The 57,609-nt window shown below is 29.4% G+C and overlaps 7 protein-coding genes, 2 non-coding genes and 1 pseudogene across 10 annotated transcripts; 3 read left to right on the top strand and 7 right to left on the bottom strand.

Moving 5' to 3' along the window:
- Positions 1-4,058: 4,058 nt before the first annotated feature.
- Positions 4,059-7,454, bottom strand: LOC115701287 (uncharacterized). The gene has a single exon (XM_061102025.1). It carries the CDS (start codon positions 7,009-7,011, stop codon positions 6,385-6,387), a length of 627 nt encoding a protein of 208 aa, XP_060958008.1. The 5' UTR covers positions 7,012-7,454; the 3' UTR covers positions 4,059-6,384.
- LOC115700302 (uncharacterized) lies at positions 4,156-4,476 on the top strand. The gene has a single exon (XM_030627870.2). It carries the CDS (start codon positions 4,156-4,158, stop codon positions 4,474-4,476), a length of 321 nt encoding a protein of 106 aa, XP_030483730.1.
- Positions 7,455-10,227: 2,773 nt separating the features above from the next.
- LOC115701286 (UDP-glycosyltransferase 83A1) lies at positions 10,228-11,885 on the bottom strand. The gene is made up of 2 exons (XM_030629036.2): positions 11,316-11,885; positions 10,228-11,213 (listed from the first exon to the last, which is right to left on the bottom strand). The coding sequence occupies exons 1-2, from the start codon at positions 11,800-11,802 to the stop codon at positions 10,327-10,329; spliced, it is 1,374 nt and encodes a 457-aa protein (XP_030484896.2). The 5' UTR covers positions 11,803-11,885; the 3' UTR covers positions 10,228-10,326.
- A 709-nt stretch (positions 11,886-12,594) lies between these two features.
- Positions 12,595-15,012, bottom strand: LOC115700301 (UDP-glycosyltransferase 83A1-like; annotated as a pseudogene).
- TRNAI-AAU (transfer RNA isoleucine (anticodon AAU)) lies at positions 14,250-14,323 on the top strand. Its single transcript has one exon. It is a non-coding gene; the product is annotated as a tRNA-Ile (tRNA).
- TRNAI-AAU (transfer RNA isoleucine (anticodon AAU)) lies at positions 14,387-14,460 on the top strand. The gene has a single exon. It is a non-coding gene; the product is annotated as a tRNA-Ile (tRNA).
- Positions 15,013-18,705: 3,693 nt separating the features above from the next.
- Positions 18,706-21,088, bottom strand: LOC115701285 (UDP-glycosyltransferase 83A1). Its single transcript, XM_030629035.2, has 2 exons — positions 20,462-21,088; positions 18,706-19,831 (listed from the first exon to the last, which is right to left on the bottom strand). The coding sequence occupies exons 1-2, from the start codon at positions 20,988-20,990 to the stop codon at positions 18,933-18,935; spliced, it is 1,428 nt and encodes a 475-aa protein (XP_030484895.2). The 5' UTR covers positions 20,991-21,088; the 3' UTR covers positions 18,706-18,932.
- A 5,179-nt stretch (positions 21,089-26,267) lies between these two features.
- Positions 26,268-30,395, bottom strand: LOC133028942 (UDP-glycosyltransferase 83A1-like). Of its 2 annotated transcripts, XM_061102024.1 has the most exons (3): positions 29,842-30,321; positions 29,575-29,706; positions 26,268-27,622 (listed from the first exon to the last, which is right to left on the bottom strand). In XM_061102024.1, the coding sequence occupies exons 1-3, from the start codon at positions 30,113-30,115 to the stop codon at positions 26,727-26,729; spliced, it is 1,302 nt and encodes a 433-aa protein (XP_060958007.1). In that variant the 5' UTR covers positions 30,116-30,321; the 3' UTR covers positions 26,268-26,726. The 2 variants fall into 2 exon arrangements, with proteins under 2 accessions (XP_060958007.1, XP_030482342.2); XM_030626482.2 differs by having other exon boundaries at positions 29,575-30,395.
- Positions 30,396-32,510: 2,115 nt separating this feature from the next.
- Positions 32,511-34,625, bottom strand: LOC115699195 (UDP-glycosyltransferase 83A1). Its single transcript, XM_030626483.2, has 2 exons — positions 34,045-34,625; positions 32,511-33,562 (listed from the first exon to the last, which is right to left on the bottom strand). Exons 1-2 carry the CDS (start codon positions 34,535-34,537, stop codon positions 32,667-32,669), a joined length of 1,389 nt encoding a protein of 462 aa, XP_030482343.2. The 5' UTR covers positions 34,538-34,625; the 3' UTR covers positions 32,511-32,666.
- A 3,615-nt stretch (positions 34,626-38,240) lies between these two features.
- Positions 38,241-47,266, bottom strand: LOC115699550 (UDP-glycosyltransferase 83A1). Its single transcript, XM_030627022.2, has 4 exons — positions 46,597-47,266; positions 40,943-41,380; positions 40,168-40,236; positions 38,241-39,187 (listed from the first exon to the last, which is right to left on the bottom strand). Exons 1-4 carry the CDS (start codon positions 47,144-47,146, stop codon positions 38,352-38,354), a joined length of 1,893 nt encoding a protein of 630 aa, XP_030482882.2. The 5' UTR covers positions 47,147-47,266; the 3' UTR covers positions 38,241-38,351.
- Between the last annotated feature and the right edge of the window lie 10,343 nt (positions 47,267-57,609).

Raw genomic sequence — 57,609 nt, 5'->3', positions numbered from 1 at the left:
AATAAAGCGAAAACATTCACATGACTATGGAGAGAAAGAAAGAAAGAGAGAGAGAAATAACTAAATAGATAAATAAAAAGATGTTACATCACATCTATGTGAGTTTGTAAGAACGGCTATCATCATCTTGTCGATCACAACACTCTATTTTGTTTGACTATGATTGAGATAGAATATGAGCTTATATATTTACATATAATAATAAGTAGTAGTTGTATTGTATATAATATATATATATATGTTGTTCTTGTTGGTAAAATGAAGTAAAGGTAAAAATGAGCAATGTCTTCAAGGCCATAGGGAAATGTTATTAGATAGGATTAAACAAGCATTGATTTTATTAGTACACAATATTTAATGGTGTTTTTAATAACTTCAAATCAAACAAGGAAGTACTTTGAGTAACTTTTACCAAATGTCACTAACTCATCAAAATATTTATGAGGGTACTCATGCATTTTCAACCCAAATCTTTCACTCTTTACATAATTATAAGACTATTATGGTCTTCACTACATTCGAGATAAAACTTATAAAACAATATATAACACCAAAAGTAAAAAAAAAATGGACCACTTTTCTACAAAACACTGAATCTATTAAACAATTTTCAATACAAAAATGAAAAATAAAATAAGGTCCTCAAAACAATTATAAAAGAAAGTAATGTGGACTTTGTTACACATGTCACACATGCCAGATTGAAAATTAGCTTCACAAACAAGCCACACACACATGTGTATAAAATCAACTAAAGTCCAATTAATCTAATAATAACTAAACAAAATCCCAAATCATGTGTATTTATTTTTAATTAATTATGTTTTATTTTTTTGAAAATTATAATAAAAAAGTGTGTAGTGTAGGCGAATGATCAGTTTGCATGCAGGGAATGTGCAGAACATGCTGTACATTTCATGCTGCCTCACTGTCCCTCAATTGTCACATGCCTTCTTTTCTTCTCTCGAAATCACTACACTCCAAAACCCTTTCATTTCCATGTGCTTCCCATGTGCTTCTCTCTCTCTCTCTCTCTCTCTCTCTCTCTCTCTCTCTCTCTCTCTCTCTCTCTCTCTCTCTCTCTCTCTCTCTCTCTCTCTCTCTCTCTCTCTCTCTCTCTCTCTCTCCTACTAAATGGGGCTTTGCTGGCCCATATCACCTTCACATGGGCCCCTTCTTAGGCAACCCAATCCCACCTATGTATACACTTGCACAATTCACAAGGACCAAATTACCCCTCTCAAATTCACTTATTAACCCTCTTAAACCAAACATTTGTTTGCATTAAAAATTAAGCTTTGTCTTCCTATATATGGAGATCATGTCATGATCCTTAAAAACATTAGTTTAATTTTGTTGTACTGCACTTTTTTTTATTTTATTTTGTTTTTGTTTTTTGTCTTGGATTATATGCTTCTTTATTAATTTAGTTTTATTTATTTATACCCACGTTGTCCTTGTAGGATTACATGCTTGTGTTCTGGATAAAGATTTATGTACATGATACTAAATTATCGTTTTAGTTTAGCTTTAAATAAAGAAGTTGGTTGTGACGATAATTAATAAATTGTCAACAGAACGGAGGGTATTATCGGAATTTAGAATTTAAAGGTCCTGGAAATACATGTGCGGCTCCAGATTGGCAGGCTTTGGGTTGAGCAAGTTGATTGAGCTCTCTTCCCGCTTTCTTATTTTCAAGATAGAGAACGAATTGATATGTGAAATTACATTAATAGCCTCCGTTCTCTAGTATTGTGTAATAAATGTTTTTTTTGGTCGTAGTATCAATTGAGTATGTATATTTTTTCACGAAAGGAAAAGAACTCAATTAACATTTTCTTTTTCTAAATTAAAATTGAATTCATATATTAGCCCAGTGCTATAAATTTGTGTGTGTTGCTAACTAAGTTTATATTTTTTCATGTTTTTCAAAATATAAGTTGTACACAGTGTTAATTTTTTGTGTTGTACTCGGATTTATGCCGTAACTTACTCGTGCCGATATATTTTTCTAAAATAGGCCAATTTATTTTTGTATTCGGACTTGAGTTCGTATTTACTTTTCTATATATAATATTAATATATTTTTTAATAAATTAATTACTAAATTAAATGTATATTTTATAGTTTCAATTATATTTTGATAGTTTTTTAATAATATTTTACAAAAATCATATAAAAAAATAATTAAAATTATTTGAATTAAAATATTTACTTACAAAACTTAAATTATAATATATAGTTTTATTTTTTTTTTACATATTTTAATATTTAATTATAAAATTATAATGTTCAGTGTTATATTTAATTTTTTTTATTATTTTAATTAATTTATAATTGACAAATACTTTGTTATTATTATTATTATTATTATTATTATTATTATTAAATTATATAGTTTTTAATATTTCGTGTCGTACTTTTTGGGTTTGTCATGTGCCGTGCTTTCGAACTTAAGACTTACATGTCGTGCCTTTCGTCCTTCTCGTACTGTGTCGTGCTTAATTAATCACATATTTTTCGTACAATGTCTTACCAATTTTTAGCATTATATCGTATCGTTGCTAAACTCATATTTTTTCGTGTCTGATCGTGCTTGTGCTTGTTGCGTGTCATGTTAAAAAACCCAACCCATATTTACAACACAATTTAAGCCGTTGAATTCATATCTAAGCCATTCCCCTTCCACACCTTCTATGCATGTTTGATTTGCATTACATTTTGTACCATAATATATGTGTAGTGCATATGGAACATGATAACCCTAGGACATTACTTTAATTAATCAAGCTTTCCCTAAAAAACAAGATTTGAGTATATGCTCATTTCATGTTTCTTACCATCTCTATTACCATCTCTAGTACATGGGGTAAAAATTATATTAAATTTGGCACAAAAAATTAATAAATGCTATATTTTAGTATATATTTTTTTTATAATTATACTCTAATACATAATAACAAATTAAGATACAAATTGACTTAAGAAGTAATTATTATTAATTATTGATAATCTATAAATTAAATATATATTTTAAAAAATAATGACAATTTTACAATTAAAAAATATATTAAATTAAATCATTAATGCTAAATGATAATGTAAATAAAAAAAATACATTAATTGTTTTCTAAATTTTGCACAATATTATATTTTGTCTCAAATTTGGTCTAAATTTTAGTATTTATTAAATTTAACACAAATTTTAACATATAATTGTAGAATTTTTTTTTTTTTTTTTGTTTAATAAAAATATCAAAGTATAGCATTGGACCACTTATTTAACATTCTATTAAAGATTCTCTCTTACATGTATATACATTATTATGTAATAAATAAATGTGAACAATTATAAATTCACCATTTCTTTTTCTCATTAAGAGGGCGTGAATAAAAAGTGAAACAACCTAAATAAAATAGAAGAGCAAGTGTTAAAAAAAACCTAGTCTTTATACAATGGCATAAATAATTCATGGGAAAAAATAAGCAATAGAAGTGGTAGTGGAATAGAGACACAATAACTTGAAGAAAAAAAAGTAATAATTAGACTATAAATGGATGAGTTGGATCTTTGAATTGTTATTTTCATCAATTGCTTTTACAACATGTGAGATGTATTTATCCATGTTATTAAAGAATATGATTAGTACAAGTCTCTTTTAATCACTTATTTTTATAGAGATTATTTTTTTTGAGAGAGAAAAATAAAATTTCGAATTATGTCCTTTTTTAATTACTCATTTTTTGTAATAATCAGTAATTCTTCGTAGCAGCATCATTTTACGTTGTCAATATCTCATAAATGGCATACTACAAAGATTATGACACACACAAAAAAAATATATATATATTTGAAAAATATCATTAGTTGTTTTTCTATACTAAAATAAAAAATCATTAGTTATAACAAAAAAGTAAGAGAGAGAAAGAAAAAGAACACGGTGGACAAAACGACAAAAGAAAAGATACAAATGGCATTTTCGTAATAATTTCTAATATCAATGGCAAATGTCATAATCCGCCGTTACTTATACCCCGAATCGTCTTCTTCCTCTCTTATAACAGTCTCAAACAGAGTTTTTCCTTCTTCTTCCATTTCTGTTTTCTCTTCAAAAAAATAAAAATAAAAATAATTGTTAAAAAAATATAAGAGCAATGTGCTCGACGACAAAGGATCAGAAAATGAGTGTGATGAGAAGAACGAGAAGAAGAGGAGGAAGAAGGATAAAGCCTCGGTCACGTGGGTGTGTTGCTCGAAGAAGCTGTAACAATGGCGGAGGCACGTGTTCGAAGGTCGCGGACAAGTTGGAAGCGTTGAAGAATCTCATTCCTACCCACGAAGAGGAGACAGTTAAACCCGAACAATTGTTCCAGCAAACGGCTGATTACATCGTCCTTTTGAGGACCCAGGTCGTGATTTTGCAGAAACTGGTCGATTTTTATGGATCCGGCGAAGCAGAAAACACTGTATCATAGTTTTAATCATTAGTTTTGTTAATGAGGAAAAAAAATAGAAAAAAAAAAGCGAGGGAGAGAGAGGGGTCTATTGCTATTATTTTTTTTTAACATTTTGCATGGTATGTTTGGTTTATATGAAAATGGAGGAAAAAGGAAAGTTTGGAGCTTTTACCACCATTTGAGATTATTTTTTAATTCTTTTTTTTTTTTTTCTAATTCTTTTTTTTTTTTGGATCTGAATTTGTCTTTGCTCTTTAGTCCTGACCTGTTTTCTTCGGTATTTTTTTTTTCTTTCTTTGTTTTAATTTTGAGCTCGGTTGAGTAGTAAAACTGATGAGTAAGCATACGATTCATACAGAAAAAATTGGATTTCATTTTTGAGTTGATTTATATTCTGTAGAAAAAAGTAAGTGTTTATTAATTTATCTTCTGTTTTATTGAATGAAAGAAAGAAAGAGTGACAATGCAAAAGGCCATAAAGTAATTTTGTTTTGTTCTTTTGTATACATCTAATATATGACAATGAACAATGTTGAAACTTTCTTGGTAGCTCTGATAGGTATAGCTCATGAAATTATACAGAAATAATTTTGGAGAATAAATGGCAAGAATTTCAGGAGTATTGTCTTCCTCTTCTCTCTCTGTCTTGTTTTTATTTAGGCATAGACAAGGACACAAAATGCACAGACATTGTTTGTAAATGGTACTCAAAGTCAGGTCATACCCACAGCAGAGTCATATATATTATATATTATATATATAATCTCACTGTTAAAGCTCAGAGAGATAGAGTGAGCATGTGATGTGGGCAGTGGGCGGTGGTGAGTGTGGTGACAGACAAGACACACTACAATTCTCTTTTCTACTGTGATTAAGAGCAAAACCCCAGCTCAATTTGAGTTAATTTTTTTTTTTATGTTTGAATTTATAAAAGTAAAGAAAAAGGATGTAACAGTGAAATTGACAGGAGTAAGTGGCTCCTTGGCTATTACTTTACTACTGTCCTTTGGCTCTCTCTGGCTCTTGTTGTAGAGGTGTTGGTGGTCTGGTTGTGGCACAGTGTTTTTCTTAATGACAGTGACAAGTTTACTGGGCAGTCAAGAAATCCCATGTGCAAAAGCCAATATTTATGGGTCATTTTGGATTTCTGTTATTTTCTTTCAACATATCCTTAATGCTGTATTTATTTAAAGTCTTTATTTACTCATTTGCTTACATAAACAAGTTATTTTGTGGTACAAGTACTCACCCTTTTTTCTTCAATAAATTTTGTTCCCAAAGCTATAAGATATTTAAAAGATTTCTTCTTGTGCAGGAAGAGCTATTTACTATTTAAAGTACCACTTCATCAATGGCTTTTTCTCTTTCTTTTACTTTTTGGTATTGATTGTTGCATAGCAAATAATGTTTAATGATCTCAGCTCTTTATTATACCTATATATTTTATTTTCATATGCCAACTGACATGGTAAGAGATATAACTACACCAGTTTATAACATCTTTTCTTTTATAACTAAATTCATTCATTCTTAGCACAGTAAAAACAGAAAGATAAGAGAACTATTTTACTGATATTAGTAGGGTTATTAGTGAGGCTTAGACTAAAAAAGAAAAGAAAAGAAAATATTGTACCTGTAAGGGAAACTTTTCTAAGTGAAAGACAGGTAGACAAGCCTAATTAAGAAAAAAACATTATCATTATTATATGGAATTTTTCATTTTTGTCATAATCAGTACTTTGGTTTGGTAATTAACCAACAATACAGGCAGTAGTAATTAGAGAGTTAAAACAACATTATTAAAAAAAACAAAACAAAAATTCAAGTAGGTGACAAGCAACATGGAACCAAAAACAAGCCACAATTACATGTCTAAAATTATAAATAATAATAATTAAGTTGGATTTGATATCTCTCTCTGTGTGTTTAAAGGCCTCTCTGAAGCATTTCTTGGTACCTTTTGAAAGAGTGAAGCTTTTGCATACGTATTTGCTTATGAAACCTTGTGATGAACAAGTCTGCAACATGGTCAATCTCATCTTCCAACTTGAAAGACTCACCTCCTTCTTCCTCTTTTGCATTCCTTACCATATCAATCACAGACCCTCCTTGTAGATCTTGATCATCTTCCTCTAGCTCATCAAAAAGAGAATGCCTTAAATCAGGGTACTTATCATCATCATCATCATTATTATTACTACTATAGTTGTAGTAGTATTGTACAAGTTGGCCTGAACCAGCACCAGTTGATGATGCATATCGAAACTCGTCTTGACCATTGGCTTTGGCATTAGCATTGTATAGAACTATGGCTTTGTTTAAATCCTCCTCCATTACATCATCATCATCATCTCCTTCCTTGTTGTGATTATTGTTCCCAAGTAGATTGTGAATTTTGTGAGAGAGTGACTCCATTAGTACTTTCTTGTTCTTCATTAGTGAAAACATTATGAGCCGAGCTTTGGCTGCATTTGTTCTGCTCTTTGCTTTGCTACCTAATGAACTCAACAAAGATATTATCTGTTTCAAAACAATTGAAGCCTTGTTCTTCATCTTTTTCAATAACTTGATATGATGATATAAACAAAGAAAATATATAAGATGTAATATAGAACAGAGAGAGTAGTATATAGAACAGAGTTTTTTTTTTTGAAAAAAAGTTTACTTGGCATGAAGGAAAATCAATGCCCTTATGGTTTTCTTATATAGAAGAACAAAAGTTGTTTGCTTTAACAAAAGTGAATACTATATATGAATTAAAGAAATAAAAAAACATGTGTCACAATAAAAACAAGAGTATTCTAAGTTGATGAAGTAGCTTCTCAACGCAGTAATCCAATATTACAGATTTGACCACATACAAAATAAGCTTGATGGGATTGGAATGAGGGGTAAGATTGTCTTTGATGAGTTTGGACCACAGAAAAGAAAAGAAGGGCTTATAATATTAGATATATATGTTGGTATGAGTTGAAACTCTATATTCTATTTGAAGAAAAAAACTATATATATATAGCTATAATGTAATATAATATTAGTGTTATATTGATATATACGTAGTAATGTAATGGCATGCAGGTGGAAAACAACATAAAGAGAGAGATTCTTGGCTTGGGAAGTTGCATGGGAAGGAAAGGAAAGCATTTTATTAAACTAGGAAAGAAAAGGAGGTTTGGACGGTGAAAGGGAATGTTAAAGTTAAAGTAGGCCAAGTTTAATATATATATACAAATTGTGTAAAAAGTTAAGTGACCCCCTTCAACTAGCATTGTAGTGCGCACTAGTTCATCATCATATTATTTTGTGCAAAATTATATTTTGTAATGAATAAAGCGATCACTAATTAATTTCGTTCAATGAAGCAAGACTATCACATTACATATATATCGTTTCAAAGATACTTAATTTGCTTTAAAATTTTAAAATCAACCTCTTGTTTCTTATAGGCCACTTTTGTTAGGTTTATGTCTATATATAGGTAATAGCTAATCTGAGTTATGTATTATTTATGAAAAATATCATTAGCTATAGTTGATTGAATATGTTTCAATTAGTTTTAGAGGCACACTCCTACCAAACAAACCTTTAGATGTAATTTTTTCAGCAAATTAATAAAAAGAGAAGTTAAAACATCTAAATATTTTCGTTTATTGAAAATTGATATTTAGAAGCGGTTATGTTATAAAAGTCGTAGTTATAGAATACATCTAATTGCTATAGCTATGTTTTTTTTTTTTGTTTTAGTTGTGGAGGGAAATGAAAGCCCCTATACCATCAGTTATTAGAAAATAACCGATACCATAAGTGACACACGTCAAGTGTGGCGGCTGCTGATAACTTCTTGTTGGCCACAAATATTGCATCTATGGTGGCTCGAAAAGAGTTTGTAGGGTTGGAGGGAGTGATTCGTGGCCATGATGGTGTTGTGTGGATGGAGTGGGCTTTTAGTGTTCATGTGGTGAAACTCCTTGCTCTCACAACGGGGTTACTGTTTGCACACCGATTTGAGTTTACTTTAGCCAGTAATAATTTTAATTCAATTGTGGTTGTTGGCTGGGTGAATAATCCTCATTTAAATATTATTTTTAATTCTATTATCTTGAATGTTAATTCTTTAATAGTTGCTGTCATTGGTGGTTCTTTTAATCCTCTCTCTCTATCTCTATATATATATATATATCTTATTTTTTTCTTTTTCTTCTCGCTCATATTGTCTCACCATCTTATCTTCTTCTTACAGGTCGTTGTTGATTCTCGAAGAAGCGGTCAGATCTGGCTTGAGTCCGGTCAGATCTGGACTGGGACAAGTCGAATTTGGGCTGAGTTCCCTTGCCCTTCTTCTCGGCTCCAATGGCAAACTAACCCACAAAATCGAGATCTCAGTCATTCTCCATAGAGATCTCAATCGTCCTCCCTCGATTTATTTTTTAGATCACAACTTGGTGGATGAATTTTCTAAATTTGTTTTTGATTTTTTTTATACTTTTAAATTTTAATCTGAGAAATATAATGGTGTTGGTGGTGATGGTTGCATTGCAGTTTCAGTAAGATGGTGTAATGGTGGTGGTTTCGATATGCTGTAATAGTGATGGTGGTTGTGGAAGAGAGGAGTTGGGTGTGGTGGTGGTTACTGTATGGTGTATTTATGGTGGTGGTTATGGGAGAGAGGAGTTAGGATTGAGTTTTGTGTGGTGGTGGTGGTGGGCTTGGGGAGAGTGGGAGTTACAGTTAGGGTGAGCATAAAATTCAAAAAACTGAAAAAACCATTCAAACTGACCTACCGAACATTGTTGGAACCGAAATCGAAAACTGAAAAAACTGCTAACGGTTAAAATCGCCATTGAACGGTCATTTTTTTGGTAATAAACCGACTGAAAATACTGAAACCAACCGTTATACATATATATATTATTATTAAGTTTTTTTTTGCATGTATTATAGTTACTTATAATATATAAAAATAATATATTTTTTTTTATTAATATTAAAGTTAAAAGAATAAGATAATTAGTTTTTGAACAATTAATTTGTATGTTTATAGTTGTAAAATGTAAAATAATGTATTTATAGAATAAATTGGATCATTTTTTTTTTTAAAAAAAGTTCGGTTTGGGCGGTTTAAACCGACCAAATCGAGGTTCAAAACGGTCAGTTTTAAGATAGGTTCTAGATTGGTCGGTCTGTTTTCGAATTGCACCAATCCATACCGAAAACCAAATTTTGGATTTTTATATAGAAAAAACCGACCAAACCGACTGGTGCTCAGCCCTAGTTACAGTGGTTTTTGGGGAGAAGAGAAATGGTTATGGTGGGACTGAGAGTTAGGAAGAGAGACCAGAAAAAAAATGTAATTGTTTTAATTTTTTATTTTAATATTTATTTTTATTTTTCATTTAAAATTTATAATTTTTTTAAATAAATTTTATAATATTTAAATAATTAAATTGTAAATTTTATGTGGACCAATAAAATTGTGGCACATGTACATTATGTACACGTGGATAATCCAATATGACATTTAACAGATAAAATTAGATGGAAGTGCTAACCGTTAATGAGTAGGTGTTATGCAGCCAAAATTTAAGTTTTGGAGATTAAATGAAAGTATTAAACCACAATTAACCCAAAAGAATCACAATTCTTCATTCACAAACCAATCAACCTAATGGTACTTTCCTCTAAAAAAAAAATATAAGTGCTATAAAATTATAAATGCAATAACTTGTGTACTTTGCATCAAATATTACATGTAAATGGAAACTTTTTTTTTTTTAAGAGATGAAGAGGAAGAAAAAGAAAAAGAAAAACAATTAAATTAGATATCAATACACTTTATTATAGGATGATCATTATCATCTATGTATGACCTTATGCCTTAAGCCAATCGATAAAGTTGTTAAAGACAATATGAGATTGGCCACCTTGCATGGCATTGTTCATGGCCAACTCTTTGAGACTCAAAGCATTGTTCTTCAACTTATCATCTCCCAAAACTTGCTCCACCTTCTTCTTTATCTCTCCTTGTTTGATAATCCCACTTTCCTCGTCTCTCTCAAATCTCTCTCCTACGTTCCAAACATCACATATATAGCTTTCGTTTACGAACTGGTCTGCGAAGTACGGCCAACACAGGAAAGGTACGCCATTGCTGACACCTTCCAATGTGGAGTTCCAACCACAGTGGCTTAAGAAGCAGGCAATGGAAGGGTGACCCAGAACCTTTTGCTGAGGTGCCCAGTTCACTACTTTTCCACGGGACTCTGTTCTGTCCAGAAAACCATCTGGGTAAGCGTGGTTCAACCCGTTTCCTATGTCTTCTCTCACGACCCAGAGGAATGGTTTGTTGGAGATTTCAAGCCCAAGGGCCAATTCATGGAACTGGGTCTTGTCAAAAACTGTGAAGCTTCCAAATGCAATGTAGATTACTGAACTCTTTGGTTGTTGATCTAGCCATTCTAAACAAGTGAGGTCTTCTGCCCAGAAACTGCCTGATGAAATGCCTAGCCGAGTGGTCGCTAACATTGGGCCAATTGGTTGAATCTCTGGAGCCAAGGCGAATGCTGCTGGCTCAAGGTCTATTGCCGAGTTGCAAAGAATCCAGTCTGCTAGTTTCACAGTCTGGTTGTTTCGAGACATGGTTTCGAATACGATTCTCTGTGTGGTTGCATCACCAATGGATGCCCAAACCAAGTTCTCTGGCTTTGTAAAGGGCATCATTGGTGCCTGCTGAATCATTTGGTTTTTTAGTAGAACTCCTGCAAAAAGATTAAACGTAGTTGAATTGCTTGTTAGGTAATAATGTCCTTTTGTATTTAAAAATCATGTATGAGTGGTTTTTGTAGTGTTGCAAACCTCACCTTTGGTGTTAATAATTCCATCATCAATCAGCTTTGGAATACTAAACGATAGGGTCAATACAGCCGCCGCAGAAGTCCATAAAACAGCTCGCTTGATATTCATTTTCTCGGCCACTTCAAGAGCCCATCCGAGTGTCTCATCTGCGAGGACACAAGTGATATTGTCATCTTCTGAATCATTGATGTTTTTTATGAGCTCTTCAAGCTCTGCCCGCATGACTCTTTTAATTGTTTCCAACAGTTTCCCAATATCATTCCTGTCTTCCCAGGGATCCATTCCATCTGGAATGGAAACCATATGAATTTGATCTTCAATATGAGCTGGGCTTGACATTGCATTGATGATCCTCTTGTGATTATAGTCTGTGTTGACGAATGTGACTTTGCAGCCCTGGCTGACTAAGCATTGGCACAATTCCATCATGGGAATCACATGGCCTTGTGCTGGAAAAGGTATGGCTAAGATATGTGGGAGTGGGATCACCATTCTCTGTTCTTACTTATATGTATAGTTATAAGCTTTTGCATATGAATTCTGAGCATATATTTGAGATGTTTATATAGGGGGAGCTGGGCCTGCGCTCTGGGGTTAAGGTGCCATTGCTAGAGATTTCACTTGAATATAAAGTGTGGGGGAATCGCTCATTTTGTCTCTTCTTTTTTCCTATTTTGGTTAAATCTGTCTTTTCTCTGTTGTCTTACCTGCATTTTTCTTGTTTGATATTTTCTTCTTTGCATTTGTATAGTTTCTCACGTCCTTTTTCAATTTTTTTTTTGCTTACCCTCAGTGGCTCCATTCTTTGCTCCTGTGTTTGTATTGTAAACCACATATATAAGGTTTAGCATTTTCTTGGTGCTTATGAAGAAAGACGAAAATAAAAGGAGAAGAAAATGACTTCCATATAATAAATCATAACGCCTACTCGTTGAGATCAAGTGCCCCTCTGTGCTGTCTAGATCATGAAATGAATTCAAGCTGATAATAAAGTACTTGGTTTATATATATGACAGGAATGAAAAGAACACCAATGAAGAGTCATTGGTATACGTTGTTTGCACTTGTTTTACAAGGTTCAAAGGTAAATGTCTCCTTACCTTTATTCAGCTATATTATGACCATCTTAATAATATTGCAGAGTAAAGAGTAACTAAATATTTTGGGAATCTTTTTCAAAGAAAATCCACCTAGTTATTATCATCATAAGATGCTTGGTTTGTTAGTTTAGGAATTTGCAGTTTTTTGACATCATCATTATCTAACTTTATTCATTTATTTATTTTATGATTTCACCCATTCAAAAAAATCCCTGAAATTCTTGTTAGAGCTTCGACCTTCTTCAACAATATTAGCAGACATTTTCTTGAAACACAAGGCTATTTCTTTCATTTCTTCATCATTTATCACTCTCTTGACCTTAATTCTTATCTCATCTCGGGTGATGACCCCACTGTTATTATTCATGATCTATCTTATTGGAGAATATTGTCCCACATGAATTAATGTGAAAGTATTAAGCCATATATAAGAACATAGGCTACTCCACTCATTGCCAATTAGTTTTGAGATGGAACCCCAAGATTCTCAACATGGTAGTTAGCCAGCCGCAAGCGAGCAAAATGGAACTCCCAGCCACAAAATAAAAAAATAAGCGAGCAAATGACACTTGAGCCATATATAAGAACATGGGCTACTCCACTCATTGCCAATCGGTTTTGAGATGGAACCCCATGATTCTCAACATATCTCATGACAACTCATTTACACATGTGCAATTTGGAGTTAGTTGGTCGGTTATGACAGTTAATTCTGTTAACTGTTTTTAGTTACAATTTTGTATTTTTGCCTCTTAGTTCGAATTGTATAAATAGCTAGAATTCTAAATTCTTTGAGATATAGCCTTGTATAGTTTTCTCTCATTACTGTAATTCTCTCCAAGATTAATAAAATAACTCAGATTATTCCAATTCATTCTTACTGTTTTGTTCATTAGTTCATAACTGGTTTTATCATTTTGCTGAAACATTGCTGCAGCATTTCATGCTGTTACTACTGTTTCTTTGTATTCATTTCATAGTGCTTAATCTTGATTGTAAAGGGTGATCATCGATCACAACACCCACTTTTATGTCGATCAAACCCCAACCCAGTTTTCCAAACATCACAAATATAACTCTGATTAATGAACTGGTCAGCAAAGTAAGGCCCCAGCATAGAAAAGGGACACCATATCTAATACATTCAACAGTTGAGTTCCACCCACAATGGCTTACAAAATAAGCAACAGAACTATGATTAAGGACCTTCTGTTAAGGTGCCCAGTCAACTATCAGCCCATGACTGGCTACTCCCTCAAGAAAGCCTTCTGGGAACAAGTCACCCTTATTAACTTCCTTTGTGTTATTGTCCCTTACAACCCAGAGAAAAGGTCTGTTAGAGAGTTCTAGCCCGGTAGCCCCAAGCCAGTTCTCAAAGCTGTATTGGGTTGAAAATGGTGAAGCTTCCATTGTGGTCTCTGTTTGTAGAGCCATTTGAGGCACTTGAGCCATGTGGGTCTGAGCTGAGTAAGACTATTGTTACTTGACAGAAGTGGACCAATGAGTCGGATTTGTGGAGTCATATTGAACGCAGCAGGCTGAAGGTCGTAGGTGGAGTTGCAGAGTAACCAGTCAGTATTGTTGACTGAGTTGTTTTTAAGCATGAGCTCAAACACGTTCTTTTGCATATCCTTGTTACCGAGACAGGTCCACGCGAAGTGTGCCGAGTTCATGGCAGGCATTTCTGTTGATAACTTAATAAGTATTTGCTTCTTCACCAGAGTTCCTGCAATTTCCATATCAACATTCACTCGAACATAGTAAAAATTTTCTTAATTTATAGAACAACAAAAATTTATATTAGTAGATTAAAACAAAAAGATAGTTACTACAGCATCTGGCCTATTAGCTCAGCTGGTTAGAGCGTCGTGCTAATAACGCGAAGGTCGCAGGTTCGAGACCTGCATGGGCCACTTTTAATGCAATTTTTTAAAAATTCACTATATAAATAAAATATGATCAAGACTAAACAAATTGGCCTATTAGCTCAGCTGGTTAGAGCGTCGTGCTAATAACGCGAAGGTCGCAGGTTCGAGACCTGCATGGGCCAATTTAATTTTTTTTTTTTTTGTAATTATAAAACGACAGTAATTTATCATGAAACGACACCATACCGTCTTGAAGATGCGTTGATTTATAAAGTTTGGAATATAAAAGGACAAACCCATTCTTGTTGATCATCATCATTTTTTGAACCAACTCCTCCACTTTCCCATGCATTACTTCTCTGGTCTTTTTCGATGATCAAAGCCACACTAATCCCTTCTCTTTCTATGCTATTTATTGTAATTATGACCCCACATTTATGTGCCCTTTAAGACAGTTGAAGTAGTGGAATTATGTGACCCTCAGCTGGATATGGTACCACCAATACATGTGCTTTCCTCATCTTTTTCTTTTTCTTTGTTTTTTGAAGTTCAAATTTTCTAGGTACTAGGTAGTTATATAATAATATCAATAGATTTCATGAATTATTGTGCTTGAAATGTGGTTATGAAAATGATCTCCGGCCTCTAATTTGGTTTTCTTCAATATTTTTTATACGGTTTATCTAATATCACTATCCATCCAGTGAAATTATTTTTATTGTCAAGTAAATGCATTTTTGGCTCTAGCTACTCTAGTACACATTTATTTTAGTAGGTATTTTTTCATATATATATATAAAGGGACTATTACAGTATAAAATATATACAAGATTAACTTATTATAATTATAATTACATATATATATATAAAAAATTACAATACATATAAATTACAATACATATATACAAGACTAACTTATTGTAATTATAAGGGATAATTGTGACAAAAGTCTCTAAAAATATAGGATTGACGTAGATTAGTCCTCAATTTTGAAAATTGATGGCAATAGATCCCATGGTCACATTTTCTGTACGTTCGTTAGTTCTCTTTTCTAACAAATCCGTTTACTAATTAAAAATACCACGTGTCAATAACTTATTAGTCCAAATTATATTTTTAATTTAAAATAAAAAACTAAAATAAATAATTTAAAAACTAAAACAATTTAAGTATATATAAAAAATTAAAAAACTTTAATAATTCATTTTCATTTTTCTTTTCTTTTATTAAAATTAAAAAACTTTATCAAAAAATTAAAATTAAAACATATTATTAATCCCAAACTCCACCCACCTGATTTTTCTCCTCCTCCTTATTTTTCAAACCATAGCTCTTCTTCTCCTACAATTTCTCTTCAACAAGAACCACATCTATGGTCTGCATTCCAACTAGGATAAATTTCTCCAAACCACATATGAACCTTCCAAGCCACACCGATCTTCCTCACTCAAAACGACTACGCAGGCTTCACTCTCGATCTCCAAGGCCACAACAGATTCAACATTTTGAAATCCTTCATCTCCTCCTTGATCTAGTCATCGAAGATTGCCTCTCATTCTTCAATTTTATTAAAAAATATCAAAATTAAAACCTCCAATTTCAAAAAACAGGGTTTCAAAAAATCCCTTATTTTTTTTTCTACGGAGAATTTATGGGAGGAGTGATTTGTCTCTTAATCACCTCCCTGATCTAAAGTGCTTTGACGACGTTGCTTTGGTCACACCCATGTGTAGAATCAACGAAAAATTGAAACCCAGATGAACAATTCCTTAGATTTTGACTCAATTTGCTAAAAAAGAATCCAACCCTAACTGTAGTACTGATTGAAGATTGATGCCCAAATCGGTTAGGATTGAAGAGAAGAAATTGCTGGCTAATCAAAACCCGATGAGGTATAGAGGAAAGCCTAGGTCATTTGGAATGCCCAAATCAGAATTGTGCTATTAGCCAAGTTTAGATCCTTCTTGAAAAGATATTCTAAATGCAAGTTGAACCAAGTGTTTTGGATAAGAATTCAGTGAGTTATGCATGTTTTATTGATGGGCTATAAGTACATTTCAACTCTAAATCTGAGATGTGCCATGTAATTACGAACTGCGCCACCTCATTGTGCCAAAAGGTGGCGCAGGTTAGCCATGCATATTTTTGGACATCGCAGGTTGTGTTTTGACTTTCTTTTTGATGGTGAGTCATATTTTGCAGGTTCTACTTGCGCCATCTTTGGAGCCAAAGGATGGTAGAGGTAGGCTAGGCTATTGGAAAGAATTTGATGGTGTTTCTTACTTATTTTAGTCATATGGATGCTAGAAAAATACTTTGATCACATTAATTCTCGGCCAATTGGTGGGGGAGAGACTTGTGCCATCTTTTGGGTCACAAAGATAGCCCATGTCAGACATAGTTATTCTACACCTCTTGGTGACTTTTGTCACTTGATTTTGATGTCTTGATGTAGAAAAAATACATTTGGAAAGGAATCTCCCCACCATCCCTTGTGGCCGACCTGTGTCACTTCATTGTGCACAAAGATGGCACAGGTTGGCTAGGGTTGATGGTGAATGGAATAGTTCCTTTCAATTGTGTTATGCTCCTTGCTGTTGGAAAAATACATTTAGACAAGTTTCCTTTCGTAGTTTGAGAGTAGACATGTGTCATCTTTTTGTGCCAAAATATGGCACATGTTTGACATGCCATAAGGAATGTCTTCCTTGTGCAATCTTAACTTTATGCTTAACTTTTAGTTTTTTTATGCCTAAATGAGTCAAGTCCTTATTAGTTATCTTGTCGGATTGAGATCTCTAAGATGAAAATCCTTATGTGGGCCCATAAATCCTAGGTTGGGCACCCTTGAGTGTGGATCCTGGCACCAAATGGTTGGTTAGTGTTTTTATGAGTTTCCTAGATGTGCCATGTGGGCCCTCAAATAGGATATCTTAAATTCATTTGGCATTTGTAAGTCTTGGTTAAAGTCGCAGGGTTGACTTGGGTGTCTTCAAGATACTCTTGACTTGTGGGTCCTCCCGAGTTCTTGTTGGTTTCCTTGTCAGATTGAGATCTCTAGGATGAAAACCCTTATGTGAGCCTATAAACCCTAGGTTGGGCACCCTTGGGTGGGGTCCCGACACCAAAATGGTTGGTTAGTGTTTTTATGAGTTTCCTAAATGCCATGTGGGGCCCTTAAATAGGATATCTTAACTTCATTTGGCATTTGTAAGTCTCTGTCAAAGTCGTAAGGTTGACTTGGGTGTCTTCAAGATACTCTTGGCTTGTGGACTCTCACGGGAGAGTAGCTACTTTATTTTTTTACGAAAATTAGGTATAACATAGGGGTGAACATTTTTATCGGGTTTGACCCAGACCCGTTCAACCCACTCGGACCTAACTTGGTCAACCCGAACATTTTAAAAAACTCGCTCAATGCGGGCGAGTCAGGTTTAACCTGGTGCCACGAACGAGCAATTTTAGGGTTTGGTTTTGATAACTGGTCAACTCGCAAACCCAATCACTTTTGATTTTTTTTTTTTTTTTAATATATTACTCAAATTTATTATGAAGTATGTATGGACTATGGACTATAGAGTATAGACTTTTTTATTCACATTTTATTTTGAGACACTTTAGTTTTTATTATCATGAACATGAAGTTTAATGTATGACTTTTGATAATTTTTTAGTTTTGGATTGACTTTTGTACTTTGGATTTGGAATTAATGCATTTAATATAAATTAAGGTGTTATGTTTAATTTCATAAATTAATAAAATAGACAAAAATAATTATATTTAATTTGGGTTAGAAAAAAACAGTTGACTAGGTCAACCCGCAACACGTGAACGAGCAGGTACAAGTTCACTTTTTTTTTTACCCAAAACTCAAGTTAACCTGTCCGATGTTCAACTCTTCAAAAACTTATTATTAAAAAATTTGGCCAAACATGGCTATTAATTTTTTAAAATATGTTTTCTAATTTAAAAAAGTGAAAATAATTTTTAAAGTATGAACTCAAACACCCATAATATTTCTTGAAATTACATGTTTTAGAATATTTTCTATATTAGGTATAAAATCAATTTAAACGTGTATGAGAGACAAGGAATATTAATTTTATATTTATTGAATCTGCACACAATTAATTGGTTGATATTTTATATATTGTCAGGTAACAATTTATCAAATTTTATGATTTTTTGATTTAGTTTTTTAAATTAATTATCAAAATATTATGACGATTAATTGTGATAGAGACTTTGATGGAATGTCTCACCTATATAAATATAGGATCTCGATCTTTGAGCTCACTATTTATTCTGTAAAACATAGTAAATCCATTTAAAGAGAGTAGAGAAAGCTTGAAAGTCCGATTACTGTACTTATCAGTTTCTTTTTCTTTTGCAGATTCAAAACTTGTGTAGTATTAAAGCTCAAAAATTCAATGTCAAGAAATATTTTATTCCTTTATTCATAGTGCATATATATTCGATTAATTAATAATCATATATATGCTTCCTATCATACAAATAAATTTCTAACAACATAATCACATCATCATCATATGATAATCAAGAAAAGATTATTAAGTATTTCAACTAAAAAAAAGATAGTATTAGTACGCAATACATATTGATATCACTCCTAGGGTATGTCCCAATTAATAATTATGCCTCCTTAATCCATTTGACAAAGCTGTTCAAGTTTTTTGAAGATTGACCATCTTTAGAAATACTCTTCATCATTATTTCTTTGAATTCTAAAGATCTTCTTTGTATATCTTTATCGTACAACAATTTGTCCACTTTATTTTTCACCTCTTCACTTGTGACAATTCCATTTTCATTAGGCACAAGCTTCATTCCAACTTTCCAAACATCACATATATAACTCTCATCCATATATTGATCAGCAAAATAAGGCCAAGTCAAGAAAGGCACTCCATTACTTAAACCTTCAATAGTTGAGTTCCAACCACAATGACTCACAAAACAAGCAATAGAAGGATGACTTAAAACCTTTTGTTGAGGGGCCCAATTGATTATTTTTCTAAGATTGTCATTGCCTCCAAATCCATGTGAGTTGAGTCCCAATTTTTGCTCACCTGACACAGATCCTGGGCGAACAACCCAGAGAAATGGCTTACTAGTTAGCTCAAGTCCACGAGCAAGCTCATGAAATTGGATTTGGTCGTGTGTTGTGAAACTACCAAATGCAATGTATATGACTGAGCGAGGCTTGTGTTGATCCAACCAACTTAAGCAAGATGAATCTTCGACCCAAAATTGTGAACCTGGATTAGTATCTAAAGGGCTAGCTGATTCGATTTCCATTAATGGACCTATTGGAAGAAGCTTTGGAAGTAAAGAAAACACAGCATGTTCGATGTCATAAGATGTATTGCAAAGCCACCAATCTATCATTTTTAAACTTTCACTTACTTTAAGATAACCATGAAACACCATCTTTTGTGTAGCAAGGTCACCAACATTCCATGGTAACTTTGATGTGTGCATAGTAGGCATGCCACTAGATAATTGAATTATTTGTTGTTTGGTTGGATAGCCTGCAAAATTATGTAAAATTTTATTAATACAATTAAACTTCTTTCATCAATATAATTAAATTTGAATATAAAATTCAAATAGCTATAAAAAATAGGAAACTTACAAAAAATACTAGAATTTTAATTAATTTTTACAAAAATACTGTCACACGAAAAATATTTTAAAAAATACTGTGTTTTTGTAAAACACCAGTAAAACACAAAGCATAACAACTTAAAACAACAGTAGAACAACTAAAAAACACTAGTAGTAGAACACCAGTGAAAACTTAACACAGTATACTGCAGTATGAAACTTATAAAAAAACACAGTAAAAAAGTAAAAAATACCGTGTGGCAATATTTTTGTAAAAAAATAGCAAAAGTTAGTATACCATGTAAATTTCCCTAAAAAAATTTGATATTTAGAAAATTTTATTAGTCAAATTTGAGTTCCTAGTATATATAATTTTAAATAAGAAAGTAGAAGATGAATATTATTGAAAATTATAAAATATTAAATTTTTATTTTGCCAACACAGTAAATTAATATTAAATCCTATTTTTATATAGTACTATGCTTAGAATAAACATTAATATAATAATATAGGATAAATATGATGTAAAAGCAAATAATATTATTTAACGTACCATCAGATGTGATGATCCCTTCACGTATAAAGTTTGGTATGTTGATTGTGTAGACGAAAATTGCAGCGGCGGAAGGACAGAAAACAGCGGCTTTAACACCCAATTTAGCTGCAACTTCAACTGGCCAACTCATAAAATAATCAGAAACCACACAACTAATCATCATCTCATCATTATTATTGTTTATAGTTTTTATGAGTTTTTCAAGCTCTGCAGGCAAAATACTGTCTCCCCAAACTAATTTACATATCACTTTTAGGTCACTTCTGTCAGCCATGGGGTCCAGCCCATCTGGGATTGACACCATCTCAATTTGTGATGATCCAACACCACTACTAGTTTTATCATCATCATCATCATCATCAGCCTGCATGCTTCTTAATATCTTGTTGTGAATGAATTCAATGTTAACGAAAGTTACTCTGAACCCATGCTTGGCTAGTTTTTGAGAAAGTAACATTAGGGGTTTCACATGGCCTTGGGCTGGACATGGTACCACCATTACACGACCTTGTTTTTTCCTCTCCATTTGCTGCAATATTATTAATAAATTATATTACTTCCTAGTTCCTATACATATATTTATATATTTTTTGTTTATAGTCTACCTTTCACTTTAAATTTATATATAACTAAAATTTTTAACACTCAGAAGTCAAGTACCTATACAAAAGTTTCAGAATTATAATTTAGATATCATTAGCGCAAAAAATTAAATTTAGGTATTTATTTACAACTGAAAGTTAAATTTATGTATTTATACCGAAAATTACCCTATAATTAAATGTAGACCATTTTTATTAGGTGTACGGAATAAGACAGAAAAAGGACCATAAGTAATTAATATAATTAATGTAATTTGTTGGGATATATCAATTACTTTTCAACAACCATAACTCCATCAGAAGTAAGTGTTAATTAAATTAGCTATTAATTTTAAATATTAATATTATTAAATATTTTTTTATTACTAATTATGTTGCTGAACATTATAATAAAAATTCATAGAAGTGTAATATTACTATACCTAATATCTAAATAGTACTTATTAGATATTAAACTAAAGTATAATTAATTTAATTATTAATTATACTTTGTTTAATTACTATACCTTACCGTTACTTTCAAACACCTACTAAAAAAATTCCTACCTAAGGTATTAGAAATTTAAATTATCATGTTTTGAAAAATAATATCTATATACATAAATTATACATAAAATTCATAAATTTGAAATATACTTATATGGTAAGATATTTTTAATAAATAAAATTCATCTTAAACGAATAGATGGTTGATTAAAATTACTTATCATATAACTATACGTGTATTAAGTTTGGGTATCATTTATGTGTACATATAATTACTAGAGTGCAAGTTGTATGAAATATTAACACCACTGGGTCCATGGACAACCTCCAACAGCATTTATATATACAGTGCATGGGCATAATAAGTTTGTTTGTATTATATCGTATTGTATTGTATTGTATAATATTATATTAAATTGTATTTCATGTAATATTTTTCTGTAAATCTATACGTGGTATTGATTTTTACGTGCACTTAAATATATAGTATTTAATATAAATTAAAATTTAATATAATATTATATAAAAATATGATATATAATCTAATTTAATATAATACAATACAATATAATACGACGTACTAAACGAGCCCATAAAAAATTACATAATAAAACTAGTAATTTATTTTTGAAAGAGAAAAAAATCTGGTAATTATATTATAACTCTTTATTACAATAATTTTAAAGAGTGTAATTAAGAGAATTATTACACAAATCAACATTGGATAATCAAAAACTATTATCATATAGCTATTAGAGAAAGTTACTACACTTATGTAAGTGACTAATTAAAATGAGGTAGAAGATATTAAAATTAAAATTCAATTTTCAACATGGCAATGGTAGGGTTTCGTTTCAGCTTCTTTCTCTAACGTACATAATTTCATTTAAGGGTTGGTAACAAATCATGAAGTGTTGGGAGTTTGAATATTGAAATTGTGGTTCACTTACATAAAGACATATGAGGTTCAAATGGGATACATTAGTTTTTATCAAGAGAGTCCATTGTTAATTAGAAACTCTTTTTAGGCTAGATAAATCTAAAAAAACTATATTTATTCTTTTTTTTTCTTAAAGTGCTTGTAACAAGGGAAAATAAATTTTTAGATAAAATTGTAAAACGTTGTTTAAATTTAGTGATTTCTCAAATATTATATATATATATATATAGTGTTGACATTGCACTCACATCGATCTCTTATATATATTATTTATTTTATTGTTTTTTAATTGTAACCTTTTCTTGATTTCTTAATTTTTTTTATATGTTTTTGAGTTATAATCTTATTTAATCATTATTATTGTTCTTGTATTATTATTTCATAAATTTTTTTTTGTGAGTTTATTAATTATTAATTATGTTGTACCTTGAGTTTTACAAGTACTCTTTTCTCCGGTAATTTTGCAACTCATTCAACAAATCAATATTTATTTTCTCTCTTTTCTTTTTCCTCTGTTTTCACATCATGTTTACATATTATATGTTTAGAATAATTAATATTTTTTTTTTTGAAGGAAGAATAATTAATATTATTTGTGTGTAAATTGAAAAATATCACATCCATGCATTATATATATTAATTACTTCTTGATTTTATGAAATGCTAGAAAAACTAGAAGACCAGCTGTGGATCTTTTGGGATCACAAACTTGGAGGTGGCTTTCCAATATTAAATATATATGAATTGATATGTAGGACCATTTAATTATAGTGAGAGATATCCGACATGGCATTCCTCCATCATAACTGTCATCACCCAATTTTTAGTGGTTTATGTAATTGGGTATATATTCTTCTTGCGTCTTCCACTTTTCCTCTAGGGATGAGAGAGAGAAAGAAAAGAGAGAGAAGGCAAAGGCAAAAGAAGGAGATTAATATGAATGAGAAAAAGAAATACACATACATATATTTATTTTTATTGTTTCGCCACCAAATAAAGTAGTAAATTAGTTAGAATAGACTCCAAACTAAAATCACAATAAGGATATAATCTAGCAGCTCTAACAAACATGTGAGCCACTACAAGTAAATCTTTACAATCTTAAATGATCAAACCAATCAACAAAATTATTTTTATAGAGCTTTGAATAGCTTGCACCGCACTCAGTGAGTCGATTTTGTTGAAGATGTTAGTCCATCCACTTCCTTAAATTATATATTTTAAAATAATACATTATAAGTTCATCTTAGAAAAGAAATATCAAAAGCCTGTTTTACCTATTTTAACACACAAATTAATGAACCAAATACTCAAATTATATTTCACAACTTCATATTTAGTCAGATTATTCACAAATCACAAGATATATTGTTACCAAAAAGGTAAAATATTATGGTCTTACAATTCATTATTATTATTTTTTTTTAAATTAATTGTCATAATTATACATATTTTTATACAATTTTTAATAATTCGGTCTCATTTTTAATTTGTCAGCCTCCATTTAACTCATTCTACCTACCACACAAAGTTAGTTGAGTAAATTAAATCTTGTACCATTTTTAAGTTAGGCTCTCTTATTTTTACCTTTAGTTTTAAATTTTCTCGCTTATACCTTCTTTTTCAGTTTCTATTCCTATTATACCCCTTCCATTCACCATCTCTATTTATGTTCTAATGTGATATTCTTTTTAATTTTCTCTAAAAGCTTCACAGGCATCTCTGCCTATAGGAGGCTCCACGAGCTTCACTGATATTTTTCGTAGGCTTTGCAATCATTTTTTCTCTATAATTTTCATGAAACCATGAAAATAATTTTTATATGGGTTCATTAGGCGAGCACACAGATAATGTATTCCCCAACTAATATCAATTTTGTCATAGTCTTATATTCAAAACACACACGCACATTCACACAAAAAGTTTATTCTCATGGATTTCCCATTATTTTCATTGCCCTTCTTGTTACAAGAATTTTTATTTCCACAATAACTAGCTAGACGAGTTAGATCATTAACTCCATATTATGCCATTAAAAAACTGGTGTGAAGTTAGGAAGAAAGAAGAGAACTTTCTATGAGTTATTTCAACAAATAGTTATAAGGCATTATATTGTTATACAATGATCCTAATAAACACACAAATTTATGCAGTATATATAAATATGTACAAAGGCAATACAAACCAAAAAAATTGGAGAATTGGAGAAACTAGACCTAAAGAGAGAAACTAATACAAATTTTGAAAAGGAAAGCTAAAGACAAAGTTACATACATTCAAATAGAAGGAGGAGGCAGAGGAATGCTGGTGGCTGTGATTGTCGATGTGTAGCGCTGATGTTAGTTGTTATTATCGATGTGTAGTGTTGATTGCCTGGCGGAGGAGGCAGTGGGATGCTGACAATGGTGGATACGTTGGGAGGGCAAGAGATGGCAGAATCTGGAGTTCCGTTGGGGTGTTAATGGCTATATGGAGGAGACTTGTGTGAAGGGCATATTAAGCAATCCACTTGTAAAACTGGGTATATTTCAATCAAATTTAATGTGGAGGTATATAATATCACAACAATAAGGAGCAATATTATGAAATTTCAATTGTCAATTTTAACATAATTATTTTGTTATATACTAAATTAACTTAAGGGGTTTTTTTTATTTTTACACTTCAAAACAATTTTTTTTTTTTTTTGTATTTTTACGAAATTCTACATAGAAATCCCTATTGCAACTAGCGCTGCAACCTAAATCGCAACAAAAAATCGTATAGCAACCCATATAAAAACCACTAGAGAAACTCCTTTAGAAACCCAAACCGTAAATTATAAGAAAAAAACAGTATATGGGGTAATTCCCCTTAACTTAATACTATATATATATTTTTATTTCTTTGGAAAATCGTATTTTATACTATATATTATTCAATATATATATTTATCATTGATCTAAAATTAAAAAATAAATATAAATAAACTTTTTATTACGTAACACTATGTATAGTGTCATTTTTTTACGTATGTATTTCATCTATTCATCACAAACAAAATTTATGATTCATGATTTTACAAAGCACAATAAATTTAAAAATAAATGTATTTTTTTAAAAGAATAAATTTATAAATATTAAAACATAATATGATAATCAATTATGCTTTTATAGGTTTCTAAATAGAAAATGTATAATATCAAACTTTTAAGAACAACCGCGCAACGCATGGTAAAGTTCCCTCGTTAATATAATAATATGAAATATTTTTAAGAGTAATTTTTAATGGTGTGATTGGAGTAGAAATAATTTTTAACATTAAATTTGGTGATAGTATGACACTAAATTTAGTGTACTCCTTGGAGATGCTCTAAGACAATAAAAATAAAACTTATAGGGTAAGAAATTAATGAACGAACCATGATAAAAAAAATTATTTTAAGACAAATCAATATGACATAATAAGAACAATATTTATAGCCTACATGGATAATACCTAAATAATTTATAAACAATGTAGGAAATTTAGTTATATTGTATTTGAGGAAGAAATTTCTTTTTTTCAAACAAAATAGCAAAATTTTACAAAATTACAAAATTTTAAAAATTGAATGAAAAAAATGTAAGATGCTATGTTTATGCTTTCTTTTATAATATATATAGATATATAGATAGATAAGGAAATTGTAATTAATATTATTTTCCTAATTAATAAATTTAGAGAAAATATTTATAATTATTGGAAAAAAAAAATAATAAACTTCAAGCGCAACAAAATAATAAAAAAACGAAGTAAAGTAATTTACTCTGTCTAGTAAAATTACCAAACCCATAAAAAAGATATAGTTCACTTATCACTTTAAATTACATAAATGTTCTATATCTCAATCTCTCTACCTAAATCCCAATACACTATTTGTTTCTTCACTCTCATCAAACAATAAATTCACACTTCTTTTTTCACAACTCACTATATTTTTCTCCACACATACTTTAACACACAAAATACACATTTATAAAGTTACAAATTAAAACTTAAGCACCAAGACAACTTAAGGACCAAGACATTTCAAAGCTTCTTCTAGAAGACTCGTCAAAACTTGATCACCAAGAGTTTTCTTTTAACACCCAAAAATAAATTGCAACTTTACAAATATAGATAAAGAAGTAAAGAAATAAATAATTTGAGTCAAATCTTGACGTCTTTATTGTAGCCAACTCCAAACAAAACTAGAAGGATATGATCATTATATTATGTCTCCTCTAACCATTTGATAAATTTGTCCAAATTCTTAAAAGATTGACCATCTTTAGCTATATTCTTCAGTATCATTTCCTTCAATTGGATAGACTTTTTTCTTATTTCCTCATCACCTAAAAGTTTATTCACTTTAATTTCTATTTCTTGACTAAGGATGATTCCACTTTCGCTCGGTTCAAGCTCTATTCCAACCTTCCAAACATCACATATATATGCTTTATCCAAAAATTGATCACCAAAATAAGGCCAACACAAAAAAGGTACTCCATTGCTTAAACCTTCTATAGTTGAGTTCCAACCACAATGACTTACAAAACAAGCAATAGAAGGGTGACTCAAAACCTTTTGTTGAGGTGCCCAACTTACCAATTTTCCAAAATTATTGTTGCCTAAAATTCTAATTGGGTCAAACTCATGTCCAAGATCACCGGACATGAAACCCGGACGAACAACCCAAAGAAAAGGCTTACCAATGAGTTCTAACCCTCGAGCTAGCTCAAGAATTTGAGTATTATCATGGATTGTCAAGCTACCAAATGCAATGTATATGACTGAGCAAGGCTTTTGTTGATCAAGCCAATTTAAACAAGATGAGTCTTCAGCCCAAAATTGTGACCCTGGAATATCTGATGAGTTATTAGCTTGGTTCGCCATTAATGGGCCTATTGAAAGAAACTTTGGATTTAAAGAAAGCGCAGAAGATTCGATATCATAAGTTGTATTACAGAGACACCATTCAGCTATTTCTGAGGCTTGACATGCTTTGAAGTAAACTTGAAACAATCTCTTCTGTTTTGTTGAACCATCAATAGTCCATGGAAATTTTTCTGTGTTTATGCTAGGCATGTTAGGAGATAGTTGAATTATTTGTTTATGGATTGAAGTTCCTGTCAAATAATAAGTAAAAATAAATTACAAAGCACCATGAGTAGTTCTTAATACTTGATTACACTAATAATGATACACTAAACATCATTTATTTCCTCTAGTATTTTTCTAAATTAAATTCTAGCTTTCAATTACAAAGAGGTGTCAACATAGGCGTCAAAGGAGGTGAGAACTGTTGTAATATTCATTCTCGTCCTCATCAATTATTATTATTTCCACTAATTATAATAATAACACTCTTGTTAAATGATATTCGTTTGATCATGATTACTTAATTACTTCATTGGTTTCCCACCAAGTGTGTAAAATTATGTTTACTCACATGCATGATTTGCAACCGAGAAGTATGTCATCTGTGGTGGTGAAGATGGTAGGGAGTTTAGTGGGGGGATTTCATTCAGACAAATCCAAATAATTTACTAGTAAATGGAGGGATTACTAGTAATCTTCAATGTGCAATGCGTGATTGCGAGCTAGTGGATCTTGAGCTAAGCTTACGGGGTATCCATTAATTACACGAGAAAAGGGAAGAGGGACTGCTCATTGAGTTGAAGTAAGATTGGATAAAGCATTAGTCTCTTATTCTCGGTTGAGATTTTTTCGTGAGGCAAAGTTGTATAATATTAAGTTTCTTCAAGTGATCATACTCCTAGTTTCATAGTTCCCGCTGTTGAAACTCGAATTTCTTTGAGTTATAGTTTTAAGTTTAAAAATGCTTAGCTTAGAGAACCTTCATGCATGTAGGGTGGTCGAACCCTCATGTAATCCCTCCATTGCACCATCACCTGAGCATGATAGTTCTCTCTCTCTCTCTGGCGTCACTCTCTAATCGCCTCCACAGTAGGTGAGTTGTTCATCTTTCTCTCTCTTAATTTTTTTGTTCTTTTTTTAGGTGGATGGAGGCGGAGGCAGCCAGATCTGGGATTTTTATTATTATTGTTGTTGTTGTTATTGAAAGAGTAATTTTTACTAGTTGATGTTTTATTTTTTTGGATTATTGAATATAATATATTTTATTGATAATGTATTTTGTATATTGATTAATTGGAGTTTCGTTTGTTTTACTTCTGTGTGCGACTAAGGCATCAATTTTAAGAACTGACAGGAAATATTATATCTGACTGTTTTGAACAGACGCATGTGGCCTTTTTTAGTAGTGTCTTTTAATAAAAGAATTGATAAATGCAAGGAAAATATTAGAAGTTAAAATCTAATCGTGATGAGGGTTCAGTTAGATTGTATGAGGATAGAGACACTTGTTTGAGTTGCTAACTCAGAAAGAGGTTTATTGAAAGTAGAGATCGAAGCAAGTTTGGCTCCAAGAAGGGTATTAACTGTAACTCGCTTGAAAAATGATAATGGTGTTTGGGTGGGTTAATTGGGACAGTGGCCTCTCAAAAGTTATGGTAAACTATTTCAGAATTTACTTACTACTTTTGAAGTTTTGGGTGATGGGATGATTTCTTGGGTGGAGGAAAAAGGTTTTACTATTTAAAATGGGTTCTTAATTTCTCCTGAGGTCAAACAAGCATTTTTCTATTTTTTTTTATAGATGCATTCCAAATTTAGACTTAACTTAAATAAAATCAAAAAATAAAAATAAATTTGATAGAACACTTTTATTTTTTGCTTTTTAAAATTAAAAACAAAACTCTCGTTTGTATTTCAAAAACAAAAATTTTATTTTTATGATTAAAAAAATTAAAAAACAAAAATATTAACAAAAGTCACTTTAATTTTAATAACATTATTTGCAAGATAACCTCCGATATGTACGGATGCAGCTTTGAAATACCGCTTATCGGAAAATCTAGACACCGGATCTGAATTTCATTCATATACCATTTTCTAATTAATTCCTAATGAATACTTTTCTTGCCAAAAAAAAAGTGGTAGCTTAAGAATAAGTAAACTATAATTAATATATAAAAACTAATGTAGAGGTACGTACCATCAGACTCATCCATGATCCCTTGGTTTACCATGTTTGGTATATACCTGGCATGGACAAGAAGAGCAGCAGAGGAAGGACAGAATACTGCTCCTTTAATACCCAACTTAGTAGCAACTTCCATAGCACATCCTAAATAAACATCAGAAACCAAACAACTAATATTGTTTTCGTAATTATTCGAACTACCATTTATGGTTGTAATGAGTTTTTCAACCTCTGCAGGAATAGTCTCCAAGTTTGCTTTACATAAATTGCCTAGATCACCTCTATCGTCTTCTGGCCTCAACCCATCTGGGATTGACACAAACTCAATATTATTATTATTATCATCGTCGTCGTCATCTTTCTTGGCACTCGAGATTCGGTTGTGATCGAAGTCGGTGTAAACGAAAGTGATTCTAAAGCCATGTTGGGCAAGCTTGTGAGAAAAGAGTACGAGGGGTTTCACATGGCCTTGGGCTGGACATGGTACCACCATCACACGTTGTTTTCTAGTACTTATCATCCTTATTATTTTCTTTGCTAGCTGAATTATCATCGACCAGTAACATTTATATATGAGAAATGCTCTTCAAGTACGTTTATTAGCTAGTGTAATTAAATATTGAATTTTATATATTTTAATTTAAATAGTATAGTAGACACAAAGTTCCATTAATATATTATATTGTACGTATATCTAGGAAATGTTTTACTATTATTTAGACCATATTGTGCTAAATTAACATAAACAACATATAAACTTGTACTGTACATTAAAAAGAAAAGAAAAAGAAAAATTAAGGAAAAATAGAATTGATCGTGGTACTATACGATAAATATCATGGATGAAAGCAAAGCAAAGCCACTCATTTATCAATTAGATTATCTTTATTTAATTATAAAGTCTTGAATGGCATTTTGTCTTTTTTATAACACTTGAGGACGCTCCTTTCTCCCATTTTACCAAGAATGCGACAACTCTATCTCTTAAAGGACCATAAGTATTAATTATTAATGTTCTATGTTAGAATTTGTGAATAAGGTGAATGTGGTTCTATTCCAAAACTAATTGGCAATGGGAGGAATAATCCATTCATTTTATATATTCTATTATCTTTCCACACATTAGCAATGTGGGACTCTCTAACATCCCCTGAAGATGGTAGCGATTTTACTTGCTCACCATCTTGGACAACTCGATCATAATAAGCGGTTCTTTTTTAGCTCACTATCCCTGATCACAAGTTGCTCTTTTTGCTCTACTTTTCAGATCGGTATTTTTGGATTTTTGGTGGCTCTTTTTTATTTTTGGCTCACTATATCCTCGAATCACAAGTGGCTTTTTTTGACTTTGGCTCTTGATCAATTTTTTTTGGATTTTTTGTGGCTATCTTTTTTTTTTCAGCTCTACTTCAATCGGTTTATTTTTTGGGGTTGGATAGTCGCTAGAGATTTTTTTTTTGTTTGTTTTGCTCTGATACCATGTTAGAATTTGTGAATAAGGTGAATGAGGTTCCATCCCAAAACCAATTGGCAATGTAGAACTCTCTAACATTCTAAAAGAAAATTGTTAAAACTAAAAGACATTAGTGGTTCCAACCACTTTCTATAAATGACGTCCCACGATAAGTTAATAATATTATTTAAAATTTATTTTATTAAATTACATAAAACTGGATGTACTTAATAACACTATTAGGTGCATGACATCGATAGAAGTGTTAAGCATTAATTATACTTTTTTTTTTATTATAATATTCAGCACCTTCTTTTTCTTTTCTTTTTAATAATGTACAGTACAACTTTGTGTTGTTTATGTTAATTTAGCACAATATGGTCTAAATAATAGTAAAACATTTCTTGGATATACAATATAATATGTAAGGAAACTTTATGAGTAGTACTTATTGCTTTTGTGTCTACCACCATAATAATTATAGGGAAATTTTCATGGGCCACCTTATTTTGGCAATTATTTTCAAAAATGACGTTATTTTTGTTATGTTAAGTTTCCGTATATGTAGTTGACGTTTTTATGGTAATTTTCTATTTTTTAACGATTTGTATATTGGGCTTGTAATCCCGATTTTTTCGGCCCAATTTTTTAAAACACACTCTTTGTATGTGTCACGTCATTTGGTTTTCATTTTAAAAAAAACGTCATTTTTGTAAAAAGTTACTTAATTTAGTATATTCTTAAAAAAATCCCATAATTATAATAGCACCTTAAAATGATTAGCCCTTTTATAATAATTACTTATTTTAAATATATATAAAACTCACTGAATTACAACAATATAACACATTATAGTACTTGTGTCACTAGAGTCCAGGACTTATCATTTCTCATATATAAATGTTAATGGTCCATCATAATTCAGCTAGCAAAGAAAATGATAATGATGATAAGTACTACAAAACGTGTGATGGTTATACCATGTCCAGCCCAAGGACAAGTGAAACATTTTTCAAAAAAGAAAATGTAATATTAATTTATTCATGGTCAATTATTGGAGACTTAATAATTGTACACATATTAAATAATAATAACAAAAAAAAATATTTTACCTTTACTTTTCTTTTTTACTTTTTACCAGTAATAATAAAAAAACATTGAATAAAGACTTTTTTTTAATAAGTAGAATATTTATTTCTATTAAAATTAATATCTTATTTTTTTTATTTCATTTTGAAATTAAATTACATTACTTTTTTTCTTATTATTATTATTGTTTAATTTTAATAGGTACTAATGGGTCTCCATATCCAATGAGGATTCCCCTACCCTAAACCTATTGAGGATTAAGCGGGGCAAGGGCCGAGATCGGAGATAAATATTATAAAATGGGGACGAGGTTGGTAGGCGAATTATTACCCGCTTATTACCCACCCAATTTTTATCCTTACTATATCAAGTGCACAATTCAGAGAAAGAAAATGAGCTACAAAAATTTGGAAAATCTTAGTTTGTCTTTGAGCTAGAGGCCTTTTATTTATAGAAGAAAGTTTTACAGAGAAACAAAACAAGAAAAGAGACAGTTGTTACAACAAACCTGTAACTAACTCGAAACAGTTAAAAAATGAAAACAGAATAATAACAGAATTCGTTATTCTTTATCACTTCCAAGCCATTTCATGAAATTATTAAAATTCTTTGAAGACGCACCATATTCACCTATAGCATTCATTCCCATCTCTTTAAATTTTAAAGATCTTTTTCTTATATCTAGGTCAGTCAGAAGGTTTTCCACTTTATTTTTCACCTCTTCACCAGTTATAATACCATTTTCATTGGGTACAAACTCCATCCCAACTTTCCAAAAATCACATATGTAATCTTTGTCCAAAAATTGATCAGCAAAATAAGGCCAACACAAAAATGGTACCCCATTGTTCAAACCTTCCATAGTAGAATTCCAACCACAATGACTGACAAAACAAGCAATAGAAGGATGTTTTAAAACCTTTTGTTGAGGAGCCCAAGTCACTATCTTTCTAAAATCATTATTACCACCCAAAAATTCATATGGGTCAAGCTCCTTATTTGATATAAATCCAGGACGAACAACCCAAAGAAATGGTCTACCGGTGAGCTCAAGCCCACGAGCCAACTCAAGAAATTGGTGTTGCTCAAGAGAAGTGAAGCTACCAAATGCAAGATATATAACAGAACGAGACTTGTGTTGATCGAGCCAATTTAAACAAGAAGTGTCTTCAACCCAAAATTGTGATCCAGAGATATCTAATGGGCTACTAGCTTTATCGGCCAATAATGGACCTATTGGAACAAGCTTCGGATGTAAAGAAAGTGCAACATGTTCAATATCATAAGTTGTATTGCACATACACCATTTTGCAGCTTCAAAACCATTACAGGCTTCTAAATAAATTTCAAATGCTGCCTTTTGTTGAGCTAAGTCCTCAACCTTCCATGGCAATTTTGATGTGTCCATACTAGGCATGTTTGGAGATAGTTGAATTATTTGTTTTTTTGTTGCACTTCCTGCAAAATTAGAATAAGTAAAATATTTTAATCACCAACAAAAGTTAAATGCCTTGTACTGTTGTAACATTTTCTTGTAAAATGTAATTATTGTGATAAGCTTACATAACATTTTCAAATAAATAAAAATAAGCCTTAAAAACCACAGCCACAATGTACTTTGACTAAAGTTTAATTTTCAATTATTAAAGTTATTTTTCCACCATATATCGAAATTTTTATTTATTTTTTGTGAGATGGAGTTTTTTTCAATATTTCTGTGTTTTTTTTTTAAAAAAAACAATATTTTTGTAAAACAATTCGTGTAACAGTAAAATTATAAATTTTTATCCAAAATCTATATTTTTCTAAAACCCCATTATTAAATCCATCCAATCAACCTAAACATTGATCTATATGTATATAAAAATAGAGGCTAGCTAATATTAGATTTTTTATTATTATTATTATTAGTTTTATAAGTAAGAAAAAGTAGTACTAACCATATTGATCAACGATCCCATCACGTATAAGGTTTGGCATATTCAATGTGTGGGAGAGAACAACAGCCGAAGAAGGACAAAAAATTGCTCCTGGAATACCCATCTTAGTTGCAACTTTCATAGCACATCCCAAATAAAAATCAACAACGACACACCTAATTTTGTCGTTTTCATCTCTGCTTCGTATGAGCTTTTCAAGCTCTGCTGGTAAAGTGTCTAACACTGCTTGACACACATTGCCAACACCATCAGCTCTATCCTCAGGGCTCAGCCCATCTGGGACTGACACAAATTCAATATTATTCTCTGCCTTATTCCTCTCATGGTCAACATCTTTCATGGCACTCAAGATTTGCTTGTGGTCAAATTCATTGTAAACGAAAGTTACTCTAAACCCATTTTGGGCTAGCTTGTGGCAAAAGAAGAGAAGGGGTTTTACATGACCTTGGGCTGGGAAAGGTATAGCCAATACTCTTGGTTTTTTCTGGCTCATTTTGATATTTTTTGCAGCTATAGTCTCTATAAGGATACTACTATATTATATAGTACTAATTTTGTATGTAATATTAATCTGTGCCCATAATAAATTAGTATAATATATATACAAATATTTATATATAATATTACTTGGATGACAAGTACTAGTCGGGTTTGACTGGATTTGGTAGAGGAGGCTGCGTGTGTATTAAAAAATACTTATTAAATTCAGCATAGTTAGTAAGGTGTGCAACATGACCTTTTGTGATTGGTTATGAGTTTTTAATATATTTATTAAATTAAAATACGTTGACATTAAATTTCATCAATAATGTTATCTTATCTCTTATAGTTTTTGGCATGCATTATAAAAAAAGTAATATTTATTGTAAATGTCATTTTTTTATTTACATTTTTGGTTTTTATACTTTATTTATATATTTAATAAAATTTGTATATACTTTTAATAAAATAATGCTCTTATTATTATTTAATGAGTTATTTTTAATTTAAATTTATCTTTATTATTTAAAAAGTTAGTGTAATTTTTTTAACAAATTTAAATATATTTATATTAATATATAATTTATTTAAATTTAATGTGATAATGTATTTATAATTAAAAAAGTAATATATTAAATAATAATATATGTTTAGAGAGTATTACATTATTAGAATATTTTTAAAAGTAACATTACCAAAAATAATATAAAAAAAATAAAATAAAATATTATATTTTTGGATTTTTTTTTTTTTTTTTTTTTTGAGGATGCTACTATAGATATTCTAATAGAGACTTTGAAAGTGGTGTCAGCGAAAAGGTAAAGTTATATACTTGGAGGAGAAGTGGAAGTGGGTTGGTAGTGTGGTGGCTGCTTATTTGTTGTTTAATTCCAAAGACCAGCTGTGTGTGGAAACCAACGTTATGATAGACTAATATTTATTTTTTCATGTATTACTTTTATCTTTCTCTTCAGTCGGTAGCTATTTGGCAGTTTATTAGTGTGATGAGTCACATCACATGCAATCACATGCTCGCATATACGTTACGTTTTTTTTTAATTTTTATATGGTAAATTGTACCATAAATATTTAATATTTTTATAAGGTCATCTATTTTTGAAATTGCTCCACGTCAAGGATGCTTAATTGTGGAGTTCTTTGGGGATGGACTATCAAAAAACAAGATGAACCTTATTGATATATGTAGTATCAATCAATCCATTTAAACCTTCTTCAACTGTGCAGTCTCATACCTACACAGTCTCAGAATCATCCCACTTGACTTTCCCCAAGCGGTGTGAGATTGCACAGCTTACCCGGTGTTTCCCCTTACGGATCACGGGACTACTGACTGTCACATTTATTAAACTAATTTTACTTATATATTTTTTATTTAAAATCTCAATTATTCATTGCTTTATTTTATTATAAGTTGATGCATTTACGTATTATATACACACATTCATAAAATAATACGAATTTTTTAATATAACTCATTACCATATTAGTAGTACAAATAATTTGAACAAATTTAAAAAGTTTATTTTATATTACTTATTTAACTAAGAAAATTTTATTTTTAAATTATATGATATTTGATACAAATACTCTAATTTTTTAGCTTTCAAATAATCATAAAAAATTTAAAAACTTATTTTTTCTAAAAAAAAATGAAGTTCGGTTTGGTCGGTTAACCGACCAAACCGTGGATTAAAACGACCGATTTTTTTTTTTTTTACATTTTTATAATGGTCGGTCGGTTTTCGGATTAGAACCATAAAAACCGAAAACTGAATTTTGGATTTTTTTTTTTGTGTAAAAAACTGACCAAACCGACCGTTGCTCACCCCTAGTCTAATAGATGACCATCTATTAGGGCGATGTCATGCGCTACAAGGTCCCATTAAAAACAACCACTAAGTTAGACCAACAATAGAGATCAAAATTGATACTACTTTATCAATAACAAAAATCAATACTAGTTCAATATAAATTCATGCATATTTTTCAGAATATTTGTATATATTTAATAAGTAATGAAGATATGAAAAAATATAAAACAAACATATCTAACATATTATCCAAGATCTTTAACTAAATGATACACAATGTCCCGTTACTACTAAAAAAATAGACTTTAGAGGTGGTTTTTTGGGGCTTATAGCGTCGATTTTAGAAAAATTCACTACCGACGTGATTCCTGGCGACGCCGCAAGGGAAAAAAATAACCAACGATATAGGGATCATATGACATCGATTATTATGAAATACTTGTAGATATAGGAACCCTATGGTGTCAGATCTTATGAAATAACCGACGCCATAGGGACATCCTATGATATTTTTCACCTTTAGAATTTTGTTTACATGACATAATTTTTATTTAAAATCTAATTTTATTTGTTTTCATATATATATTATTTTATTATTGATATACTTAAATTAAGTATAGATTATATATAATAAGCATAAATAAAAATTAAATTAAAATGTTAAATAAATATACATTTATATTACTTAAGTGGTGTTTGGTTTGGAGGAATGAAAACATAGAAATGAGAATATGAATGGAATAGAATAAAATTTAAAATGTATAAAAAAATTGATATGCATTGAAATATTTCCTTCAATTTCAAAATGGAATTGTTATTCTACCAAATAGTGAAAATGTCGACATTTCAACATTTTAATATGCAATCACACAAAAGAATAGAATGGAGATTATTTCCTTTCCACTCAATTCTATTTCATTACTCTTATGGCACGTTTACTATACAGTAATCAGAATTGGAATAAATTAATGGAGAAATGTAACGGAATAAATGAAAAATAATCGGAATCAATATTTGTAATATGTTGTTTACTAAATTTTTTAAGAAATGGAATAGTTGTGATTTATCTTGTTTACTTTATTAGGAAACGTAATCAGAATGCTTAAATTGACTAAATTGCCTTTTTGAGTTAAACTATATTATATGGTAGTTATTTTGAAAGACATATTTTAAAGGACAAAATTGTCATTATATATTTAATATTAAAAAATAAAATAAAAATAATAAAAATCCATTACCCTTAATGGCATTCCTTATAAAATTGGTGGGGGAAGTTCTCCCTTTCTTTTCTCTCTTATTTAATCAACTTCTCCATTTCCTAATTTTAATAATGCAAGTAAACAAATGTAAGGGAATGATTAGCTTACTATTGATTCCCATTACTTATTAGTAAACATGCCACTAGTTCTAACCAAACATCACTGTGTTTGCATATTAGTTATCATTTTATTAATATTTTATATTTTATAATAGATCTATTTTTTTTACCATTTTGAAAAACATGGTTTGAATTGTCATAACAAAACAAAGAATTTAATGAATAACTTCTATAAAATCCGGAATCCAAAATGATATTTACTATTTATTTATCATGGTTTTAATTGCAAGTCATTTAATTATGCTATTAAAAAAATAATTTTCTTATATTATCTAGACTAAAATGTGCCACATGTGTACATGTGAATGATCCTCGCTGACATTTAAACAACAAAAATTAATGGGCACCGTAAATTTGCGAAAGGAATAATAAAGTTTGGCAGCTGGTATTATTGCCACACCAAATTTTTTGATTGTACAGTTAAATATAACTAAATTCATGAGACAATAGGAGGTTTTGCTATATATAAAATGTTTATTATCATTAATATAAAGAAAATGTAATTCACAATATCCCCACATTAAAACCTTAGGACATAATATTATTGGATCTTGTTCATTTAGTGATGAATACTAAATCAAATAAGAATACAAGTACCTAGAATAAAAAAATCCTTATTATAACACCTTTAACCATTCAGTAAATTTATTCATATTTTTTGAAGATTGACCATCTGTAGCTATATTTTTGAGGATCAATTCCTTCAATTCCAATGACCTTTTCCTTATATCCTCATCACCTAAAACTTTATCTACTTTCCTTTTTATCTCTTCACTCACTATGATTCCATTTTGGTTGGGTTCAAACTCCATCCCAACTTTCCAAACATCACATATATAGCTCTTATCCAAAAATTGATCACCAAAATAAGGCCAACACAAGAAAGGCACTCCATTGCTTAAACCTTCTATAGTCGAGTTCCAACCACAATGACTGACAAAGCAAGCAATAGAAGGGTGACCCAAAACCTTTTGTTGAGGTGTCCAACTAACTATTTTTCCAAAACTATTTTTGCCTATAAATTTGTTTGGGTCAAATAAATCCTGATTCAATTCCCGTGAAATGAAACCTGGACGAACAACCCAAAGAAAGGGCTTACCAATGAGCTCTAAGGCTCGAGCTAGTTCAAGAACTTGGGCATTGTCATGGATTGCCATGCTACCAAATGCAATGTATATGACTGAGCAAGGTTGTTGTTGATCAAGCCAATTTAAACAAGATGAGTCTTCAGCCCAAAATTGTGATCCTGTAATATCTGATAAACTATTGTTATTAGTTTTGTTTACCATTAATGGGCCTATTGGAAGAAACTTTTGATTTAAGGAAAGTGCAGAAGATTCAATATCATGAGTTGTATTGCACAAAATCCAATCTGGTATTTGTGAAGCTTGACATGCTTTGAAACAAAGATGAAATGTTATCTTTTGTGTAGTTGAATCACCAATGTTCCATGCATGGCCGGCCAGAGAGTGGGGCAGCCGGGGCCTTGGCCCCAGGCCCCACAATTTCGAAGGCCCCGAAAAAATAAAAATTAATATTATATATATAAAAAAATAAAAATATAATATATGTATATATATAAATTTTGGTTCAATAATTACATAAAATGGCTTATAGCACAGTTGGTAATAGAGGGGTTTTATGTTGAGGTCTGGGTGCTGAGTTCGATTCCTACCTCCCTCACATTTTATTTGTTTTAAAAATTCAAAGGTATGGTTAAAATTTGTAAAAGATATGTATGTTTATTTATTTATTTGATAAAAATATAATATTTTAAGATATATTCAATGCATTACCTAAAAATATATATATCATATAATGTTTAGAAATAAATTTATAGTAAATTGTTGGGGTTTTTTTTCTTAAAAAAATATTATTTAAAAAAAAATATTATGTTATAAATATTTTTAGTAAGGAGCAAAGATTATGTTTAGTAAACAATTTTTTAAAAATTATTCTTGATGCAATCAAACAGATAAAATAATTTATTGTAATTCTAATAAATAAATCAAATATTTTTAAAAAATAACTAACAAGAATATTATAACTTAAATAAAAAATATATTTATTAATTATTATTTATTTTTTAAAATTTATAAAAACTTATTACATATATGAAAAAAAATTAACATAATTTTTGACATACTATTGATTTTTTTTTTTTTTTTACAAAAGGCCTAAAATATATAACACTTCAATAAAGATGCTATTAATTATAATTAAATATTACGTTAAGTTACCTTATATGGTGAGAAAAATTATTTGTTATATGAAGATAAAAAGTTAAATTATATTGTGTCAAAATTTCAATAATAATCTCAAAGTAAAAATAAATAAAATTATATAATATTTATTTTATTTTTTTGTAAAAAAAGCCCCGTTTCAAATTTCGCCCTAGGTCTCTCAACACCTTGAGACGGGCCTGGTTCCATGGAAACTTTTCTGTGTTTATGCTAGGCATGTTACCAGATAGTTGAATTATTTGTTTCTGGGTTGAACTTCCTGTAAAGTAAGTAAATATAATTAACAAATATTTATTTTTTAAAATAAAAGAATAATAATTTATATTCCCTTAATAATAAAATATTAAATATTTTTAATTAATCTATTAAATTTTTGTGACATTCATAATTAGTTTATTATAAAATACTTCTTTTTTTTTTTTAAGGGAATTATTATAAAACACTTCAAATACAATATGAGAGATGAAAGCATGATGAAAAACCAACAAAACATATAAATATATATAAGTAGCATATAATATATACATATATTTAAAAAAAAAAAAAAAAAAAAGCATAAGAAATCCAATTATAATAACCAAATACTAATACAAATCAGTGCAACAAAAAAATATGAATAATATCTCAAAATCGTGATTAACAAATAAAACAAAATAAAGGAAAGCAATTACAATAATCCACTATTATTTACATAAGGTACTGTATGATGAAATAGAATGTACATTTGAAAACAGTTTTTTTTTTTTTATATTTTTACGAAATCTTATATAAAAATTCTTATTGCAACCTAATTTGCAACAAAAAATCGTATAAAAATCTTTATTGCAACTAGCGCTGCAACCACTTTAGAAATCCAAACGGCAAATTTAAAAAAAAAAATTAAAAAAAACAGTATATAAAATAATTCCCCTAAAATATATTAATTATGACCTCATTTTAAAATAATAATAATAATGCATACATACCATCGGAAACATCCAAGATCCCATCGTGTGCCATCTTTGGTATATGCAAAATGTAGAGAAGAAGAGCAGCCGAAGAAGGGCAAAATGCAGCTGTTTTGACACCCATCTTAGTTGCCACTTCCAACGCACAACCAACATAAACATCGGAAACCACACACCTAATCTTCTCCTTCGATGCTCTTATCAGTTTTTCAATCTCTATAGGGAAACTTTTCGTGATTGCTCCACTTAAATCCCCAAGATCAACTCTATCGTGCTCTGGCCTCAGACCATCTGGGATTGACACCAACTCAATATTACCATCATCATAATCACGATGGCTCTTCATGGCACTCATGATTCGGTTATAGTCAAACTCAGTGTAAACGAAAGTGACTTTAAAACCATGTTGGGCAAGCTTGTGAGAAAAGAGCACCAAGGGTTTCACATGGCCTTGAGCTGGAAATGGTATAACAATTACTCTCTCTTTTTTAGTACTCATTTTTTCTTTCTATAGTTAGCTATAGTCAACAATCAAAACCCAAAATTCGATTGTGAGCATTTAATTAAGTGAGGTTCTTAGATATATAAATAAATAAATATTTATGATATATATTAATTTAGATATGTCTAGTTTTTCTAGCCATGCATGTCATGAACGAACTGGGGATCACATAATTATGATATATAACAATAACTGGCTAAATGATAAGCTATAGTTGTACATAAAAAAAAAAAAATGTCACTATTATACATTATTTTTGTGACGTTTGTGGTGTAAATGTCAAGAATATATATCGTGGTTGTTGTTGATATATCTCCAAATATTATTATTTATTGCTATTAAATATTACTAATCAATAATACTATAAATATAAATGAAAAAATATAACTAATAAAGATAATGCTCATTTAAATGTACATTATATATATATTGTATATTAAAATAATTAATAATACTTCAGTGCCATGACTTTTTCTTAATGTTTCAAAAAATATTATCCTAAGGTGGTTTTTATAATATTTTTTTGGTATTATGGAAAGGCATTATGTCTTGTTATGACCACTCAAAATTTTAATATCTCATCGTGTTTTTGGCCAAAAATTTGAGTATAATTTTAATACTTGACATTGTATGCTAACATTATAGTACTAAGTATCTCACTATTTTTCATGTAATATGATATTTTGAATAATTATTTAGGGAAAGATTAGAGTTTATCAATCATTCTACATCACATATATATAAATAAATTATTTATTTTCAATATTATAATAACTATTTGAATTAATTTTTTTTAAGAAAAATTAACTATATCATAAAATTTAATAAAATTATAACTATTTTAAATTTTTAAGTGTTGAAAATTCAAAAAGAATTAAGAGTTAAAAATCTCATTTTAAGAGAAACTACCACAAAAACACTCCCCATATGGAAAACATATGTACCTTGATAGAAATTTATATCGCGGGACTGCGTAATTACAGAGACCAGCTCCTAATGGAGTAGAGATTTTTTGTCTTAGTGGTTAATGTGGCGGTGATAGGAGACAATATCACTACCCGAAGCGGGAATAGGACAAGAGCGGGGATAATACTATCCACACCATATCCAATCTCGATATAGATATATATAATTTTCTTTTTATTCTTAACATATATATAATATTTATATACATATCATTGATAATTAAAATTAATTTTGATTATCATCCATAATCAAAATTATATATTATATGTTTAAATTATGAAGATCTAATGACGATAGTAAACTGGTGATCATTATTGATTACAAGTGTAAACATATTTTCTTTTCAATTCTTAGTTTCATCTTTCTTTACTTTTTAATTTGTGTAGAGATTTGAGAGGTATGAGACTATGATACTATACTTAGGTTATGATATTATTTTTGTTTTTGTTTTTCAAACTTTGAGACAAATTTATTTTTTATCTTCTATTGAGTTTTGCTGTTTATTTTATTTAACTTTGAGGTAGATATATCTTTTATCTTCTATGAATTATGAAGACATAAAATATATTTGTGAGAATATTGTAATAATTTAATTTTAAAAAATCAATTATTTTAAAAAAAAATTATTTTTTTTTTCATTTTGCCTTAATATGTTGAGTTTCTTATAACCGATAGATATTCTCCTACCAGGATACTGATTATTAGACAAAAATGAGACGAAGATGGGAGAGCATAAATAGTTAGCTGAGATGGGACCAAAAACTGCATTCTCCATACATTACAGCTCAATTTTCTCCGATATTAAATCATGAATATGATGATATTGATGACTAGCTACTCGGCATTACAAAACCAATGACAACTGGGTTGATAGAGCTGTATTAATTAAAACGCAACTACTACTGCATATGTACAACAAAATCTTTAAATGCCATTAATCATATACATCGTTTTTGTAGTAAATTATTATTAAAAAAAAACTTCGATTTAATAACATTTATTATGAGGTAGGTAGTGACTTGTGTGTTGGAAATGTCAAGATATATGTGTTAGTAATAAGAGAAGAGAGTTGCTAAAAGATATTATTGGTGTCTAATATTTTCTTTGGTGTCATACTGCTATTAGTATAATTAAGTATAAGATTCTATATAACTTATAACTTTTAGGTAATATCGCTAACCAATTATGATACACTACTTATAAAAAATATTAGATAACACTAGTGTCCAATAACAATGCTCATAAGAGAAATACTTCGATTTAATAGCATTTATTAATTTTCTAATAATTATTTAGTTTATTTGCATAATAATATATATATTAAGAGTAAATAGTGTAAAATTTTCAATACTTTTATTTTGCCAGCAATAAATCTTAAAAATTTAAATTTTGACAGCAAAATCTTCAAAATTTGTATTCTCAATATGATATTGAGTCATTTATAAGAATATGAGCTACTACACTTATTACCAAAACTATCTTGAGAGAAAATATTGTGGATATTGTCCCACATGGAATAAATAGAGTATTGGATCATATTAAGAACATGAGCTACTCACTTATCAACATTTAATTTTAAGATAGAACTCTATGATTCTCAACATGGTATCAGAACCGTATTTCTTGAAGTTTGGTGAGCAAAAAATAGTTACCATCTTAAAAGAGAATATTGTAAATATTGTCCCACATAGAATCAATAGTAAATTATTACAAAACATAAGAACATAGACTATATCAATAAATGAATCAATTAGGAGTGAAGAGTGATCAGTAAGTCACTACATACAATACAAACACAAATATAGTGTTATAAAAATATATTATAATTTATACACACAATAGTATATTGTAAACATGTACACTGATGTAGACAGTACAAAATAGTCGCTACAATAAAATAATATTACAACATAACCCATTACATTACATTAACATGATGGTTATAACTTTTTAATATTCTTAACTTTGAGATGTTGATAATGTTGGATTATAAGGACTCCAACCATTTGATAAAGTTATTAAAATTCTTTGAAGATTGACCATCCTCTGCTATATTTTTCATTGCCAATTCTTTGAATTGCATTGACCTTTTTCTAATTTCCACATCATTTAAAAGTTTATCAACTTTATCTTTCACCTCTTCCTTTGTTATGATGCCTTTTTCATCCGCTACAAACTCCATTCCAACCTTCCAAAAATCACATATATAGTCCTTATTCATAAATTGGTCAGAAAAATAAGGCCAACACAGAAAAGGCACTCCATTACTCAAACCTTCCATGGTTGAATTCCAACCACAATGAGTTACAAAACAAGCAATAGCAGGATGACTCAAAACCTCTTGTTGAGGTGCCCAACTAACAATCTTTCCAACCATATTTTCAATTCCCAAAAATGTATGTAATGGGTCAAACATAGTACTTTTTGTCTTTTCACTTGAGATAAATCCTGGACGAACAACCCAAAGGAATGGCCTACGAGTGAGCTTAAGTCCATGAGCCAACTCATAAAATTGGTGTTGCTCGTGTATAGTGAAGCTACCAAATGCGATGTATATGACTGAGCAATCCTTTTGTTGATTAAGCCAACTTATGCAAGAAGAGTCATTAGCCCAAAATTGTGATTGGGAAATATCTAAAAGCCTATTAGCTCTGTTTGCTATTAATGGCCCTATTGGGAGAAATTTTGGAAATAAAGAAAGCGCAACCGATTCGATGTCACAAGTTGTATTAAAGAGACACCAATGTGCAGTTTTTGCACATTCATAGGCTTTAAAATGAACTTGGAACCCATACTTTTGCCCAACTAAGTCCTGATCCTTCCATGGTAACTTTGATGTGTTTGCACTAGGCATGCCTGAAGACAATTGAATTATTTGATTTTGGTTTGGACTATTTCCTGGAAAATAATGTGAATCAGTTAATAAACAATTCACGTATTTTAAGTACTTACAAGTTACAAGTATATATAAAATAGCTGAATAATTCTACTGATAAAAGTGATTATAATCAAACAATGTTTTTAAATGTAATTTAGGGAAAGTTTTAGTGAAGAGCATGAAAAGAGAATCATCAGCATGTTTTTTTGTGTTTTTGGCAGGTGAATAGCTATAAATTTAATTTTTTTTATATATGATGGTTTTGTATAGTTTAATTGTAAATTCCTCAGTGTCATCAAACACTTTATTACAGTCTTGTCTACTTCTCTTCTCTATACGTTGTGTCGAACAAATCATGTTTAAATACTCACTACATATAATTTTTTTTAATAAAATATGACTTTTAGTAATAATAAAAAATTATTTGTGACTAAAACATCGTATTTAGATACAAGTTGTCACAAATTTAGTTTTAGTCACAATAAATATTATAATTAAAAATATATTTAGCCAAAACAAATTGTATTTTTTTGTGATGTCTAGCACCTCTAGGCATGTCGCATTGCGATTGGCTAGCAATATTCCCTAAAATTTATTATATTAAACTACTTATACTTAGTTGGATCAATTGCGATATTGACACATAGAGGGTGCTAATCACCATTAATGCTCTTTAGCATTATTTCTCTTAAACTTTGTATCAAGATTTACAATTATACATTGGAGCGTAATAGTAAAAGTTAATGCAAAAATATCACAAAACTTTTATTTGTAACTAATATAATTAATTAACTTTTGTTTATCCAATTGGAGATGGTCAAAGTCATTTTAAGGTACTTAGTAGTATACAACTTAATTATTAAATTCTAACAAATGAAACTCTATATATTAAATTTTAATAACACAAATAAGATTATGGGTGACTATTTGGTTACATTTTTAACCTGCTATATATTAAGTTATTAACAAGTAAATTTTTTAAAAATTTTAAACTATTTATAATTAATTATACACTTAAAATAAATAAAATTTTTAATTAAAATATTTGATAAACCTTTTTTAATAATTAATATTGATAAATATTTTTATTTTTAATATTAATAAGAAAATAAAATAAAATAGGATTTTTTTGTGAAAAGAAAAATAGAATATTATTAGGTTGAAGATAATTTATTAATTATTTTTAGTTAATTTCTAAATTAATCACTTTTAATTATAATGATCCAAAAACAAAAAGATAAATGTAATAATCAAATTTGGTAATGTAACCATTGAAACACTATTATTTATATATAATAGATTAAATATACATATAAAGGTACGTACCATAAGAATCATCGAGAATCCCATCACGTATCATTTTTGGTATATTCATTATTGTGCAGAGATTAGCAACCGAACAAGGACAAAACATTGCACCTTCAATACCCATCTTAGCTGCAACTTCCATGCCAATACCCATATAAACATCAGAAACGACACAACTAATCTTGTCGTTCGAATTACTACTATTTCCATTTATAGATAATAGGAGCTTTTCAAGGTGCACAGCCATATTTTCTATCACTGCTTTAGCTAAAACAGTCACATCATTTCTATTGGCCTCAGGACTCAGCCCATCTGGGATTGACACAAACTCGATGTTCTCTGATCTTGCCTTATCAAAATCATTAATATTATTATTATTATTCATGGCATGATGATGATCAGTACTAGTACTCAAGATCCTGTTATGGATGAAATCAGTGTAAACGAAAGTGATTCTAAAGCCATGTTGGGCAAGCTTGTGAGCAAAGAAGAGAAGGGGTTTCACATGACCTTGGGCTGGAAAAGGTACCACCATCACTCGAGGTTTTCTGGTGCTCATCATCATCATTTTCTTTTTTGGTGGTACACAAACTTATATTATGTGTGAATATATACCACTAATTATATTAAAATATTTTCAATTAATTCTCATATATATAACTCCGTTAATAAAGCTATACCAATAACAATAACCAATAACCAACATTACAATTATTTGAAAAGGCTATGGCTTGTCCAAAACGCCAAGTAATTAATTAATACTTGCCTAAATTTGGGGTCCATATTGCTCATATATCATAACATATTATTGACAACCTTCCCTACATACATATGATATGGCTATTAACGATTAATTATCTCCAAATTAACTATGGCCGAAATATTAGAGATTTTTACATAAAAAATTTTCTAAAGTCAAAATATTTACTCAAATACTCACACACGCCATTTTGCTTATAGTACATTCAATTTGTACTAGTACGGATTTCATATTTTGGATTCAATCTAATTTGCATACCAACTCAAATCCAATTCAATCCAATTCACAAAAGTACAGGTTGAATCAGTTATTTTAAATTTGTTACTTTTTAATATTAAATTATTTAACATTTATTTAAAAAATATTTTTTTCGCATAACTAATAATAAAATAAAATAAATTATTATTGTTTTATGTCTCCAACAACAAATTAAAATAAATAAAACAAAAAATTAAAAAAATTAAATCAAGAAAAAAAATTACATTTATAAAGAAATGTTGAATTTTGTTTTAAATTATATTTTTCTTGTAAATAATAATAAAATAGACATTTGATTTACTATATTTTGAAATATATTTCTATCATATGTATTAAATTTTTAAATTATTATTTTTTATATTAAAATATTAATTGTATATATAATTCATTTTCAAATATATATAAATATGTGTATTTCAATTAACATCCAGTCCGCACGAGTATAGATTTTAGAATATTCGCACTTGTGCAAATTAGATTGGATTGGATCGTGCGAATTGGATTGGATTAGATCGTACGGATTAGATTATATTAGCAATACTATCAACTAAGTCTTCCTCCCTAGATCTTTAAATCAGAAACAGTTTTATTTATCTGATTATCAAAAGTATACAATTGTGATGGGACAATATGTATTTATAGAGTTAGAGGGGGACTTAGTTACATAACTCTAGTTGGATTGGGGCTGCTCATTAAAGGCTTTAGTTAACTAGAAAAGCTCATTAATTATTGATGCTAAGATGCTAAGCCCAATAGATACTAAGCCCATTAACTATTAATCACTAATAATATGGGCTAACACAACAAAGAACACTATCCGATCAACCCAAATTTAAGTTAATGTCAGGGCCGGCCCTAGGCATAGGCAGGCTAGGCCCGTGCCTAGGGCCCACACTTTTCGGGGGCCCAAAATAAAAAAATAAAAAAAAATTATTAGCTTTTTATTTAAGTAAAATTAAGTGTATTATAAACAATAAATATTCATAGCTTAGTTGGTTGAGGTGGAAGCCATAATGTTCAAGGTCATGGGTCCAAATCCCATAACACTCTTTTTTTGATATTTTTTTTAATGTATTTTTGAGGACCCTAAAATTTATTTCGTCTTGGGCCCATATATTTTCAGGGCCGGCCCTGGTTAATGTAAGTCCAAATAAAAATTTTAAGAGGTGTATATTATCAAATTGTATCGTTTGGTGTATTAGTAAATCTATATTTAAATCTTAAGGAGGTTAAAAGTTAAAAATTTCATACCTCCACTTTACTTTTTGTATTATTGATGTGATTTGAACTTAACATTTAATTTAAAATACGACACTAAAATTTATTTTAACATAATCATCTATTAATTTATATTTTATTATAGTTAATTCTATAAATATATAATTCAGTATTGCTATTAAGCACTATGATTTTCAATACTACCATGAGGTAGTTATTGGTTTTCTATTGAGATTTGATATTAAATTATACCAATAGTTTTATGATACTCTATAAAGGGTACTAGGCACCACATAAACCTTTAATATTTTACTATAAAAATAGATAATCGTCCCACGTAAATTTTATTTCTGATTTCGTCATTGTTGATCGTATGTGTCCCAAGTAGATTCCATCCTAATTTGGGAGAACACAAGTGGGTCCCACCTATTCCTTGACATGTCATCTATAGTCAAGGCTCCTGGTGGTAACACGTGCCTAGTGATTTGGCAGACAACAATAGTGTACAATTATCAATTATAGATGCTTCTTTATTTTTGTGAAGGTGGCGAGCCCCTACTTTTGCCTGTCCCCAGAAGTTTACTCAGCAAGAGCTCCTCAAGATGTGCATGAATAACTTCAGGCACGACTTGTCGTCGATACTCCTGCCCCAAACAAGGGATTCTCCTCCTACTGCTCACGATGTGGAAGCACATCTTAGCAAACGGCGGCGTCCTACGAATTGAAGTTCGTTCCGTTACCTTATTAACAAAAAAGTAGACGAATCACTCTCTTTCTTTATTAGAAAAGTGGAATCACAAATAATATAAAGGATGAAGAAGAATAATTTTGGGTGGTATAAAAATAAATTTAAGCCGTGTGTTTTATAAAAATTATCAATTCACTTTTTTATATTGTTAAATACTGTCTTTTAATCTCTTAATGGAACTCTGTCTACTCGTTTTTTTAAATGGAATATAATGTATCTCAATTCAATTTGGGATTATTTTAGAAGTCTTGTCACAATCAATGGGGGTTTGCTCATTAGAGTAGTCTTGTTACATATGCAATGTGGTCTAATTTTTAAGATTAATTTTATATGAAGTGTTACTCAATATAGACAGTGATATTTTTTTTATTAAAAAAGTTATTTTTTCTTAAAAAGTCATTAATTCCATGATGAGCAACTCATAAAGTTAAGTTGTTAACTATATTTGAGTTTTTTTTTTTAAGAGAACTTATATGAAAGAAAGAGAAAATAAAAAAAATATATATTTTAGAATAATGTGTTATCTTGGTAACTATAGGTTTGCTTACACTAAATGTTGGCTTGATGATGTGGACTAAAATATTGACATGTGGCATATGAGTCAGCACCAAACTAATAATGTGGGTTGGTATATGTGTTAGACTTTTATATGTATAAACTGAAATGTATATGTTTAAGTATTAAGTGCGGAATTAATCAAACATATATACACTATGAATAAGGATCGAAATACCTCCAGCCATTGAATCTTGAGCTTCAAATCCACATAAGCTTTGATCTGCAAAGGAAATTGACTACCATGGGTAATCGGGCTTCCTCGCTCTCTCAACTCTCTTTAGATGGAATTTGCTGTTATGAACAGAATGAGTGAGGAGCTCGGGGACCGAGACCCTATATTTATAGGTGAGATACTCCATCGTATATACGTGCTACATTAATTGTCGAATATTTTGACAATTAATTCAGAAATCAAATCGAGTAATGAATACGAAATCGACCATATATAGAATATTACGTAATTGATTCTCGTTCGATTCAATGAATATAAAATATTCATTTATCAGAATCAATAATATTATTTTATTTCCTTAATTAGAAATATTCTAATATTCTCCCACTTGGTCAGCATTTAAACTAAAACATTCAAACCCAAACGTTCCTCATTATATAATAAACATACGAATCATAGCGACATGTCCTCATTATAAGTCGAGTATTATCTTCCATGTATTACGATATATTTATTATATAACAATGTACTTTATGTGGCAATGTACTTAAGTGAATAAACCCTAACCCTTATGTTTATTCAGGTCCTCTTACGATAATTTTCTCAGATGAAATTAAGGTGCACATAAATATGAGAAAATATCGAAATTAGAGTTTCATTAAATAATTTTTGGTTGTACAAATAAAAAAAAAACTGCATATGGGTTAACTGAATCCCATATTTACTTTATGATCCTTGAATTTGTGTTGCGGCATGCCTTTAGTCAAGGATCTATGCGATCACCCAATTCAGTTTGCATGATTAATGACCACTTATCACGCCTTTTTATGGCTAAATACTTAATGTCGATATGCTAGCTTCGACCAGTACTCTTAGAGTTATTAGCCATAAATATTGTAGCTGAATTTATCGCAAAATTTTCTTAATGGCCTAATGAAACCGTAATTCGAACTCTAGGCCTACTATGAAACTCTATAATACATCATACGAGATGTATCCTCAAAACAATAAATGAATCGACTTCTATAGTGAAATAACAATCAAGATTCTCTACAATATAACTTACTGGTAATCTTAAGGACGTAATAAAATATTGATTTACGTTAATAAATACAACCAGTGAAGTATGTTAGAATCTAATTGGTTAACTATATTTCCAGATGGTCAATTCATCTTAAAATATGTATGAATATAATTTTTTGTATCTTAAAGATACCTCATCACTTTGTATGAAAAATAAAGTGGTCTTAACTTTAGTTATTCTGATACTACTTAACGATCCTGAAACAAATGTAATGCAAAGTCTTATTCAGACTCTTAGGCATACATTAGGCTTCTAAAATAGAAGCAAATGAATGTTCTTAATTTATTCTCACTCCGGATCATTTTTCGTATCTTTGGTTCGAGTTGAATTTATCACACTTAAAGATAAAAGTTATATCGTATGAATAATACATAATTTTATTTAATCAGAGATGCTGTGGCTACTCTCTAATTAATTAAAAATATATATATTATTTATATTCCTTATCTCAAAATAATAATTTGAGATATGAATTATTTCAACTTATATAGAAAACTTTTATCATCATTTGCAAGTAACATATTGTCTACGTATAAAACAAATATTACTCCCACTAACCTTCTGGTATATAATTATTTCCATAATTCTCTTTTCAAACCTAAAGGAAAAGATGATATAATACCAATTTGTGAGATGTTTGTTTTAATCTATAGGTAGACATCTTAAGCTTGCATATGTTCACCACTATTAGAGAAAAATCTTTATGGCAACTGTATACCTTCTTCTCTAGTTCACTGTTTGGAATTGATTAATGAATTGAAACAAGCAACAAATGCCAAGGTCTATAATAGAATCTTTTATAAAAACAAGTGAGAATGTAAATCTCATTTGTTATTGATTCTTAGTTCAAAATGAACTTCTTAGCAATGAATATTCTTTTATATCTTTATGTTTCTCAATGTTGCCTAATGAATATTATTGGTGAAAAAACCTATGCTTAATTAATGTTCTCCACCCCATTAGACAACTTTACTAAAGATAAACTTTATTGCTATTTAAGATATTCATTTCTTCATTCATGGCATATTGTACTACAACTTCAATTCTTTATCATTCTATAATTTAATTTGTGTCTCAAATTAATATTGTAGTTGAACTCTTATTGTACAAAATGTAATCACTAGAAAACATTGATCTTACTGTTCTAATAAGTCATCTTAAGGATGGACCAACAAACTCTTAAAAGAGCAAATGGTTCAATAACATGTTATTTTAGAAATTGTAAGCAATTACTAAATAACATAACTTATTAGAATTTTACCAATGACTTGTATATTATTAATGATTAGTTATGAATTCTCAATAACCATTAATCTTAAGGGATGTTGTGAATCATAATTAATCTAACACTTGAGGTGGAAGTTTGAGAAAATATGAATGATCTTTCTCGGAAACTAGGTTCCTAGATTGATCACTCCCACTGATCAAGTCAATTCTTAATTCCACAATTCTAGTGTTGTGAGATGGATAATAAAATATGTAACCCTTAAACCTTATAGCTTTTCAAATGAAATATGCTCATTTATGGTTTAGGGCCCAGATCTTTTCTTTGACAACTGTACTCTAACTATATATGGGTATTTATAAAATGTGTACATGTCATCAAGTCCGTTTTCAACCTTATCACAACTCAAAATATGTTTGAGAAACAACTTTGGTTAGAATACGATTCGATATGTACACCCCATTGTTGAGTATCAATAGACAAAGATTTAGGAAAGATTGGAGTTTGCTATGTAGGCTCCACCCCATGTCCAAAAAATGCTTAGTTTCTTAAATCTGTTACACACTACAATTTGGGTGTACCAAGCATATGTATCGGGCAATGAACCCATGCTTTTAAAGAAAATTTGCAAATAGACTGGGAGTTTATCCATACTCACGAATTTTAATGTAGTATTCTCCATTTTATATTTGATCTCACTATCTTAATATGCAAAATGCACTATTTCTCTACTTAAGATTTAAATGTCTTTGAAACATATAAATCTATACTTTCGTAGAAATATAATTTATGTGAGTAATCATTAAAAAAGAGATGCGAAATTTGAGTCCATGTCTTCAAAATTAATTGACTTGTATGATTTCTAATATGATAGAATTCTAGTATGCACCGATTTTGACTTGTTGGAATACATATTCTTAATGAAATTCACACAAGTTCTAAATAAAGTTAGTAAAATCAAGTGTAATGAAGATCCCCACCATTTACTAACATTTATTCTATTTATGGAGATATGTTCCATAATTTTTGGTGCTATAATGTAGAAGAATTCTTATTAATAACACATTTCTTATTGTCAGATTGAACTTGCATATCTTTATGAGTGACATCATTTGTAGTAAAGACCTCTAAATGTGTCTAAATCAAGTTTCAATAGAATCTTGGAACATAAAGATCTTTGCCAATTTTAAAACAAAGCCACTACTATATTGCTTGTTCCTTAAACTTCTAAATGTGAGAAGTTATCTTGTCTGTGGATAAGATTTGCTCACAGTTACTGACTTTCTTAGGTTTATTTGTAAACCTTGCAAGAAATTATGAATGTGGAATAACAATCTAAAATAATCCACTATGTGTTAATAATCACATTAACTATATTAGAATGAATTCATACACAATAAATTAAAATTTATTGGTGATAATAAAGTGTGATTTATTTTTCTTAATTATACAGTAAAAACTGTATATGCTAGATGAAATTATCAGAATAAATTTTGAAAATTTCTACTGTTATGGAAGAAATTTTCTACTAGTATGGAAGAAATTTATGAATAGTGATGTAATAAAATTACATATATAGTTTTGAGGTTTAAATGAATCATGTTTTTACCAATGAATAAACATGCTTAAATATGAAATCTTATTAAACAAAAATTGCCTGTGGGCTAAATTTTTAATTTAATAAGATTAGATTTAGATGTAGATTATGATAGATTTACACAATTTATGAAAAACTTAAAGTTTAATATTTCTATCTTAATGAAAGGTATGAAACACTTAATTATTTATAAATGTTTCAAAATTTTATACTTTATGATAAAATTATTAAATTAAATCTACATAATTTCCTGTGGGATAAATTAAGAGAATTTAATTTAACATATTAATCATGTGAATATAATAAAATCCCTGTAGGGTAAGATTATTATGTTCACATAATTCATGTCCATTATGTGATCTTAATCCACTTAATGTATATAATTTTATATAATTAAGGATGCTGTGGCTACTCCCTAATTATTTAAAATTATGTGGTTCACTTGACACCAAAGTATAAACTGAAGATTAAAATTTTATTAAATCCAAAATTGCCTGTGGGCTAAATTTTAAATTTAATAAAATTATATGAACTTTATGATAGATTTAATTAAACAATTAGTTTAGGAAAATGAAGTTTATTATCTATCTTTATTAAATTTGTGATAACACTATTAAATTAAATCTCCATAACTCCCTGTGGGGTAAATTAAGAAAATTTAATTTAACATATTATCCTAATTAATTATACAAATATAATAAAATCCCTGTGGGGTAAAATTATTATACCTATATAATTAATTACAAGTTATGTCCATTAAGGTGAATTTTAATTAATATATAATTTTATACAAATAAGGATGCTGTGGCTACTCCCTAATTATATAAAATTATATTTTCACTTGACATTAGGTATTGGGCTCTACCTAAAAGTAATTTCGTTATTAACATAGTAGACAATCACTGAGATTAATGCTCCTAGTGTGGTCGTCCGAAGATCATTAAAAACCGTTCTAGATATGAGCATTTGTCCCAAATTCATGTTTTCTTATGTCAAACCACAAAATTACTTACATTTTATTCATATTTTATTCATTTTAGGAAGTTTTATGAATATTTTATGAAGTTTTATGAAACTTAATGTGCTATATAAAATATTCAACCTATCTTAATGTTTGAATATTTCTAAATATATCTAGCACTATAAAAGGAATTTATGTATAGCATTTAAATCATGCAAATCTAAATTAATTGCATTAAACATAAATTTGCCAAATAAATACAAATTAATACAATTATTGTATGATAATAAATTAAATACTTAATTCCATAATATATAATTAATTATGCATTTATGACCATATAATATCTTAAATATTTATACTAATAATTAATTTGTATAAATAAGGTAATTATACAAATTAGTACAATTAATTATATGGAATGAATTAAATGCAAAATTAAAGACTATACTTAATGACAGATTTTTCAAATTTTATTAATTTAAACAATAAATTACATAAATTTGGTAATAAATAATTAAATGCACAATTATACAAATTGCACAATTATTACATGCCTAAATAAATCATGTAATTAATTACCATATTAAAACAAATTTCCATTTTCAGTTTATACTAAATAACATATTAATTCTAAATATATGTATTAAATTAAAAATGGAAATTAATGAATGTAATTTATTGACTAAATTAACAATAGGAGAATAATTTATATTTCCAAATAAATAAAAAATATATAAAAAAAAATCGAAATTTTTTCCTTTTTTTTTTTTTTTTTGAAAAATACACTGCCATAAACGACATGATAAAATTTCCTTAAACTTCCAAAAATCATGAAATCAATTCCAAATGAATCTAAATGCAAAAATTAAGACATTCATATAGATTTTATGCATCGAAAATACATAAAACAAAGACTTTAAAAATCACCAAAATTTTCTGAAAAATAATTTTGAGATTTCTTTGTTTTTTCAAAGTGGATTTTCATGCTTAGAACAATCTATATTAATATATGAATGTATTAATACATATACAATATATATATAAATATATATACATATATATATACAGAAAAATAAAAATACTGTATGTATATATATAAACATGAAATGTATATATGTATATATTTGTATATAGCATTTAGACATATAAATAATATATATATGTACAACATATATACGTAATGAAATGAAGAAAAAATATATATATATGTATATGAATATATATATGAACTGAATGAATAAACAAGTATATATGTATGAAAATATATATGTATATATATAATTGGGATTGAATGAATATGAATATATAAATATATACACAAACGAAAATAAATATATATATCAACACTGAATTAAATATATATATATAAACACTGTATATACGAGTATATATATATATGAAACTCAAACTAAAATCAAGGCAGAGATAAAAACCGCTCTGATACTAACTGTTAGACTTTTATATGTATAAACTGAAATGTATATGTTTAAGTATTAAGTGCGGAATTAATCAAACATATATACACTATGAATAAGGATCGAAATACCTCCAGCCATTGAATCTTGAGCTTCAAACCCACATAAACTTTGATCTGCAAAGGAAATTGACTACCATGGGTAATCGGGCTTCCTCGCTCTCTCAACTCTCTTTAGATGGAATTTGCTGTTATGAACAGAATGAGTGAGGAGCTCGGGGACCGAGACCCTATATTTATAGGTGAGATACTCCATCAGTATCTGTGCTACATTAATTGTCAGAATATTTTGACAATTAATTCAGGAAATCAAATCAGGTAATGAATACAGAAATCTGACCATATATAGAATATTACGTAATTGATTCTGTCCAGATTCAATGAATATAAAATATTCATTTATCAGAATCAATAATATTATTTTATTTCCTTAATTAGAAATATTCTAATAATATGAACAAACCACGTATATATAGTCGAAGGTGTTTAGTTTGAGCACTTTCATTTACTTGTATGGTTTTTATTGACAAAATTACATCAACCAAATATGCAATTCACAATCAGGGATGAGGAAGTTGGGCTTAAAGTATTAATGTATTCCATTTTTCAAAATAAAGAGTCTAAATTTTTATTTATAAATCAAAATGATTAATATCTATTACACAACACAATATTTAAAATAATATTTATAAATTATTTTATAATAAACAGTCCTCAATTCTTTTAGAAAATCCTATAATCCTATCCCTCTTAAAAATTAGTTGTACTTTTGGCCTCCTTAACCTTAAGGCTTAAGGCAACATGCATCTGCATTTGTCCTGTTTGAGACTTTATTATTAATGCTGCATGTGGAGTTGTGGACCAAGCGAGGACCATGCCAACAGCCTCGAGGTTCTTCTTTTTTTCTTTTTTCTTTTTTAATTTTAATTTAATAGAAAGATTGAATATCATTTATTGATGAACACAAGCCATC

Source organism: Cannabis sativa, chromosome 8 (assembly GCF_029168945.1).
Source record: "Cannabis sativa cultivar Pink pepper isolate KNU-18-1 chromosome 8, ASM2916894v1, whole genome shotgun sequence".
In the NCBI taxonomy this organism is placed as follows: Eukaryota; Viridiplantae; Streptophyta; class Magnoliopsida; order Rosales; family Cannabaceae; genus Cannabis; species Cannabis sativa.
Note: the sequence above shows the minus strand (reverse complement) of the source record. Positions and strands in the feature narration are given on the sequence as shown.

Bases quoted from the DNA above. Each gene is read 5' to 3' on its own strand.
- LOC115700302 (XM_030627870.2), top strand. From the start codon at position 4,156: ATGTGCTCGACGACAAAGGATCAGAAAATGAGTGTGATGAGAAGAACG.
- LOC115701287 (XM_061102025.1), bottom strand. From the start codon at position 7,011: ATGAAGAACAAGGCTTCAATTGTTTTGAAACAGATAATATCTTTGTTG.
- LOC115701286 (XM_030629036.2), bottom strand. From the start codon at position 11,802: ATGGTGATCCCACTCCCACATATCTTAGCCATACCTTTTCCAGCACAA. The intron at 11,214-11,315 runs GTGAGGTTTGCA...ATCTTTTTGCAG, and splicing joins TGGAATTATTAACACCAAAG to GAGTTCTACTAAAAAACCAA.
- LOC115701285 (XM_030629035.2), bottom strand. From the start codon at position 20,990: ATGGAGAGGAAAAAACAAGGTCGTGTAATGGTGGTACCATGTCCAGCC. The intron at 19,832-20,461 runs GTACGTTAAATA...ATAATTTTGCAG, and splicing joins AGGGATCATCACATCTGATG to GCTATCCAACCAAACAACAA.
- LOC133028942 (XM_030626482.2), bottom strand. From the start codon at position 30,115: ATGATAATTCAGCTAGCAAAGAAAATAATAAGGATGATAAGTACTAGA. The intron at 27,623-29,574 runs GTACGTACCTCT...ATTATTTGACAG, and splicing joins GATCATGGATGAGTCTGATG to GAACTTCAATCCATAAACAA.
- LOC115699195 (XM_030626483.2), bottom strand. From the start codon at position 34,537: ATGAGCCAGAAAAAACCAAGAGTATTGGCTATACCTTTCCCAGCCCAA. The intron at 33,563-34,044 runs GTTAGTACTACT...CTAATTTTGCAG, and splicing joins TGGGATCGTTGATCAATATG to GAAGTGCAACAAAAAAACAA.
- LOC115699550 (XM_030627022.2), bottom strand. From the start codon at position 47,146: ATGATGATGATGAGCACCAGAAAACCTCGAGTGATGGTGGTACCTTTT. The intron at 40,237-40,942 runs GTATGTATGCAT...CTTACTTTACAG, and splicing joins GATCTTGGATGTTTCCGATG to GAAGTTCAACCCAGAAACAA. The intron at 39,188-40,167 runs CATGGAACCAGG...TGGCCGGCCATG, and splicing joins CATAAACACAGAAAAGTTTC to CATGGAACATTGGTGATTCA.